The sequence below is a fragment of the Nannobrachium achirus genome (assembly GCF_963921795.1).
Source record: "Nannobrachium achirus genome assembly, chromosome: 16".
Lineage (NCBI taxonomy): Eukaryota > Metazoa > Chordata > Actinopteri > Myctophiformes > Myctophidae > Nannobrachium > Nannobrachium achirus.
Window position 1 is genome coordinate 25,649,901 of NC_137823.1, and position 72,089 is coordinate 25,721,989.

A 72,089-nucleotide genomic window follows, 5' to 3' on the forward strand; every position below is an offset into this window, starting at 1 on the left:
CACTGCTGCGCTGTCAAGACCGATGGCTTTTAGTTTCTCAATCAGAATAGCATGATCCACGGTGTCAAATGCCTTCTGGAGGTCCATCATGACCATGCCACTATATTTGCCCTGATCCGCCCTTGTTCCAGGGACAAGGGTAAAGGCTCATTAGTGTCCACATTGGACACTAAGTACCATCCACTCCCATCCACTTCAATTGAGAAAGATATTTTTTATCTTTATCTTGCCCGGTGGGAATGACCCTATAGGTATAGCTTCATGATGAATATCAAAACTAGCTCTAAAATAGTTCAACTAAGCCTGATTAGTTCAGTTAGTGGTCAGACTTGTCGTTCTTGTATCTGCAGACTAGTGGTGCTTTATTTTTATCACAACACTGGTGACTGTAATGTGTACGTTTATCACAGTACAGTACTATATACTGTATGTATATATGCTCCAGCATCACGTGTATGACTCAAACGTGCGTGTGTGTGTGTGTGTGGGGATTGCTCCTGCGGATTAATTACTGTATGAGTCATCATGCAGCCAGCGGAACAGTCTGCTTCTAGATACAGTATGACTCACACACGCTGTGCGCTACTGTATTTGTCAAGTTGCCAAATGCTTTTATTTGAGAGCCTTCCCCCCCAGTTGAAGCATTTAGCATAGCCCCTTATCTGATTATGAAAGCGTGTTATGAAACATTATCAGACCGGACCAGACGCTATCCCAGCGGCAGGCCAAATCCACACTGACAGCCAGCGGAACTGTCTGTGCCTTTGAGAAAGTAATGTATTTAAGTAAAAAGTAACAATACCACAATGTAAAAATACTCTGTTTTAAAAAAAAGGCCTGTATTCAACCTTTTACTACGGCACGGTAACGCTGCACTAATATTCTACCTATGAGAGTGGATTCTGCCAAATTGTGCCAGTTGATCATATTCACACGGCGGCCATCTTGCCATTAAGTTAATGAAATGCCACCCCAGTTGCCACCCGGTTTGAAATTTCAAATATGGCCGCCAGGTGAATATGGTCAATGCATTTCAATGGGGTACGTGGTTTGACAAATTCGTAGATTCTGCCTTTCCCCCTCTGTCCAATCAGGTGAGTCGAAGGCGGACCGTCCCAAGACTCAGGAAGCGACAACTTACCTCACGTGAGGTAAGTTGTCCGACTTTCCACCGCAGAGTGTCAACTGATTGTAGCACTGTGTTATAACCTTTGGGAGTGCACAGACTGGGGCGAGGCTATCCCGCCAAGTTAGATATCTCGTCACAGACGTGTGTTGTGTACTGTAGCTGCGGTGAGGGTCATGAAAGTGAGTGACAGGTGCGTCACTGGTTATTGGGACAGAATGCGCTGCTTTTTAGAATCCGCTGGCTGTCGAACAAAAAGTGTTTATCAACCGGCAACCATAGATTGGTGTAACCGTGCCCTAAAGGTACAAAAGTATTGGTATCAAAATACACAAAAGCACCAAAAAGTTATTATAGTAATTATTTTCCAAATGTGTCAAAATTATATTAAAAAAACTGATCTACAAGCTCACAACTCGCAATGCTACGGAATGTGAGCTTGTAGATCAGCTTTGAATAGCCAAAGTATAAAAGCAATAGGTATTAATTGATTAATGTAGCCCTATGTTTTGTAATAATAATCTGAATCTGCAAACTAACTAAACTACCTACTACTAAGGTTTTAATCAACAGCCCTAGAGTAAATGTACTTAGTTACTTTCCACCAATAGTGCCTTTTTGACTGGGGACAGTTCCCACAGTGCACACAGTATACACATTAACCCACAGGTATGTTACTGGTGTGACCTCGATTTAACAGTTATCCAGTGCAGGCTTGTTGTCGCCAGTGTTGCCAGATTGTGTTTTTGCGAGAGAAATAAGCAACCAGGTCTATGAAAACAAGCCCAAAATAAGCGACTAGGCCACATGAGCACTTCAAACCTATACACGTTGGCCATTTGAAAATAACCGATCTACCAGATCACAACTCCTCGCATCGCAGCGCGTTGTGAGCTTGTATGTAGATCTGCTATTAAAAATAAATAAAAAATAAGAAATCTTGAAAGAAATGTGGATTTCTTTCAAACATGTCCCTGACACAACATACAGTAAGCCTACTGTATTTTCAGATGGGGGTCTGTAGACTAATAGCCTACATATTCATTTGGGGTTCCTTCATGAAAAGGTTTGAGAACCACTGGTTTAAACAACATCTAGGAAGTGAGCCCAAATAATCAACTACAACTACAACTAAGCCCCCAAAAACACAACGCACAAACTACCAACATCTACAAGCAACTAACAAGTCCAAAATCGCTTATAATAAGCAGACCTGGCAACGCTGGTCGCCACTGTCGTGTATAGAAACCTCGTAAGAACAAAAACATTACTTCTCAGGAAATGGAGGGAGAAAAAAAGACCCCTATAGACCTTTATTGATCCCTCGAGGGAAATTCAGCTGCCTTTACAACAGCCATCATAGGAAAGAACACAAAAACAGCTAATAAAAACAACAACAGGTTAGGTAATAAAAAGATAATAAGAAAAATGAGGCCAGCAGGGCCAAGAACATAAAAACGGATGAAAAAACAAACAAACATAGAGTTTCAATGGATCCAAAGTATCCGAGCTCTTATTAATACTTTACATGTATTAAATATTTCTAAAACCCACAGACACTCGTATTCACTTTCAACCTGGTGTACCTGTTTAAGTGCTAGTAGATTGGCTATTTTCGCTACAGTTTTGTGCGACACTTGTCATACGACAAAGAATATAATAGGGCATTGATTTGTAAAAAGAAAGAAAAGAAAAAAGATGCAATGTTGGAGATACAAGGTTTCCGCCCGACAGCGACAATATGTTGTCCCTGGCAGGTGGCCTCACATATGGTGAGACGTATGTACAGGGGCGTCACAAGGGGGGGGGGGAAAGTGAGACTGAGTTACTAGGGCCCAAGGTGGAGGGGCCCTAGTAACTTTAGTTATTGAAAAATAGCAGATTTAAGCTCACTGCGAGCTTGTAGATCTGCTGGTCGTGAAAATGTGCGATAATCTTGGAATATACAGTATGTACTTTTTAAGCGAACATTTGTAACTCAAATTTTGCTTCTGGGGGTTCCCTGGAACGAAATATTTTGAGATGGGGGTCCGTGGCCAAATACATATCATCTTGGGGGTCCTTGACATGAAAAGGTTTGAGCACCACTGACATGGAAACATAGGTTTCTTGCACACATTTTCACGTTTTTTTCAAAAATAGCAGATATACAAGCTCGAGCTTGTATATCTGCTATTTTTCAATAGTTAATATTCATGGGGCCGCCCGCAGTGAATCCTTGTACCCAGGGCCCAGAATTTGGTGTGACGCCCCTGCGTATGTACAGTATGTGGGGCGGTAGTGTTTAATGTTTAGCCAGGTGCATGTTCATATGAGGACTGTGTCGCCCACGACTGTTCAGTCAGCCTTATAATTATTACCCAGAGGCCCCCATGTCAACACTAACATGCTGCATGTGCGTGTGGGTGTGTTTGCTCATGGAATCACATGTCATGTACATTGCCCGTGCCACTGAGGCGACAGTTAACCTGAGAGAAACCTCTACACACTCAGCGGCTCCACTGATGGATTTTGTGCAGTAAGTGTAGAATTCGGCCCGGCAAGGCCCTGTGTGATGGATAACCAGGCCCACGAGATGGTTTATAAATGACTCAAGAAGATGGCTGAGTCACCTTTTTTTTCCCACACGACTGTCACTTTTCTCCACATAATCTCATTTCACCATACCAGGGCCCTTCATGTTGTGGCCTATAACTGTCGTACAGACACATTTCTCCCCCTTGATTCTTTGGATCATGATGCAACTCCACATATAGGCCACGGCCATTTCCACCAGACAAGATTTCATAATATAACTCTTGATCTGTTTTTCTTTTTCCTTGGATTTCTTGGATCATGACGCAACTCCCCATATAGGCCAGGTTTATGTCAGACTACATTTTCACCATTTTGTGCTTTCTTCAATACAAATGTTTGCTACTACTCCTGCATATTTCATTACACATTATCTCTGGGGTCACGTGATAAAGATGTACAGGTAGGCAACCCAGACAACTTTTCTAAACTTCCTCTGTGTTCAAGCACATGCTGCATCCCATATCCTCACCCTGGCTCTCAACATTTAAAATCTCCTTACTTCAAAATTATATGTTGTGACCCCCCCCCCCCCCCCCCCCCCCCCCATCTCAAAATAGTTTGTGCCAGGGACCCCCAGAAGCAAATATTTGATGCACTATGAGCTTGTAAATCTGCTATTTTTGAATAGCCAAAGTATACAATAATACTTTATTGAAATTGCACCCACCCCTCATATTTCACATGGCCCTCTTCTAGCGCCACCATGAGGCTGATTCTTGCAAACACATTTTTTGACACTGCTCCCACAGATTTTGCCCTAAAATCATGCAAAGCGGTACACAGTATGTCTAGAGTCCTGTCATCAACATGGATCTGTCCCATTTAGCGCCACCTCCAGGCTGATTTTTTCAAACACATCTTTGGACACTGCTGACCTGACGGAGTGACCACTTATCTCCCGATTAGGGAGTCTTACTGGTAATAATGAGCAGATGTAGTATTAGAGTAGCAGAAAAAACAACAACCTGAAAATGAGTCAAATAGTTGACTTGATAAAGGCCCAGGCCTTGTGAAATCTGGTCATGTTCTCTGGCTGGCAGACAGAGTGTGAGCCGGGCATGAAGCATGTGTGAACAACATCCTCAATGGATGGAGTTCATGGTCTCACCAGCCTTCACATTCTCTAAGCTCAGCCATGTGCAGTGACATAGGACACGGACACACAAGCCTAACCATGACTCTCTGCAACATTAACCATGGCCTATCTATTTTGGGCATGTCATTTTGGGTAAACATTTCAAAAATGTTCAAAGAATAAAAGAAAACAAAAAAACAAAACTATGTCACAATGTGTGACACATTTTAAGTAGATCGCCTATGTTTGATAAGTGCTTTTATGCAGATATCAGGGTTTTTCCACACTGAATTGTCTTGTCCTCTGTATTCAATGTAATATTTAAAAGCATTTGTCATAAAATGATAGAAAGCAGCCCACCGCAATATGAATAGCTCTTCTTAGCAGTTCCAAAAACCATACTGCCTAGCAATGTTTGTAAAGTATTATTTTTCAAATGAGTTTCCAAATTTGATTTAGCTACAACAATTATTTTCTTAGCTGGCCAAGTGTTCAGACTACCCTAGCAACTTTTGTTTTACCACATGAAGTCAAAATGGTGCCCAACAAGGCCTGTGACCCAAATAAATGTGAAACCCTTGTACTAGAGTCATTAGACGAGAGAGAGAGAGAGAGAGAGAGAGAGAGAGAGAGAGAGAGAGAGAGAGAGAGAGAGAGAGAGAGAGAGAGAGAGAGAGAGAGAGAGAGAGAGAGAGAGAGAGAGAGAGAGAGAGAGAGAGAGGGGCGTGCGTGCGTGCGTGCGTGCGTGCAAGCGTGTGTCTGAACTTTCTGTCATTGCACAGGGGCTGTCAAGATCTCAGAGTGATCTGAGTGATCCTAACATCAAGGTTGTTTGGGCTTGCTAGAGGCTGATTTATACTTACTAGCGCAACAGTGTTGCTTCCAGGGAATAGTCGATCTACAAGCTCACACTGCATCGCTCTGCAAAACATTGTGAGCTTGCAGAGATGCTGCAAGAAGCACCTCAAGGCGACCTCTCTCTCTCTCTCTCTCTCTCTCTCTTCTCTCTCTCTCTCACTCACTCCGTTAAAAGTAAAAGTCTGGTAATCAAAAATGACTTGAGTAAAAGTACAAAAGTAATGGCATTAAAATATACCTCAAGTACCAAAAGTAAAAGTACTTATCATGATGCAGTATGTCTCATTTTACAAGTTTGTCATGTAAATAATTTATACATAGCAGATCTACAATCTCACAACGTTGTGAAGCGTAAAGAGGGTAATGTATGTTCAATTCAAATCCCTGCACTACAATACATAACCACAGATTAGTGCTGGACAGAAAGAAAAATACCAAATAACGGTATTTGTGTCTCAAAGGATCTTCTTTGACCATTCAAATGTGCTGTACAATGTACTTCACACTCACCCATTCACACACCCCAAGATGGAACACTATTCAACATGACAGGGTTCTGCGCTGTCCACAATCACACACCACACCGATGGGTCGGGATCTGGAAGCACATGGAACCGGATCCTGGTTGGTGGACTTATCGTCTGTTACAAAGTGGTTCTCAAACGTTTTAATGTCAAGGACCACCATAACTGGACGGAGAGTGTCCAGGCCTACAGCAGAGTCCATTTGGTTCCATTTGTACACACTCAGAGTTACAGACATGCAAGGGTCCATTTGGAACTTCTTGTATATAAATATGTGGGAATATCATCTGGAATATCATCAGAATGCCATGGCAAACTCGCATTCTCTGCCAGGCCAATCGATCAATAAGCCCATAAAGCATTGGGACACAATGCATTGTGAGCTTGTACCAGTAGATCTGCTATTTTCACCGAATCTGGGCCTAATTTCAGCAAATGTTCTCCGAATGTACAGCTATTTTCGCTGAATGTTCGCAGAGTTCTATTTTCGTTGTTTGATCGCCTTACTATTACATGCCAGAATAGGGACGCGAGGGTTAATGTGGTTTAGGCGCAGAAGTCCTGTTTTAACTTTAGTGTGTGTTTGTTTAATTACCTGTTGCACCATAAAAAATAAGCCTGAGAATCTAGTTTGATGTGTGCTCAGATACAACGTGTCTTCAATTTTGCTGATAAAATTGGATAAAGCACTCCATAAAATCCAAGACACTCAATTAGTTTGGTGTTACAAAAAGCCACACCATGTCTGCAAACACTTTGGAATGTCTTTGTGCGTTATTATCTGGCTCAAACACTGGCAAAAAAAAAAAAAGACGAACAAAAAAAAACGAAAAAGAATTCCGGGCACAGTGTATCCACATCGACTACCAGCGCCAGAGATTTGTTAGTCTTTGAGTTGGTGGCTGTTTGACTGCAACATCTCTTTTTTTTTAAACTGAACATCTGGTCGGTGTTAATGTGTCTCCTGTGCAAAGAAACAACAACGCCGGCAGTACAGAGAGAATCCACCCAAGACAGCATCAGGACTGAAGGTGAACATTGAGAAGACAGTTGTTTGTTGATGTGCACTGACTGTGACTGTGTTTTGTGTTGTTGTAGCAGACAGAGGTGCAACAGCGCCCTCTCCCTCTCTCCTACTTCACTACTCATCATTCTATCTCCTGCTGTGCTCTTCCTCTAATCCAGGGGTCTTCAACAAGGAGGTCCAGGACCCCTAGGGGTCCTCAGAGTTACTACAGGGGGTCCTTCAAATCTTTGTGTGATAGAAACCTTTTTTCTCCTTTTTTTATATTAACCACTTGAACCCTAACGTCCATATTCTGAGCACTTAAGGCTTAAGCCAAACATAGCAGATCTACAAGCTCAAAACGTGTTGCACTGTGACACGTTTTGAGCTTGTAGATCGGCTATTTTTGACAATGTGGCCCCCCAAGTGAATGTGAAAATAGTGGCCCTCTCCATCATCAAAGTTGCCCACCCCTGCTCTAATCACTGTTCATTTGTCTGTCTTTTTGTCGCTCATCTCGTTGACTCTCTCTCTGTCCATTTCTCTTAATCTGTCTGTCTGTCTGTCTTTCTGTCCATCTCTCTTTCTCTCTCCGTCCATCTGTTTGTTTGTTTGTTTGTTTGTCTGTCTCTCCCTCGTTTCCCATTAAGACCTGAGGCCTGATTAGCCACAGCAAAAACAATCTAAAATCACACAGAAGCTTTATTCCCGGTCAACTGGACCACAAAGCAAACTTTTTTCTTTTCCTTCCCACTCCATTTCTCCCACAATTCTCTCTTCCTCTCCTCTCCTCCTCACACACCTGTGGTTATTTTGGGTGTTTTTACTTCCTTCCATTCCTCTCTCCCTCCTCTCTGTCACCTCTCCATGCCATTTCCTGGTGTCTGGTGTCTTCAACAGGGGGTCCGGGACCCCTAGGGGGTCCTCAGAGTTACTAGAGGGGGTCCTCCAAATCTTCCAATCTTAAATTAACAACTTGAACCCTAGTGTCCATATTCGGAGAACTGTAGCCAAAAATAGCAGATCTACAAGGTCGCAACGCCTCACAGTGCGAGGCGTTGTGAGCTTGTAGATCGGCTATTTTCGGCAAAGAGGTTTGGTGTAGAGGGGAAAAAGAGCAGACTAAGTACTGATAGTAAAATATGTTATTGTTGTTTAACATGGTATAGATATCATTCTCAGTGTTAAAAGTCAATGCCATGATGTTTTGATCTGATAACTAATGCACGAGACGAGAATCTGCCCCACTCCAGGGACAGAAAGATTGACCAGCGAAATGTCAAAGTGTCCAGGACACGGGATAATGGAAAGCCAAAACATTCTACATCCTTGGCTTCTGAGTCCATGAGACTCAGTCACAACACCATCTCATGATCCATTGTTATGTTTAACTTTGTCCAATCAGAATGTGACTAATGTATTCTGTAAATCCATATATCTGTGAAATCATTATGCTTTATGCTCAGAGAGAAACTATGGGTGAAGTTGTTCTCTACTGTACTTGTACAGTACCTACAATTTGAACTCTGACTAAACTTCAACACAAAAACGCATATTCCCTGGTGTGGACATTCATCATTTCTTGTGTGTGGAGTATTTTATTATGATTGGGGAAAACTGTTTATCCATATGGAATATGATCCAAAATTCCATCAAATGGCCCATTCGATTGCCGGATTAGCTCCGAGGAGATATTGGTCTCTTCCGCTGCTAGAACCAGTTAACAACCAGCCGGGGATATTATCAGACGTTTCCCCTGACTCCCACGGAAAGGGACTATCTCCCACACGTTTTTTCCTCCTGCGCGAGGAGAAATTACCTTGGGACGCCCCGAGCACAGGGAGGCAGAAAACACCTGCCGAAATCTAAACAACCTTTTTACAAACGGAACAATTGCACCATTTTTGAGCTTGAAGCCTCTCTCCAAAGCTTGGAGAATGAACTGATAACAGCCGTAACGGCTAAGATAGACGATGAGGAAATGAAACAGTTGTTTCTAGGTGCCCCACAATTGCACCATTTTTGCCCATATGGAGAAAGGAATTCAGATATGATGACTCTCTCCCACATCAACATATCGTCTGAAGAAAGCCGAAATGGAGGCGGCCAGGTTTGGCTCTCTGGAACAGTTCCACACCAGGAGCCTTTCACGGACGGTCTCTCCCCCCTCATCTCTCCGCACAGAGATTTTGAGAGGGCAACATGCTTCATCCCCTGGTCCAAATTCAACAGAACCCAGGTCATACGTTTATACCTGCTGTCTTAAGAGGCTAGCTAGCTCTTAACACAGCTGCGTTTTTATTGTTTAATGTTTTGTAGTCTATTGTTTTTGTCGCTTTTTGTTACATGTTTTGAGGACATAGCAGCCGTTTGGCCACGGAGATTGCTTGTCTAAGGTTGGGTTTGTATCAGTACGAGACTTCAATATAGATTTCATTTTATGCTCTAGAACGGCTGTTTCAAGAAGTTCTGAGAAGAAATCTTTTTATTTGGGGCCAGAACATATTTTGTTCTGAAGGAATGTCTCTTCGGCCAGTACGATAACCCAATACGGCTGATTAGAGCCACTTAATCACATAAGAAATAGCGTGGTTATTTTAATTAGGAGATTTCACTTTATGCTCTAGAACCGAACGTTCTGACGGAAATCTTCATGCTTTAAGCTTACATGTCTTCGTTTTCGTCTTATCTTATTTTATTTTGAATTTCCGTCTCAGGCCACTCTGAGATGTTGAATACAGGAGCTTTTTATCTCAGCGCTCCCAAGAACATTTTTAAGAAACATGACCATTCAAGCTAAAAAAGCCCCCTGCTCCGAGAAGCAGTGTTTTTATCGTGTAAAACCTGGACCCACACGGATGAAAGGTTACAATCTAAACCCAGAACCTCTTTTTAACCCGGACCTCAAGTCATTCTGGAAGATCATCGGGGACTCCCAGTTATCAACACTGCCTAAAACTTTTCCTGGAACATGTCAATGGATATGTGCGGAGCTGTGGAGAAATCGGACATTATTTGCCACTGGATGTTCGAACCTCATCAGGAAGGAACAGAGGACGCAAGCAATGTTTTCAAGATGCTGAAGGGCTTGACAGAGCCCCCCCCCCCCCCCCCCCAGCCGAACCTGGCTGGCCTTTCACTCACAACGCGATGGGACGCGTTGTGAGCTTGTAGATCTGCTACGTGACTTTCATGGATTACAATGTCCCGAAAAGAACAAACACTCTTGACCCTTGGGACGCCCCGAGATAATGGTACTATATATTTTGTTTACTTTTGACTAAGTACGACTTCTGAAAAAAAAAATCAAGTTCTGACCGACAAACCCTTTTATTAGTGTTAAATGTTTTTGATATATTGTCTGTCTAATCCTCTCTAACCCCATTTTCCTCCCCTGGTTACATTTTTGGTCTGTCTATTATGAAAGAAGAGAAAAACAAATCAGGCCAAGGTGAAATGAGCAGTGCTACGGAATTCATGTGTTCTGTGCTTATCTCGCTTATGCTGCTGGCTTGCTGCTTGCCCGCGCTCGCTTGACCGATGCTTACATTTTGGTTTATTATTGTTTTATTTTGGAAAAAAAAACTATGAGGGGATTGCTGGAATTGTTTTTTATTTCATTTTTCTTATTTTACCTTGAGAGGCCACGAGCCGATTCAGTTTCTGTGGGACCTTGCTCTCTCTTTCTCTCTCAAAAATGGGTTTCATTCGCTCTGTATAATCTACTGTTTACATTCTAATACAGGGCTTGATAACAATGTGCTGGGGTTATATTTGAATCTGTCTTATTTGAATCTGTCTTGGGTTTTTCTCCCTCTGTTTGTGTTCTAACTCACTTGCCTGGTTTGCAAAACTAGGAATTATTTACACATATGACTGTCTCTCTCTCTCTCTCTAAAAAGGGATCTCATTCACTCTTGGTATGACTACACTCGTACTGATAACAACCAACGCTTGGGTTTATTTGAATGTTTATATATGATGCCCCTAACGTCTTAATAATTTTTTTTCTCCCTAATGTATTAATTCTTTTTCACCAATGTGGTAGGGATTATTTTTACTTTATTTATTTCATTTTAGGGGACAGGACGGACTCGACCTGGATATACAGGTATCGTGGAAGGAACTCCACTAACTCGCTAACCAACTTGACTGACACTCAACTTGACTGACTGACTGTTTTATTTCAATTTTATTTTAACCAGTTTTCTCCTGTCCTCCTGTTTTGTCGTGAAAAACACTATTTCCTGTGTAACAACTGAACCTTGTTCTTTCAAACCACATCTTAGGGACATGTACCAAAAACGTTACTTTCACCAATATTTGCCAAAATCCATTTTTGACACATAACTGCAGTATGTGTTAAAAGGGAAGAGAGGCTTATCAGTAATCATGTCCATAATCATTATTATCAATATTATTGTTATCTCTATTTTCAACCTTGCCCTGGTTTTACTCAACCTTTAATTTATCCTTCTTGGTTTATTCTGGGTAATCCCTTATCCTCTTTACTTGAGTAAAAGTACTTTGATTACTCCCTCAGCAGGCTGAAACCGTTCCAAAAACAATTTATATGGCTGGGCTCATTCAAACCTTTTCAGTCAAATTCCACAATTATTACAACCCTACTGGGCTTATACGGGATTACACATTATGGAAAAAAAAAATGACATTATGATTATGTTATGTATTTTTGTTATTATTATTTTACTTCTTTAAAGTCTCTCTCTCTGGGACACTTTCAGTAGAGAGCCTTTCAGCAGGCCTCGCTAACTATTGTTTTGGGAAAACCTTATCTTGTTATGATACACTTCCCCCCTCACAGGCCTGGAAGCTCACTCTAAGGGCCCGTTCACAATGAGCCGAACCCGGGGCCGAGGATCCCCGACAAGATTTCGGGAGGACCCCCCGGGAAAATCGTTTGGTCGGCCCCGGAATCGGTCTTGGGCTTGAACAGTACCCCGACACGATCGGATTATGTTAATTAGCTTTTTTATGACCTCGGGACTCGTCGGGAGCACTCACGATAATATCAAAAAAGCTTGATATTGTCGGGTCATCGGGTAGGAATCCTTTACAGTTATTGTCGTCTGAATGAGCTCACGGGATTGCTTCAGATTATATGAAGCCAGCTCCTCCCTTTTTAGGCTGCGCAGAGTGTAGGCTATTCGGTCACCTCACAATAGAACAGCCTACACTTTTATTATTATTATTAGCCTACTTACTTTTTACTTTAGCCTACTCTCTCCCTAAAATGTTGTAATCACTTGTTCAAAAACGTTATAGCCTGTTCTTTTTTCTTCTTCTGCGCAGTCATTTGGCGACAAGGCAGTGCATTCTATCGCCTCACGAAAGCCTTTCCCCATATAGGCTATATATAATATATTTTTTATATTTATAAAAGATAATATTAATCACCATTTGAAACGCCTGTTTCAAATAAGCGCACGGTTCAAGCGCCTGGGCCGTTATTTCTTATTTGCAATTAATATTATCCTTATTATGTTTTATATAAGAGCCCGGGCTATTATTTGTTTGGTTGTTTGGTATTATTTGCTATTTATTCAACTTAACTGGTCATTTATGTTGCATGGCAGTGGTGCGCTGAAAACAGCAAATCTACAAGCTCACAGCAGTGCTGTGACAGCACGTTGCAAGTGCAACGCACCGCACTCACTGTGCGTCGCTAGGGTCATATGTTGCATGCGCTGAAAACAGCAAATCTACAAGCTCACAGCCCTGTGGACAGACACTTCTAAAAATGTATATGCTGCCCAGCCCAGCCCAGTCAGACGTGCGTCGGGGAACAGATTGCCAAAGGACTCCAAAAAAAAGAGAGAGGAGTCTGCTGCTCTCTGCCACTGCTGGATCAGAATAACTCATTACCTGTTGCTGCCTCTTTTTATCCAGTCCGCATTTTGAAGAAGTAATCCATTATTTTGAGGTGCAAGGGGAATGTAGAAGGCTCAATACTATAATGGTTTAATGTCAGGAATGGATAGTGGAGTGGTCATGTCAGCGAGTCAGAACACCGCAGCTGCAGGACTTCTGCGCTAATTGGGTCGTTGGCTCGTTGACTACAGACCTAGATGTGTGTGTGTGTGTGTGTGTGTGTGTGTGTGTGTGTGTGTGTGTGTGTGTGTGTGTGTGTGTGTGTGTGTGTGTGTGTGTGTGTGTGTGGAAAGGGAGAGGACGCGTCGTTCATGTTCAAGTTCAAACTCTCACGCAACATGTCGCTTTGATGTCATGCAGAATGTAATGCGCAATTTCCTATTGATCAGATACACACCTGAAAGTATTCACGCTGATTAACAGTTAATTTGAGCAGTGATGGTAAAAGTAGGCCTAATCAGTGAGAATGCTTTCAGGTGAGCCTTTCTCCGTGCTCAAAGGCCAAGTAAAAAAAAAAAAGAGAGAGAGATTAATAAACTTGAACTCTGTCGGTCCACCGCCTCATCCAAGCCTTCAACCAACTGTCCAAAAAGGAAAATGGACATGTATGGTTCATTTAGTTCCATTACACTGTCAGGGTATTGCATATCACCTAAAACCGGATTAATTCTTCAAAATGTGGACTACATCACATCACAGATGCAGCACTCAAGGTAATTAAATGTCAGACCAAACCTCACCGTTGTGACTCCGACCAAGCCAAATATATTAGCCTATCTTATATAAATATAATAACGATATTATATATCCCCACGTGTGGGGAAAGGCTTTTTTGAGAGGTGATAGAATAGGGTGGTAGAATAGGGTGGTTGGGCCCATTAAATATAAAAAAAAAACTCTTTAAGAGGCTGCGCAAACAAAGAAAAGGAAAAAAAAGCAAAGGGGCAAATACACGTTATAGCCTACACAGTAGGCTGGTAACGTGTCCGTTGGCTTCACGCTGGTCGCAACGACTTCACTTTTAGCGTTTCTTGGTTATAGACCTATTCATTCTTTATTTTTTATTCTATTGGTCGGCAATGTGCGAGCCCATGGCACCATCCGCGACCCCACGTTGGGTCGGGACACATAGTTTGAGAACCGCTGCCACTTTCTCAATCCGTGGAGGCTGGAGCCTTGTTTCTTTATTCAATCAACTGCCAGAAAAAATAAAAGTGAGTGAAGAAAGAGAGAGAGAGAAAAACACTCTTGATTTTATCCCTCTTGAGGGGGCGGAATTTTCATCTAGTCGCGTCTCTCATGGCACCACCCCCCCCCGAGATCGTGGGTGGCTAGAATCGCGAGACGTCGGTCTCATTTGTAATGGTCTGAGATATTTCACTTGGCACAGCGGGATATACCGGGCCCGATCGCAAGACAGAGGATCGCTGTCGTTTGAAATGAACACCGATAAACCCCCGGGCACGACATCTGATCCTACCCAACATCGCGTTTAGTGTGTGAGGCTCTTAACTCTGACAGTGAGCAGAGTCATTGTCCTTTACTGTACCTCGGTACCCTACTGTACCTCGGTACCATCTGTTTCTCATTTAACCATATTTTAACAAATTATCCTCCAAACAAAACAATTTTTGTCACACCCAATATTTTTGGCTGTGGCAAACGGGAGGGAATGTGTTTGGAGAATTAATATTTAGAATTAATATGTTTTCATTTAATTTTATTTCTTTCATATTTTCATTTTCTGAATTCATATTTCATTTTCTGATTTCATATTTACATATTTCATTTTGTTTTCATTTCATCCCATTTAAATATATTTCATTTTGTGAAGTTGATTCCAATCCTCAACAGGGTTAATCTGTTTCCCCTAACAGAACAAACTGACACAACTTGTCCTCTTTTGGTGATGTATCTAAACATTTCAATTTAATTTCTATATATAAATACCTTATTGCCTTACAGTATGGATTGATTTGTCCCTGTCTTTTCCCTTGTCTTACAGATAAAGATATTTTGAGATGATAATTGAGAATGACTTGACAGACACATACTTCACTGCATGTCTGTCCAAAGTGGAAATGTCAAAAAGTATGATTGGAAAGTCCATATGTATTTCGTGAGTATGAAACTGCATCACACACGTTTTCCCGCTGTAAAGTGTTTTCTTTCAGACCTTGACTTGGACAAAAGCCAGTAAAAGAAAAATCAGTTGTAAGGAGGACAGTTGGCTTTAAGGGGGCTCCGGTTTGACACCTCCCTAATCCCTATAATGACCACTCATTACCTAAAGGTAACCTCGGAGGTGTATGAATTATGACTGCCAAACGGCTGATCTTCGGATGCTGTCTAAATACATTTTGAATGCTTTTGTCTTTAACCTAAATTATGGTAAAGAGTCAAGTTCGTCTTGTTTTGACTAAAATCGGCCCCAAATTGTAATAACCACCCGGGAGCGTGATGTTGATGTGTTTTTATCTTGCTTGACATGGAGTATTTCAAATCAATCTTGGACACATTGAACCTTTGTTGTATTCTGATTTAAATACCTTTAAAAATACTTAAATACCTTTGGAAATATACAGTTCTTTTAACTCTCCTCTTTAAAACTTAAAGCTATCGAAATGTTTATGTTGACTCGAAATGTTTATGTTGACTTAAAATTTTCAATGATTGTTTTCCGTTTCAAATACTTAAAAAAAAAGTTTAACCCATGTTTTCTTCCCTTGTTGTTTATGCTGCCTTGACATTTAACACTTCAAATGCTATCTCAGGAGGGAATTGATAGTAAAATATGTTATTGTTGTTTAACATGGTATAGATATCATTCTCAGTGTTAAAAGTCAATGCCATGATGTTTTGATCTGATAACTAATGCACGAGACGAGAATCTGCCCCACTCCAGGGACAGAAAGATTGACCAGCGAAATGTCAAAGTGTCCAGGACACGGGATAATGGAAAGCCAAAACATTCTACATCCTTGGCTTCTGAGTCCATGAGACTCAGTCACAACACCATCTCATGATCCATTGTTATGTTTAACTTTGTCCAATCAGAATGTGACTAATGTATTCTGTAAATCCATATATCTGTGAAATCATTATGCTTTATGCTCAGAGAGAAACTATGGGTGAAGTTGTTCTCTACTGTACTTGTACAGTACCTACAATTTGAACTCTGACTAAACTTCAACACAAAAACGCATATTCCCTGGTGTTTGGACATTCATCATTTCTTGTGTGTGGAGTATTTTATTATGATTGGGGAAAACTGTTTATCCATATGGAATATGATCCAAAATTCCATCAAGTACAGAGTAACTTTTGCGAGGCGTTGTGAGCATGTAGATCGGCTATTTTCAAAATTTCTGCCTCTAATATTTGACAATTTAGCCAATGTTTAATAAAAAATCCTTAAATCGTCACTTTAGAAATGTGCAGATACCCTCTATAGTCTATACACTTAAACTTTATGTTGGTTTGTTCACTGTTGTGTTGAGTGAGAACATGTTGCAATGTTGTAATGTTGCACATTAAGTTCATCATCTGGGGACCCCCCCCCAAAATAATTTGGGGACCCCCCCTGGGGGTCCCAACCCACAGGTTGAGAACCACGGCTCTATGGTGCCACGGTGCTATCTGAGGTAGCAGGAGGAGGCACGAGAGGAGCTGCACATTTCTTCCCCAGCAGCAGCACACGTCACTGCCAGCGTAGACAGACATCCCAAAATAGACCCGCACGACGAGGACCCAGTGAATGGAGTAGAGTAGAGGGCCCAAGTGGTCGTTACAGAGGACGGCTCCTGACAACAGCCTTTCAGGCTGGATGGGAGCGCATAACACCCATAACACCCGCACGCATGCACGCACGCACACACGCACGCACGCACACACACAGTTGAGGCTATACTTGTGAGGACATCGAAAGGAAGAATTATTATTATTACTTCGAATTTATGAATGTAATTTTTTTAATGTTTTAACACAAACTCTTAAGTCTGAGTTTAATTGTGTGCGCTGGTGTTGCGCAACTAAAAATAGACAATCTGCATTTGTCGTTTTTTTTTTTTTGGTTGTGCGACAGCAGCACGCAAACAAGTGTAAATCTGTAGCCTTAAATCTACGTTGCAAACTTTTTCTCGTGCAGCACCAAACACTCCTCAACAGTGTCATTTTCTCAAATTCTACTATACTTGTGGCATAGTTTGGCCCTCACAAGTATAGTAGGCTATATGCACACATGCTGACGCATGCATGCACGCACACACACACACACACGCACACAAACACGCACGCGCACGCACGCACACACACACACACACACACACACACACACACACACACACACACACACTCCCTTTACATCACTTATGGGGACATTACATAGACTTCCATTCATTTTTATGCAAGTCCTGTGGCCTTACCCTAACCTCTATCCATAAACCTAACCCCTAAACCTAAACCTAAACCTAAACCTAAACCTAACCCTAACTCTAACTCTAACTATAACCCGTAAACTAATCCCAAAAGTTGTGGGGTCCGGGCTGTGGACCCCACATGTCACCCACTGACCCCACATGTCACCACCACAACTCCTTTTGGGCCCCAAAAGTTATACTTTGGGAGAGCACACACACACAAAGAGCACACACACAAACACACACAGACCGGTGCTGGCGTTTTGAATCTGGTGTGTAGTGATCTAATGGGATGGTTACGAGTACGACGTGTTTAGACTAGCAGTTATTCTGGATATGTTGTACTCCTTCATGTGGTCGCTGTGCTGCTCCACTGTAGAACATTTATTATTGGACAGTTTGGGTGGAGAGCAGCGCTGCGTTGCCATGTCCGCTTGTTATAAGCTTGTTTCTCTGTGAAGTTGCTTGTAAATATAGCCTATTTATTCTAAAGTGTACCCACTGAGACACATAGGCGGCTATTAGAGGTCCGTCTGAAATCAGGCTACAACTGGTCTAAATTCTCAAAAAAAAATTGACGGCGAGCTTAGCTTAGATGTTGAAACGACATTTCAACGGTATGTAGACGGTCTATAGACGCTTAAAAAACAGCTAATCAACGTCTAAGGCCTGAACAGCCAAGACGTCCTATGCCTTTTTTAGGCCTAGCCGCTTGTTTAAAGGAGTATAGTTCAACCCCCAAAATGTATTTTTTTTTCTTATCGGGAGACTTGAATTCATGGATATTTTTTTCTTTTTTTTGTCTGAGCCAATAATTTGATGATAATCATAAAGACCGATCGATGGACAAAATAGGTATAGGCCTACATGCATACATTTATTTTTTTTGGGGGTCCTTTCCTTGACATGGAAATGTTTGAGAATCACTGGTATAAACGACATTAGGAAGCAAGCCCAAATAAGCAACTACACTTTAGAAGCAAGCCCAAAAGAACACAACCCACAACTACCGATATTTACAAGCGACTTTACAGAAAAACAATACCAAAGTCGCTTATAATAAGCAGACATGGCAACACTGGTTGGCAGGCTCCAGAAAAGATATGAGCACTGAACCATAAATAGAGTAAAAAAAGAATAATAATAAAAAAAAAACACATGCAGGCTTTCCACAGATGACACGAGGTTGGAGCCCATGACAAAACCGTTTCTTCTTTTTCTGTGTTAAGTTAATCTTTTCAGATGTTATGTGCATTCTTGTGATAAGCCTCAGCCACTATACCATGCCCTCTTTTGGCCAATAGGCGTGAAAACGTAATCCGTTAAGTTTTGGCCCAGGACCAAGTATCCCGTCCAACCTCAAGTTTTGTGCAAATCCCTTCATACTGTAGCAGCTCCAGATATCCTGCTAACAGACCGACGGAAGCCATTACCTGCTTGGTGGAGGTAATTGTTGACCGTGGATTTACATAATAGTCTGTCGGAATGTATAAATAAATACGCCACTCTATGATTTATGTAAATTATTGCCCTTAATCTCCGAAACTGGCCATTCACACATGGCTGATCCACATTCAAATAAGTGAGAAAAGGTGTCACGGCCAGTAACCGCGGAGGGACATCTTTAGATGTTTGCATAATTGGAAGGCGTTGTTGCGTAAGAGAGTTACACATGGGGAATACGGGTTCATTGATAGCAGCTGCCAAAGGCATCCATCTAGTAGCAGGACAGACTCCTGTGATTCCTAGCAGTTCACAAAGCATTCCTCTGTGGAACAGTTCTTGTTTTGTGTTGTTTGTTTTAATGAAGCTTGGCATGTGCTTTGGGGCCCAGACTGAAAAGAAAAAAAAAAGTGAAATCTTCACTGTTAAGTTTAGTTTACTTGAACCATGTTAGCCAGATGTTATAGTTAGTATATGGAATGAACACAAATCAAACCTAGCCGACATAAGAAATCAATCAATCAATCAATCAATCAATCAATCAATCAATCAGAGACTGAGGCGGCGTCCATACGAAAACAAATTTAGGTGATTTTGCACAAGTTCTCAATCGTTAAGACCTTTCTGCCATACGGAGACAGCCTTTTGGGTGCCCGAAGACGCACATCTTTGTAATCGGCTCCAAGAGTGAATCATGCTGAAGACTTCCTGAAACTATGATGTTGCAGCACAACCTCTCCCTAAACCGCATGCGCCGAGCCTCTGCATGCGTCTGTGTCGGTTGGATACCTAATATGTCCAAATCTGTTACTTTTCATTATTCAAATTCAAAAACAGCTAAAGTAGCAGATCTACAAGCTCAAAACGTGTTGAGCTTGCAGATCTGCTACTTTTTAGTGACGCTGTAGTATGATGAAGTGGGGCGTTAATTTACAAAAAAACACAGCAAGAATATGGAGATAATAGGTTTCTGCCAGACAGCGACGATATAAGCCTATACAGCATACGTTTCTGATGTGTAGTTCAGGTTAACTGACGTTAGAGTGGTGGGCTCTCCGAAAGAGAACTATAAGCGAATTGCCAAGTGGGGTCAACAATGGTAGCCTATTTCTTTCCAATTGGTTAGCATCCAATCAAAGTTCACCAATGTTGAATTCCACGCTTCAGGTGTGTTGAAAGCGCCTCGGCAAAAACGCCACACCCAGATGTTCCACCCTCTTGCTTCCATAGAATAGAAGCGGACGGGGTGTTGAGGCCTCTGAAAGGCCACAAAAAATCATCCATACATTTTTCCATAGAGATTAACAAAACGAATATTCAACTAGAATCAAGCCATCCAGGATTTTGGTGAATCACCATAAAACCTTTGATTCTGTGATAATAATAAAAAAAGAAGCTAATGATACTATAATAATAAATATATTTTTCATGATCCAGGATCCTAGATGGCTTGATTCTAGGCTCAAAAAAATAAATAAAAATTAATTGATAATTGGGAAAAAAAAAATATTTTTTTATTTTTTTTATTTTTTTGAGGCACCAGAAAACCACGCCCACTGCTATGCCCTATAGGCTATGTAGAATTGACAGGCTTATCCCAAGTCATTCATTGAGTAAATCTGTTGTTTGGAAGAGTTCATAGTTGCCAAAGCTCTGTTCTGTGAGTCTGTATAACAGGCAAGGAGGTGATTATCATGCACAGGAAATCTGAAAGCATTAACTTAATATGCATCCCGTACACACACTTAAGTTCCAATCACGGTTGGCGAGGACCCCCAAATAAAAAAATAAAAGGTCTTAATACCAGAAATGAGCAGTAAGAATAGACATGCCGTGTGTGTGTGTGTGTCTGTCTGTCTGTCTGTCTGTCTGTCTGTCTGTCTGTCTGTGTGCGTGCGTGCGTGCGTGCGTGTGTGTGTGTGTGTGTGTGTGTGTGTGTGTGTGTGTGTGCGTGCTTCATTCAATCATCTCTTTATGTTGTCTGGATTCCTGGATTTCATATTGGTTCTGTTATAATCCGATTTTTAGATTATTTCACAATAACCTTGTTTGTCTCCGCAGCACTAAGAGGTTGGGGAGGAACATACTGTTGCTCTTGGCTGTGACTAACAGATTTGGGGAAACTATTAGTTAGTAATCTACTATTATTATTATTATTGAGTGCTAAAGAGATTTGGAAGGGGTGTTAGTAATGCTGTGGATTGACAACAATTCAAAAAACAACAAACAGAGAGAAAGGGAAAGATTATAGCTCTGTGGTTGGTTTCTGGCATTTACATAAAATTGGTTTAAACCATTTAGACTGGGAACGCATTATTACACATTATTTTGTGCTTTAACTATTGAAAAATAGCAGATATACAAGCTCACAGCGCTGCACTCTGCGAGCTTGCAGATCTGCGAGCTTGCAGATCTGCTACAATGTCAGTGACGCTCAAACTTTTTCATGTGAAGGACCCCCAAAATGATATGTATTTGGCCACGGACCCCCATCTCAAAATATTTAATTCCAGGGAGTAGGGACCCCCCAGAAGCAAAATTACAAATGTTCGCTTAAAAAATACATATATTCAAAAGATTTGCACACATTTCCACGACTTTAAAAAAATAGTAGATCTACAAGCTTGCTTGTACCGGTATATCTGCTATTTTTCAAGTATAAAATAATTAAGGCCACCTTGGGCCTTATTTACTCCACCTTGGGCCCTAGTAACTCAGTCCCACTCCCCCCCCCCCCTGTGATTGGTCTACTGTCGCACTGTGATAGGTGCACAGTCTCATGGATCTATTGTTTATTTAAGATCCCCATTTGTCACGGCCTCAGCAGTGACTATTCTTCCTGGGGTCAAAAGTAGGCTATTATTACAAAATGACAGTGGAATAAAAAATGACAAGCAAAAATAAAATAGCAATTAAATAACTAAATACAAGTAGTTAGTGCCTGTCATGTGGTCATGTGCCCTCATCTATGGAGGCTGGACTGGGATTGCGACTGTCATGTCGCAGTTACTATGAAAACCTCCACCGGCTGTCTGTCAGTCAGTCCCTCCGTATGTCCGTCACGTCACGTCACACTTTTGTCCCTACTCTTATCTCCGGCACCGTTTCCCCTATCCATGCCAAACTTTGCACACACACTCTTTGGCTGGCAAACCACAACCTCCGCCCCTGATTTCTCACATGACCCCCTTCTAGCGCCACCATGAGGTTGCTTGTGTATACATGCGACCTGACGGTTGCTTATCTCCCGATTAGGGAGTCTTACTGGTTGGTATGGCCTAATGGCCTCAACCTGCATCTGGACTATGATTGTTCTATGGCAGTGGTTCTCAACCTGTAGGTCAGGGGTCCCCAGAGGGGTCCCCGCATGATTTTGGGGAGGTCCCCAGAAGACAGTGAAGTGGCAATTTAAGGACTTTTAAAATCTTTTTAATACCTAAAAAAAAGAGAGAGAAAGAAAATCAAACCCAGTTTGAATGAGTGGTGTAGACTCCTCAGCATGGTGTTACCATACTTATACAGACAGGGAAAATATGTAGGCCTTGGATTGAGATCTGCACTTGTCTATTTACTTGCAGATAGCGCTTTTATCCAAGTTGCTTTACATAGATTGTGCATTACATTCACCCATTCACACACACATTCATACACCGATGGCAGAGGAAACCATGCAAGGCACCAACCTGCTCACAGGGAGCAACTAGGGGTTCAGAGTCTTGCTCAAGGACTATTTGACATTAACTCAGGGGGAGCCCGGATTCGAACTGGGAACCCTTTGTGCTCTAATGACGGTTTCTCTACCCCTGAGCTATGCCGCCCCATCGGTGGATGTATGATTACGTCCACTGATAACACTTTTGTGCAGGTAATAAAGTTGAACTTGGATTACATGTTGACAGTAACATTCCAACCTCTCCTTGTATCCTTGTAGAGAGGACAATGTTCATCACCAGCTCCACCGTTCATTCATCGAACCAGAGGTGCCCCCTAGAGGCTCAACCATGTAACTACAATGTTCTTGGCCTGTGTGCTGTCTGTCAAGTATCCCTCTCTCCTTTACAGGTCACTCCCATAGTTATATTACAGGCCTACACACAATTATATAGGCGGCCTATAGACTTCTATACCATAGAGCTAGCTATATTCTTGTCTATTTTAATTTAAGAGTGTTGTATACATTATTTAGCGTCCACAATTACATGGTCCCTCCCAATGGAAAAGCAGAAAATGTTTAGTGAAGGATTCACCGCAGCAGCACCTGTTATTATGTTGTTATCCATTAAAGAAAACCTTGCTCTGAAATCACGTGGAGAGTCCCGCCTTGTGCGTACGAGTAGTAGGGGAGAGTGGGGTAAACTGAGACACTTTTTTCATTTTCTCCCCTCTAGGCGAACTAAAAGATATATCAGTAAAAATGTACACATTTCCCAGTAATTTGGGATGTTTCCTAACAATGGAAGTTATCAGAACATATTCAAGACAAAAGGCAGAGAAAATATGATTGTTTTAAAAAAAGTGGTCTTGTGTCTCAGTTTACCCCAGGACCGGGGTAAACTGAGACAGACCAGAGAAATCAATGGGGTAAAGTGATCCACTCACTTTTTTCACTTTAAAACTACCATAAAAACACAAAAACCTGGTTAACCGGGTTAAATATGCGCAATACAAAAATGTACCAGACATTCTTTTAATAGGCTTTGTCCTGTCATTTCCACCCATGTGTCAAATAATGTGACACATGGGCAGAAGGAAAAAACTAAAAACCCTATAAAAAAATGATAGAAGGGTTTACCAAACTTTCCTCAGTTGATCCTTATGTAATTTCTCATGTAGAATCTATTTCTGCAAAGTATATTGTTGTATTGTGCATAACTAATGAAATAATTCGCATATTTAGTCAAATATGCTAATTATCTCATTAATTATGCACAATACAAAGAAATATATATAAAAAATGGATTCTACAGGGGAAAATACATTAGAATCAACTGAGAAAAGTTTGGTACACCCTTTAATCAGGTTTTTACAGGTTTCTCCCTGTCTTTCATGTTGGGATAATGTGAGATAGCGTCTCACTTTACCCCGAAGCAATTGTCTCAGTTTACCCCACAGCCACATTTTGGGAAAAGGGATATTTTTATCAATTCAGGGTAATCTTCAGCTAGCATCGATCACATGGATGTATAAGTTGGTAGTTCATCAACATGTATGATATAAAATGTTCTCCCTGCATCAATTTGCTTTGACACAACAGCTGATTATGTTGACAGCAAGAAAATTTACTTTTACATGCAAAAAACACATTTTTGTGAAAAAAGCATGTTTTCTACAGCACTATCAGGTCTCTCTTTTCATGACAAGTGGGAAATTCAAGGGGCTTGAAAATATAATGGTCACATGACCACAAATGTGTTCCATTGCCAAGATAAATGGAGCGTCTCAGTTTACCCGGTGTCTCAGTTTACCCCGCTCTCCCCTACTATGAATTATATAAAGGCAAGGCAGTGTGTGTGTCCTTATGTCACTCCGCAGTAGGCATTTATGCCGTAACAGCACTTAGATCAGTGTCTGTCCTGGCTCCATGCGTCCACAAATCACAGTCATTCAGTTGTAAAGACGTCTTGGTTGCAATTGGCTACGGCAAACAGGCTGGGTGTGTATGATATTAAGTTGCATAACTCAGCACAGCAGTCACTCACAACCGGGAAGCCTGCGGATGCAGTGCTTGTGTGTCAGCATAACATGCATACAGTAAGGCGGGAGGGGTTACTCCCGCCAACTTTGCATAACAGCACATGTGGGGAACCCTGGGTACTAGTGATGCCCTTTTAACCCACTAGGTGTCGCTTGAGTACGACACTTAAGTTAGTTAATGACACTGTCCTCACTTGTTTATAGTATTTTGAATAGTATGTTAATTGTGCCACGATTGAATTTTCTAAAGGTTGTCATGGCTGTCATGGTTCATACTAAAGGCCTAATCCCATATCAATCTGCAGATCGTGCCGGAATGAGTCTAAGAGAATTAAAACAGCTGCTGCTGAGCCTGTGGAATGAGTGACAAGTATGACCTCTAAAGGAAAACTAATTCCACACACCAAAAGGGATTATGATCCTAATAAGAATTCCACTGATTAATTGTGATCCAGGCAGCCAAGCAACACTGACTGATTTGACGTCTGTATGAGTTTGTGTAAGGACTAACAAAGGAAACTGTAAAGGGCTTTCTGTCACACTACTGTAGTATAATTTATTCCATAAGGTATGTTACATCAAGTATGTAAATCATTGTTATTTAGTGGATTAACCTTTCTCCAAATTATGTTGAACATGCAGTGTTCTCTAAAGCCGAATTTATACTTTGTTGTACCACGTTGTATACATTTTGCATATAATACAATACAGTATTCATATTGCATGAGGCACCAGTTTTCTATAGAAAGGCACATAATGTCAAGATACATTCCTTAAGCACAGAACACACCCCATTAATAAAGAAAATAAATGTGTGTAATGTAGGTGAATATGTCATATTAAGATTAAGTTGGATGGTAAATGACATGTTTAACTATTTATAAAATATCCAGCATAAGTATGCTGAGCTTTCTCATTCTACTGCTCTGCCACCAAAATGTGAAATGCCCTGACGCCTGAAAATCTACCAGGGACCAACGGATACATGTCATTTTCTCCTTTTGCATTTTGTATTTGTTGATGACATATATGATTCTGTTTAAAGTTGGAATTTAATACGTAGGACCACAATGGAAACAAGTGCCCAGGTCTTTGTTGTTATCCTTTTAGCTTTAATGTCTTACTGCATCACATGCTGTTTACATTTCTGACAAGGTATTGAATCAATCACTCAAAACTCATTCATGCATTCCAAGACACTTATAAATAGACTGGCGTATTTCGTTTGCCTTCATTTTGATCCATAATCCCATTACCATACATTCATGTTAAAATGTACAATTTTACCTCAAACACATCAAATGAAATACGATTAATCAGAGAACTCAGAAAACAAAATACTGGTACGCATGCTGCTCAACAATCTAAACTGAGAATACATAATCTGAGATCTTGTATACAGCAGGGGCCTTCAACATTTTTCAGGCCAAGGACGCCTTAGCTGAGAATAGGTCAGGGTCCTCCACTACAGACATTTAATGACTTAAACCCTCAATACTTTTTAAACTTGAACTTTGACTCAGTACTTTTTTCCCTCTACACCAAACCACTTCCCAAATAAAAAATATATATTCTATTTTTGGCTAATATTCCAAAAGTTCAACAAGTAGTTAATGAAATGAAGTCCCTATCACACAAAGATTGGCGGCCCCCCTGCAATATTTACAGAGGACCCCCTGGGGGTCCTGGACCCCCTCTTGAAGACCCCTGGTATACAGCATTTCCATCACCTATAAGCAGCACTTTCCATTTGCCATTAAGATCGTGAGCCACTTCACATGCACATTTGTAATGCTTGTCAGCCCATTTTAAAATTGTGCGCATTGCAGCTTATTAAATACAGCACTGTAAAAACAAACACATATAAGTATTATCATTGCTGTGAATCCTGCTATGTGCTTAACTAATCAAGATTCAACATTCTTTTACTGTTACATCACTGTGGGGAGGTTGATGGATGATTTAAACAGCTGGCCTGAGTCACTGGCAGCCCAAATCCGATTTTTGGACTATGTTTGGAATCCGATTGTTTTAAGTCTGAGAAGTAAAAAAGCAACTTGGAAACACATGGAAGTTGATTTTTGCTGACTGGATTTGAACCACATTCCTAGGTGGTTAAATAGTCTCTGTCAGGTTGAAACCTCATATGTTCAAAACTTTCTCTGTTTCAGGATTTAAATTCTAAAACAGCAAAAGTCACAGATGGACAAGCTCAAAAAGTTAAAATATAAAGATGAGAGAATTCTGCCCGACAGCGATGAAAAGTAATTAAAATCGCCGGAAATAGCTGATCTACAAGCTATCGACTATTTTAACGCCATTTACGCCAAAACTCGTAAATTGGTCTTTTCGGTCTATTTACCGGAGTTATGCAGGTTTCCCATCTGCAGGAAAATACTTTATCTCAAGAATCTTATCTCCAGATCGCGTTCTTGTTTAAAATTAGAACTCAAAGCAAGGAAATGGAAACAAAATAGCAACATACCATAACAATAGAAATAGCAGTCAAAGTTGTACTAAAAAAATACAAAAGATGATTTTGTCCACCTTGTTAATGACACTCAACAATATCCAATAAGGAGATTTGTTACATTGCTGTTAGGTAAGGTCTTACCAGTGTATTCCACGGGAATATTACAGGTATATTTCAAGCTGCTTTCTTCCCCATCTGAATGAAGGGAGCTTTTTAAGGGCAGTTGGCAATCTCCTTATTGGATGTTGACATTCATTCATCCATCCTTATATTGATCAGAATATACAGCTCCTGTCCTAAACACAAATACACTTTTTCAAATTGCAGCCATGCCCTTAGTTTCTTTCTATGCAACTAAGTCTATAATCTAAGGCAGTGGTTTTCAAACACTTTGTGCCCAAGGCTGGGTGTCCAAGGCAAGTCAAAATCACAAGGCACACCTGTATTCATAGCAAAAACAGCATATCTAGAGGAAATAAATGTAAGGGAAAGAAATAGTGCTGCCGGGTTGAAAGTGGTTAGGGTATAGAATGTGCCTCTGTACTGAGAAATGAGTTTACACAAAAGCAGTAATTAATTTACTGATATAGTACATTTAACCACTTAACCCCAATATACTACAGTACATTGACGATGTGATGGCAATCACAGTGACTACTTGCCAATCACAGCAGGTCTTTGCTGATGTGGTGTTGGCAATCTAATGACGAGTCTATACTAGGCCCCTCCTTTATTCCCTCTACAGCAGGGGTCTTCAATGTTGTTCAGGCCAAGGATCCCTTAGCTGAGAGACAGATGAAGCAGGGACCCCCACTACGTTGTATACAATTATGTTGCAGATTAAACTTTTCATAGATAGCTTCATAGACACATTTGACCACCCTATCATCAGTGTATGGTGGATTCATGTTAATGGGGTTGTTACCCTGTGAGACGTTGTGAGCTTGTACATCGGCTATTTTTGGCTAAAGCTATACCTAAGAATAGGGATGCTAGGGTTAAAGTGGTTATTGTAACCATAATGTAACTATCGCAAAGATTTTGTGCCCCCCTGTAGTAACAATCGAGGACCCCGTAGGGGTCCCGGCCCCCCTGCTCTACATCAAATCGCTTTGCCCAAAATGGCAGAGGCATGCCTGGACTTGTCTCACAGCACACCGGTGTTCCTCTGCACACAGTTTGGGAACCACTGATCTATAAGGCTAGTATGAGAATGACTAACCTGATGAGAAACACATCCGTCAAAACAACTTCTGCCAACCGTTCTGGCATCAAAATATTAAACAATATGTATACTTGCATATAAATAAACAGAATACATTTACTTTGAGGTCAAAAGGTACCTGGTTTCATTTCCAGTACTAACAGTGTCCTTTAAGCAGGCAGTATACTTATTTTGAAACTGTGGTTTGGTGTGTTCGCACATCAAGCTGCTTGGGCAATATGTTATAATTAGTATCATTGGTGACACCTGTACAGGATGTAACATTACACAACTATGTATGTCAATATGGCTGCCATGAAAAAGGAGACTGTGTAATGGGGAGCCCTGAACAAGGCTGCCTGAAAAGTTAAACTAGTTCATCTGGCCAGCTTGTGCACAATATGAGGATGAAACCCTAATGGTGTTTCAGCCACAAATGTGCAATTCTTCCTGTGCGAACACGCCAAACTGTATTTCGTTTTAAGTATACTGAGGCCCTTTAGTGTCCCTGAGCATGGGAAACTAATCCCCAGAATAAATGTACCAGCCTAATCCATGGACTCCAGTGGGAAATGACTAACTAGAGAGAAACTTGATGACAAAATGTAACAGACAGCTTCCTGCAATGCGTGCGGTTGTACTTATCATAATGTATACATGTATTATACAAGCAAGAGTATAGTGGCCACTAGGGTTGGGATCCTTTAGGATTTTAATGATTCTGGTTCCTTATAGGGAAGATATGTAACTCTGAGAGTGTACAAATGGAACCAAATGGACCCACTCTCAGAGTTATGGTGGTTTGAGAACCACGAGTATTGTAATTGTATAGCAGACGTGAAGCCCACACACCAGGTCCGACAGTTGATACAAAACTGTTCCAGAAACAGTTCCTGTGATGGAACCGATTCCTGGTTCCTCAAAGTTGGATCCCATTCCTCCAGTTCCGGATCCCAACCCAAATTACACATGCATGTAAAAGAAAAATATACAGAGTAGTGGCCAGTGGCCACTACTCAAACCCGAGTCTGGGTTGGATACCACCCTCGGGTTTGGCTCGGAGGACGTCTAGGAGAACCTCGTATGTAACAAACACCACCATGTTGACAGGGAAAGCACGGAGCCAGTTTATGCCCAGGCTCCTGAAGAACACGGCCCCTCCCTCCGTCCTCACCGTCTCAGCGATGCAGTGGAAGAAGCCCTTGTATCGTTTGACCTCCCTCGCTCCGTCCATCTGCATGCGGGCCTTGATCACGTCCATGGGCGTCCCTATGGTCCAGCCTGCCATTCCTGCTAGTCCGCCAGCCAACATCACACCACTCCACTCTGGAAACCAACAGACACTATTGTTTGACCCATAAAACCTGAGGCCGATTCTACACAAAATGTCCTCTAAATCCTAAGAGTTTTCTGAAAAACTCATGTTTCTATGACTCAGTGGTTCTCAAACGTTTTCATGCCAAAATGATATGTATTTGGTCGCAGACCCCCCATCTCAGAATATTTTGTTCCAGGGACACCCCAGAAGCAAAGATTTGATCTTTGCCATCTGAAATAAAGTGGGGTGCCACACTGCCACAACCCCCTAGCTGTTCTAAAATCACAGTAAATTACAGCATTGCATGGCTTATTGCTTTTATAAAACAGTTACTAAAGATGGCAACATGAAAACAACAGCCATATACTGTATATACCAATTAAAACAACATTTTAATGACAATTTCAGAATATTTTTGATAACAGGGACACTATTCAAGTTGTTAAGCATTTCTTGAACGAGACAAAAAAGGGGAGACTCTGGCTCACCTGGTCCATTCTTGCCAGAGTGCCTCAGCCAATCAGAAATAATGCTGTACGTTAGAAAGTACGTGGCAAAGGACGGCCCGTCTCTCAGCATGAGGGGGAGAGCCCCTCTGTACAGTCCCAGGAACCCTTCATCTCTGATGATGCTCAGGAGGCAGTGGACCGGCCCGCGGTACTTGGGTTTGGGAGCGTTGACACCTCCTTTCAAGGACTCTGTCTGACACTGCAGACGCACTTTAACGATGTCACCCGGTGACATCACTGATACCTGCCACAAGCAAATGACAGCAGGGACTCAGTAAAACATGGTGATTAGAAGATGATAATCAGTATACTCTTCCTACTGTACGAGCAAAGTATCACTTGAACTTGGTCAGGTGCCGATTGTTATTTTGCAGCCCTAATCCAACAGCCCTTAAAAAGCTTCCTTCATTCAGATGGGAAAGAAAGGTGAGCACAATAATGTGCTCATCGATACGGTACCTGTAATATTCACATGAAATACACTGGTAAGACTTACCTAACAGCAATGTAACAAATCTCCTATTGGATTTTGAACAATGCTTGGTCCATAATACAGTACATACAGATATAGAGTTGTCATTGGCTGTACGATCTCAGTGGGAGTGAAATCGGCCTTTCTGCATGACAGTCAACTTGCAGGGGATGTTAAAGTTAATTTTCTTACGGTGTGGCTCTGACTGTAGGATGCTAGCTGTCTATAAAAGGGTTCGTAAGTTTGACCTCAGTTTTTGTGCACACTGCCAGTAAGCCGAAAGAGTAGCTCCATGCATTCTCTTCCACATTGGTTTGATTATTATTATTATATATATATATTTTTTTAAGATATTTTGGGGGGCCTTTATTTATGGTGGAAGGTGGAGATGGACAGGAAACGGGGAGAGAGATGGGGAGAGACATGCAGAAAAGATCGTCAGGAATGGGACTCGAACCTGTGATGCAATGTCAGGCTACTTTAGAGCCTAGGTGCCCGGACCGCTAAGCCACGGCCCAGGCCAGGTTTGATCTTTTCTGAAATATTATTATTTTTTATAATGGAAGTCAATGAGGCTCGGATCGGGCCCCAATATTGTCATTTTGCTTGCAACACAAGTTACATAATGCCTCGCTACAAGTTGAATCAAGTGCAGGAGAAAAGATGAATAAATAAAACAAGTGGCATGACATCAGAGGCTGTGCAGTCTTTCCCCAACAGTCAGACAGACGAGCCAGACATCATGACATGTACAGGAACGTCTCAGTCTGTGTTTCTGGGAATAATCTCACAAACAGTTCTGCACACTTCAATTTAATAATGGATGTCAACGGCTGTCTGAAAGCGAGTCATAAGTCATAGATACGTAATAGAGGACTGATGTCACAGACTGGCCCACATGCACAGCCACACCGTCCACATGACATTTTCACCATTTTTTTTCACCCAGTGTCAATTGCCTAATGCAATCCTGGGCGCTACACTCCCTCTGCCAACCTGGGGAGAGCAACGGACTGACTTCATGCATGAGGAGTCCAAGACGCTTGTTTTTCACCTGACAGGGGGGAGTTTCCCCATTTGGATGTAGCGTGTGGAAAGAACACACTATTCCAACCAGTTCCTTTCCCCTCCATCAGCCGCCCCAGCTAGTCAGGGGGAGGCAGTATAGAGACCAGGATTACGGCATGTCTTTTGTGAGGGTACCTACCCTAGGGGACACGGGGAGAACATGCAAATTCCACACAGAAAGGCCCCTTTCCCCAACCCCACCTAGGGTATGGGCACTGATGACGCGGAGGAGAGAACACACAATAAATGTACAATCCAGGCTCCATGACTGATTACCTGAGCCACGCCTCCTGCCAAACCGGAGAGGAAAACCTCCATTCTGGTATTTGAGCCTCCTGAAGCTCCTCTGAAGTGGCTGAGACACTGCAGGCAGTTTCTGTAAGTGCCGAACACCACAGAGGACGTCATGGAGATGGTGGTGACGGGCAAGGACATGCCCTTGAAGAAACCAGGAACCTGGTGGCACAGAGCAAGAGAAAGGTGTTCAGAGGCACGTGGTGAAATCTCTACATTGGGGATTCTTTCTCAAGCTTTTTAATTTAATGAACCCCAAGTTTGACATGCATTATGCCCATGGATCTCCAATATATACATTTAGTCATATAAAAGACCCAAAAATCCTCAGTTTTAATTTAACCCTGAGTGTACAAATGTGTACACTCTCTTAGCTATAAACCCGCAAGTGCTTGTTTGAGAGGGGACGCAATGGTCTATAAACACAATGCGAGATATCTTTCTTAACACCTGAACGTAGCCAGAGCGCTCTGTCTTCTGGTCTGTGAAATGTAAAATAAGAGCACTGTTTACCTCACATCTCACAGCCCTAGAAAGTTGTAAAAGAAATAAGTGTTAAATTGAACAGTAATTACATTTTTTACCTATCATTTTATAATGGACAATTTACTTTTTGGGTAAGTGGGCATGACCTTTGGGCAAGTAGAACATAACCTGTACTTGCCCGACAGGCAAGTGCCTCTGATCCCTATCATTCAAATGATACACACCTGTAGGAGAAATCTAAAACATTCCACAAATGCTTGTTGAAACAATAGTGTTTTATGTGGTTCTTAACAGGTGCTGAACAGCGCCCCTTGGCCAGCAGTATTGCAGCTCATGCTATTAACAGACATACATAGATAGTAACATAGTAACAGACAGACGCAGTCAAGTATAGGTGTTCCACGGAGGCTACTGCCCTCAAGCCCTTTGGGAGGGAATTCCAAAGCAGAGGAGCTACAGACTGAAAGACTCTGCTCTTTTAACTTTTCTGTTTTTACCTTGTTTATTTAGGTGTCTTCCTCAGTTAAAGTAATTATTTTGATACTATATTAACACAATTTGCTGGGGACCCCTTGGAACCCCCTCATGGACCCCACGTTGAGAACCGGTGCTCTTGAATTTGTGCGAAAGACCTTGTCATGTGTCACACTCACTCACCCCTTCTTTTGCAAATGTTGCTGTTGTACACTGCCATATTCCTGTGAACTGCTTCTGTGTTTGTATTCTGACCTGAGCAGGGGCAGCAGAGAACAAAATCAATATGTGCACCACAGTTTGTGAAATGTAATTTAATTTAGGCTGCATTCATTTCACAGAGTCCAACCTTTACAGTGTCCAGAGGGTAGCCTACTGCAACTCCACATGCACCTAATGACAAAATCATATAACATCTTTGAAACTTACTAACATATATCACAATCACTATCAAATGACAAAGTGACATAATCACACACACACGCACGCACGCACGCACGCGCACACACACACACACACACACACACACACACACACACACACACACACACGCACCCTAGGCTACACACACAGCCTAGGGTATACAGCGATGTACAGATATTTATCAATGCAATGTACAGTTATAGCCTACTGCATGTACACATATAATAATAAAAAACACAATTAATTAAATGAATGAAAACACTAAATACATTATGACAACCACATGGTGGCAGAAGTGGCCAATAATAGTGCCAATAACACATGGAAAAACAATAACAGCTACATGTGTCATTGATTATTACTAGACTGTAAAGTGACTATAGTTGCATACTCTGCATACAGCACTCTCAAGTCAAGTGGTGTGAGAGATTCGTTCTGCTCATCATGTTTAATCCATAAAACACTTAGTAGGCCTACTATATAAATCAGGCTCATATTAACTCACATGCTGGGGTGTGGGCAATGCATTTTGAATAGCCTAGATTTTGTATTTTTTTGACAGGGCCTAAATATGAGTTATTGAGACCTTGGGCTCGGCAGACATGTGGGTCCATCAGGTCATGGAACGTTTCTATCTTTAGATTTGTTTGGCAAATTCAGCCAGATGATGACGTAGCATTCATAGTAGTAGCCTACAGTCGGTCAAATACGTATGTTATTATTGTAATAATCATGGGACTATACAGTATAAGCAGATTATTACGTTGATAAAGCAGATGGTCAGGCTATAGGCTACTAAATCTATGATAATAAATTAGTATGCCTGTCTGTTCGTTGAAGCATCTAAGCTAAAGGCATATCTCTTTTTTGCACATTGTAAACACGCGCATACAGTATGCAGCACATATTAGTGATAATAACTGCCGAGTTACCTCCAATGGACCCAGCCACAAAGTCAGCGATATGCATGCTGCTGTCCTTAAAAACCTGCTGGTCACAGTTCTGTGACTCGATTCAGACAGTCCATGATTCCATTCCGTCATAACCTTGAACCGCTTGCCATGCTGCTTGTTTTCATTGCTAAACCGAAGACACGTGTCACCAGACCTTGTGTTGTCGCTTACAAAACGCTCGACTGACTCCGAGTTTAGCCGAAGATAGCCGATGCTGCAACACACGCACGCACGCACACACACACGTGCCAGGCCTATTACATAATAATGTAGACTACATAACATATGCTCATCAAACAATAATGAAGGGTCTGATGTTGTCTGATATTCCTTTCTAACATTCAACTATGTGTATCTCTTTGCTCCACATAATATAGTCTACAGTAAGGCAAGCTCTAACATGTAGACTACACACTACAGTAGTAGGCTACATTCAAGTTCTTACAGAGTATGTCTACTCTACACCATAGGTATATTGATCTACAGCACCCCCATGTGGCTCCCTTCAGACTGTGGCCAGTAGGCCACGTGCAACCATAGAGTTGCGTGCAACACTCATTTCTTATAAGTGTATTTGCTTCTAAATGTTGCAGCACTTCTCTTCAGAACACTCCTTAATTATTAGCCTATCCATCTTTTTTTTAATTTAATGTATTGACTGTTAGACCTACTTGTACTTGTTTTAACTGTTTCGTATATGTTTTCATTGTTTACTTATTCAGATCTGCATACTGTGAATGATTTATGTTTGTAATGTGTGTTGAGCCAAATTTCCCATGGCTGTATAATGAAATAACATAATTGTCTCCACCAGCCGAAGGCATGGGGGAGAGTATGTTTTCCCCTTCGTCCGTCCGTGCGTCCATCCGTCCGTCCGTCCGTGCGTGCGTGCGTGCGTCCTCGCAGTTTATGTGCACCAAATCTCAGTCGCCGTTTGCCCGGTCGCTGCCAAAGTGAGCACACACATTCCCTGGATGCCAATCTAGAACCTCTGCCTTAAATTTTTCAAATAGACCTTTTCTAGCGCCACCTAGTGACCGATGTTCGCAAAACACATTTCTGTGCACTACTCTTACAGATTTTGTCCAAAAATCCTACAAATCGGTAGGAAGTATCTCGACAGTCATGTGATCGACACGGATCTGTCCAATTTTGCATATTCCATCCTGATTGGCTAAGATTGGCTTCCAAAATTTGTAGGATTGAGCCGTTTTGAACAAAATGCCTCAAATCCCAAACGCAAAGTGCAATTATCATGAAATTGCGCACACACATTCCCACTAGGTCGAGGAAGAAATGCCACTTCAAATTTCTGAAATCAGCCTCATGGTGGCGCTATAACAGGCCGATTTGTGGTTTTACCTATAACTCCACCGATCAGTTTCAAACTTTGTAAGCACACTCCCTAGAGGCTAAAGCCGACATCATAGTCGCCTGGGCGGTGGAAGGCTTTACACCGCGGTGTAGTCTTTTCGAGTCTTTTTGAGTCATGAAACTACAACGTTACGTCATTCCTCGCGGTGGAGAGCTTTCCACCGCGAGTCCCGACACATCTCTCTGTTTTTACTATCAGACAGACAGGCTCTACACCCCGTTCACTGATTGGTCGATCTAGACCAGTCAGTCACGGTGTACAGGACTCCACCGTGAGTGACTATGATGTCCTGCACTTATTTTCTGACTTGAGGTGGACAGCTCTCCACCGGTGGATAGCTCTCCACCGTACACTCTGATACGGGCTTAAGGATAAACCTTTGCCCTGCATTTCTCACATCAGCCTTTTATAGCGCCACCTTTGGGCCGACTTATGTAAAACACATTTTTGAATATTACTCCTTGAGATTTTATCCAAAAATCACGCGAATCGGTACACAGTATCTCTATAGTGATGTTATCAAGTCCGATCCGTCTGATATTTCATATTCCATCCTGATTGGCTAATATTGGCTTCCAAAGTTTGCAGGATTGCTCCGTTTTTGAACAAAATGCCTCAAATCATCAACGCAGCTTGCGATTACCGTGACATTTGCCACACATATTCCCACTAGGTCAAGGAACAAATGCTACCTTTTTCACATTAGCCTGTTATAGCGCCACCAGCAGGTAGACTTTAGCAAAACACTTTTTTGGAACACAATGCTTCAAATCATGCATGCAGCGTCCGATTGCCATGAAAGATCTAAGGTGAAGAACATATGCCACCTTTTTTACATTGGCCTATTATACAGTAGCACCACCAGGATGCACGGCCTGGTGGAGACCTGTGCTCGGAAGAGCACTGCTTCTAGTTATTGCCTGTTTTTGGGGTCTTGATTCACCACAGCAATGCAATACAATACAATACAATTCAGCACTTCACTAATATTGGGCCTGAAAAAAGAAGACAACCAACCACTATAATCTAAAGTCAGTCATGTTTTATTTACCATTTGTACATATTATGATGAATAAATCCAGACAAACAGGTTAACCTTTTCAGCCTTTGAGGTATGTTACAAAAATATCAGTTAGTCTCAGTATTTGCATTCTAACCTCAGTTGTGTAACCGCTAACTGCAATGGGAGACTTTTAAAACCGCTTAAACGTAGACATTCAGGTGACCACACTGCTAACGTAGACCGAAAAATATTTTATATTATAAATATATGTACATTTCCCAACACTTTAAAACAATCTAGCGCATATCTTTTAATTACAATTCTGTACATATTGCATCTTCTCCTGTATAATTGCAAAAATGCCAATCACCAATCAAATATTACCTCTGTGAGATAGATACACTCGAATCTAAACATCCATAGGTTAAATCCAGTGATGGAACAATGACCTCATGTGGAACAGTCCCAGTTAAAGAGGTGGAATGCCAGGTAAAGGAGAATTCCGAACTACCAGTTTTCTTACCTTAATATGATGTTATAATATCCCAGAACGAGTGGTACAATTATTTTCTTCTTTAACAGGTTAAAGGTAAATCGCATATTTTTATCGCTTGTAGATATGCGTTGTTCATAATGACTAGATACTCTCCACAGTGTTTCAAAGGGGATTTTGCATGAAATCACAGGTGAAATCTCGTTTTGAAATACTTCGGCAAGTGCGGGAAAAAAATCGACTGACAGAAATAAGCGATTTACCGTTAAACCTCACCACTCACTCTCTGAGCTGTGGTGGACTCAGGATAAGGTGAAAAAAAAAGAAAACTGTACCACTCATTCTGGGATATTATAACACCAGATTAAGATACAAAAACGGGTAGTCCGGATGACTCCGGAATTCTCCTTTAATGTAACAGATAATACAGTATCACAACATCCATGTACAGTAGTTTATTCTTTCATTTTGTCATCAGCACCGCCACCCTCTTGCTGCTATAACAAGACAACTGCATTTACCTGTTGTCCCAGGTCGTACATTACTTGTCCCTGATTGGACAACTAGAAAGACAAGGACACCAGGTGAAATGTCAGTCATTACAATTGAGCAAGCTACTACTAGCATTGTGTTAATTTTAACCACTTAAACCTATATCATTTGTTGTAGGTCAAGAAGCTAACAATATGTCGCAACAGGATGCGTTGTGAGCTTATAGATGTGCTATTCTTTTTGCCAAATTTTCACCTATTGTGACATTACAGATGTTTTATAGCTGTTCTTTGTATTTTACTGTCCTCTATGTTTTGCAAAGTTGTGTAATATTCTCTGCCTTTTGGTCAGCTCACATTTGTTAAAGAGACCTTTGTCTCAATGTGATTCTTACTGGTTAAATAAAGGTTAAACATATGCCCAGAATAGGGACACTAGGGTTCAAGTGGTTAAGCATCAATGATTCTTCCAAACAAGTCAAGAGGCTGCAATCAACGAAGGTTTCCTGGAAGTGCTTGTGGTTCTCAGAGCTACAGAGTACAGCGGCGTTACATTCAACATGCTGCAGTATTTAGTGCATCTGGGACATCTGTCTTTTCCCCTCAGACATTTAGTCTTTGAACACATTGATGAGAACAAGTGGTCACTAGATCCTCAAAACTAGCTGCTTCACCACTTTGGACTCTTATTTAGTTACAAACCATTCCCATCTTCCTATTTAGGCAGATTGTACACAATCTCATTCACACTCTTTGAGACATACATACTGTATATACATGCATACATATACTGTATGTCACTGTGCAAAAAGGTTGCCACTTACAGCTGCTTGCAAAATCAGATCAAATGATTTCTCTGCTTTCATCCACACAAAATGGAGAGCAGAGTATCAAGTTTACTGGTGGGATTGAATTGCGAGGGTTGATTTCTTTTGAGGTGAGACTAGATTGCTTTGCAGGAGAAAAACATTTACATTCAGGCGAAAAAAAGACAGAAAACAGATACATATCTGATATTGACCTCACACACATGCACAGGGCACACAACCCCCACACTGACACACTCTAGCAATTAGGAACATTTAAATATGTTTAGATGATAACAAAAAACTTAAAATAAATAAATATCACATTAAAGCCCCAATGCAGATTTTTTTTTTGTATAAGTTAAAGGTTATGAATATTGTACATAAACATATTTCAAGTTTAGAACACACTGGCGCAAAAGTCCTGTCACAATAAGTCAAAACACAAATCATTTTTGTTCATAAGTCATAACCATTAGCAAAACAATATTAATGTCTAACTGATATTCTTTCGCATATAAATTCAGTCCAATCAAGACAGTGAAGATACTTTCCATTCCAATGAATGTAACATAATTCTAGACTAGGTATTTAACCACTTAAGACCCAGGGGTCTGTACTTGGTCCCATACACCAAATCTCTTGGCTGAAAATAGCCGATCTACAAGCTCACAAGTTATGATACATTGTTAGTGTGTCCCAGAATGTCTGCATGTACAGTAGTCCCACTCCCAAGTTTTCAAAAGGTGGCATATTATTTTCCTGTTCTGGTTCAGTTTGTCACAGCTTCTATAATTGGTTTGGCAGCAGAATTAGAACTGGAAGCAGATGTTTCCGGTTAAAATCTGCCAAGCCGATCAGAGGAGATTGGGAAACTGAACAGGAACAGTTAACGGGTACGCCACCATTTGGAAATACGGGACTAGTCATACAGGCATAGAAGCCTAAAGGCGAACATGGGAAGACAGCTGATTTTCACACCGACGATGCATAACTCGTGAGCTTGTAGATCGGCTAGGGACGCTAGGGTTCATGTGGTTCATATCCAGCTAAGGCCAGAATCACCCAACTTCAGTTAGTTATCAGTTATAGTAAAACAGGACACAGTTACACTTCTAACTACAAGCATCTCAAACATCCAGTACTAAAATAACCTTTGGTTCTCTCTGGTACACTAAGGTTGACTTGAAGATGTTATGTGCAATGTGAACTACTAAGTGCTGTAGTATGTGCTAATCATCAAATAATCCAGTGTGTGGTTTTAATGGTAAAGGGCTTTTCAAATGGGAAGAGACACAATGCCTGCATACTTTTATGGCTCTGCAGGGTCGCACGGCGCTCCTCATGTGAATAGACGATTTCTACGCGTCACATTATAGAAAAAGGTTAAACACAATTGAAGTCTGGCAGCGTGCTGGTGTGTGCATAAGACGCGCAGGAACTTGTCAGTTTCACAGGATTGAGCCCACTTGCCACTACACCTGTCGGATTGCCCCTGCCTCCTTACTGGCCCCAGGGACATGCTGGGCCCCTGATTCAGCCCGGGAAAAAGAGTTGTAGAGGTCCTCATTGCACGCTATTGAGAGAGAGAGATCTCGCTAACAGCGCTGCTGCTACTCAAAGATTTGCCGTTTCAGATCATTACAAGTGACAAGCCAGTGGGCCAATTACATGAGTTATATTTCGTCGTTGTCGAGTGGAAACCTTGTATGACCAAAACCGTTTGTTTTGTATTTATCATTTTACAAATGATTTAAACTAGTGAAAACAGCAGATCTACAAGAACAGAACGCCTCGCGGTGCGAGGCGTTGTGTGCTTGTAGATCTGCTGTTTTCACTACTTTTGTGCAACGGCCTTGTATGATGAAGCAGGGCTTTGCTTTGCGAAAAAAAATGTATAGGCCTACATTTGAAACTTGGAGATACCAGGTTTCTGCCTGACAGTGACGATTTACTTTGTTGGCCGCCCAGCCCCCAAAATGGAACAAAGGCCGACATTTTATTTGTATTTCTTTCCTAATGGCCGGCCTGGACCGGCCGGGAATGAACCGGCCGTTCGGGAGTTGTCCCGCTTTTCCCAGTGGCCAGCACGTCCCTGCTGCCTCCTTACAGGCCCCCTTGCCTTTCATTTTAAAACCAATTACTAGATGCGTAAGTCGCTCGCTTCCCTTGTGAAAAGGCCTTTATGGAGCGGAAATGTTTCTCACATATTCCTTGTTACTTGCTACATCCAACTTTTCTCTCTTGCTTTGCTTTTCCGAAAATACAGTAAAGTGTTAATGCTTCAACTTCTCATATAGAACACATAATTAATATAAGGCAGGGATAAAATGGTTCTTTCAAGATATAAAATAAAACAATATACAGTATACTGTATATGTATATACAGACAAAGTTAAAGATACACATGAGATAGACAGATCAACTTTCAGTTTCTACACTGGCTCAGTAACAAATCTTGAACAATGGCTCCCAAATCCATTAGAGACAAGATACAAGATTGTGTATGGTACTTCTAGGGTTTCTCTACCTTGAATCACTGTGACCATAACAGTAACCTTTAAAACTGCAGAACTGCCTTTACAGTTCAAATTAACCCTTCACTGGTCTGAAAATCAGTCTGCTTGAGTATTAGCCTACAATTTCGGAACGACTGGTCTTGTATGTAAACTGAGCCAGACTGCATTAACCATTTAAGCCCTATATACTTCCATAGTACAACAAATCAGGACTGGGCAGTGGGCATTGGGCAACATATCGATATTGTGATTTTGGATATCATACTTTAATAGCAGTAAATCACTTATTTTATACTTAAAGAAATTCTGATATTTCTGAAGATTAAAAACTCATTGACTGCCAAAACCTGAGATTCCCGAGGTATTCTCGATGTTCCAGGACACCACACCCGAGATTCCAGAGATATTTATTTTATTTCATTTAATTAAAAATAATCCAAAATCGGTCGCCGATCCGAGGTGCCTAAGTGCCCAAAACGTACTGCTTCTAGTCTGGACAGGAAACGGAAACCGATTCTCCATTATTTTGCAGGAAAAGTCAATTTCTCTGTTTCCTTTTCCTCCCTGCCGTTTCCTTCCATTGTAAACACTGCTAGCTACAGTGCTGCTAGCTCTGGAACAGTACGATGGATTCAAAATAGCGTGGCAGGGAACCCTCAAAGTCGTTTTTTTATGGTGGCAGTAAATGAGTAAGAAAAGAGATATCATCACCATATATTATCGTCACAATATTGATATCAAGGGACAGTATTTGGTCAAAAAATATTGTGATATTAGATTTTGTCCATATCACCCAGCCCTACTATGATAGCCGATCTACAAGTTCACAATGCATCGTAGCGGTGTGAGTTGTAGACAAGCCATTTTTGTTATTTTTGAAAAATTATAATTTAGAAATGTTCGCCTGTACAGTAATGACATTCCCCAAAAAAGGGACGCCAGGTTGAAAGTGGTTAACAGGCTTGTGTGTTTCTGTCTTTCTGTTCTGTGATAAAGTGCCTCAGTTGAAGTAGACCAACTCCGTAACCTCCATTATGCCTGATTTGTACTTGGTCGCACACTGTGTCGCGCACCAGAAATACTGTAGCCGATCTACAAGCTTTGTAGCTAGGCTCTGCATACTTTTAGATCTGCTATTTGTGGTGTGCGACACCGACGCGCTGCTAAACACGAATCAGCTGGTTTATACTTGGAGGCTGGAGGAGGGCTGCACCTGCTGCTGCTGTAGCTGTGCATGGTGGCTGGGAGGCGCCGGCTCGCAGTCCTTAGGCCCCAACTCCTCGCCCCGGGCGTACATCAGGACCAGCGTGACCGTGGCGAAGGTGGCGGCGTTGACGGGGAACGCCCGGAGCAGCGTGGAGGTGAGGCCTCGCGTGAACACCATGTAGCCCTCCTTCCTCACGCTCTGGCGCACGCAGTCGGCGATGCTGCTGTACTGGTTAACCCCGCCCACCCCGTCCGCCTGGAGGCGGGACTTGATCACGTCCACGGGGTACGTGGAGAGCCACGAGGCGATGCCCGACATGCCGCCGGCGAACAGCAGCTTGGGGATCATGTAGGGGTCGTCGGGCTCGCAGCCCAGGGAGCGCGTCATCACGTCGTAGGCCAGGAAGTACACCCCGAAGCCCGGCGTCTCGCGGATGAGCGTCGTCACCATGCCGCGGTTGACCCCCAAGACCCCCTCGCGCTTGTAGATGCGCATCAGACAGTCCAGGGAGTTCTTGTACAGCTTCCTCGCCGACTTCTTCTTCTCGCCGGTGCCCTGCATCTGCATGCGGGTCTTGGCCAGCTCCATGGGGCAGCAGATGACGCACTGGATGGCGCCGGCCGCCGCGCCGGCCGCAAACTGGTTCATGGGCGTGTCCTGGCCCAGCAGGCGCATGGTGTTGCCCTGGACGCCGAACACGATGGCGTTGATGAAGGTCAGGCCCATCATGGGGGATCCGATGCCTTTGTACAAACCCACAAACTGGATGGGAAAGAATCAACAGTTAGAGTCGAGGCAGAGAGAGCAACGGATTAGACACTACTGTAGATGCTCTGCCATCTTTTTTTACCGTAGTTCGGAAATCACTGCAATTGCCTCTGATGCTGAAAACACATACACAAGCACACAAGCACACACACACACGCACGCACGCACGCACGCGCGCACACACACACACACACACACACACACACACACACACACACACACACACACACACACACACATACACAGACACACACAAACCTTTTTTATAAATGTTCTCCTAGAATGAAAATAAACACGGTTAAAAATCAGGACACATCGGCTGCATAATAGCCGAAACCGATGTAATCACAAAAAAATTATAATAACTAGTCCTTACCCGTTCAAAGATATGAGCTCCGAAATGATGTGCAGTGTGTGGGTTATGGGGTGTGCACTGTGCACACAGTATATGAGGGATGGAAAGTAACTTTCTGGTGCTTGCATGATAATATGTAGGAGCATCAATGTAAGAAATACCCGTTTCGTTTAAAGGCTACAGAGATACTGTGTACCGATCTACATGACAACATCTGAAAGAGGGCCAGCCAACACCCCCCCCCCCCCCCCCCCGCCCGCCCACCCACCCACCCACACACACACACACACACACACACACACACACACACACACACACACACACACACACACACACACACACACACACACACACACACACACACACACATACACACACACGCACGCACACACACGCACACACACACACAGAGCTGGTTAAACATGTTGCCCCATGCTAGATGCAGAATAGATATGCCTCATGCTAGATGCAGAATAGATAGTAGTTACACCATAAAAATGCTAATATACAGCATATGATTTGTGAAAGTGACAAACGGGCTTCACAGTTATGTCAGGTGTGTTCATATGCTAATGGTGATGCGATTTCAGATCAATTGCTCCAGCCACTGAGGAGAAACGCTGTGACAGACAGACAGACACTCACTCAGACAGACATTCGCAAAATTATAGTATAGACTAGCCCTTACCCGTTCAAAGATATGAGCTCCGAAATGATGTGCAGTGTGTGGGTTATGGGATGTGCACTGTGCACACAGTATATGAGGGATGGAAAGTAACTTTAACTGGTGCTTAAATGATAATATGTAGGAGCATCAATGTAAGAAATACCCGTTTCGTTTAATGGCTACAGAGACACTGTGTTCCCGCCCGCCCGCCCGCCCGCCCGCACACACACACACACACACACACACACACACACACACACACACACACACACACACACACACACACACACACACACACACACACACACACACACACACACACACACACACACACAGAGAGAGAGCTGGTTAAACATGTTGCCTCATGCTAGATGCAGAATAGATATGCCTCATGCTAGATGCAGAATAGATAGTAGATACACCATAAAAATGCTAAAATACAGCATATGATTTGTGAAAGTGACAAACGGGCTTCACAGTTATGTCAGGTGTGTTCATATGCTAATTGTGATGCGATTTCAGATCAATTGCTCCAGCCACTGAGGAGAAATGCTGTTTCAGACAGACAGACACTCACTCACTCACTCACTCACTCACTCAGACATTCCGAAAATTATATGTTTGATGGCCGATATATGAACCAAACCGATATATGCGTTGGACTGAAAACATAAAAAAAGGAAACATAAATCATTACTGTAGTTATAGAGCACTGATAAGTTTGACCGTTAATCTAACCAGATGCTGAACAGATGTTTCCTTATTGTTTGACTACACTCTTAACAGTTTCCTTATTCTGCCATGACTCTTGTACATGGGAGACATAATCAAACCAACTTGAAAGAAGAATCTTAACACATTTTATTATTTCCAATATCAATAAAAGACTTAAAAGGACAACAGCAAACAACCATAATTAGAAACATAATTTGAAAAGCAGCTCTTGATGTCCGAGCAGCAGGAAAACAAAATAAATTCCTCTGTGCCTTTGCTTGTAAAAAACAAACCAAAACAAAGTCAGGCTTCATTCAAGACCTGCACACTGTAGACCTGCACTGAGCTGCATTCCAGCTAAACCACAAAACAAAAGCATCACATCCAGTCATAAGACCAGCTGTGTCTGACCTTTCAGTTTACACTGCCTCAATCACTTTAAAGAGAGACCAAAACAACTAGCCAGGGCCTTGCCTATGGCTGCAACTATTCATTATTTTCTTTTTATCAATTATTCTGTTGATTTCTTTTTTGGTTAATAAACTAATCGAGAGGCGTTTTTATAATTGACTAAATCTTTGAGTCTGATTAAAGGGGAAGACCACCCATTTTCAATATTGAACCATGTCATTAATATACCTTAGAGGAGTTGTGTGGAAATAGAAAAAAAGTTTCCCCCCTTCTGTGTTGCCTAGAACTGGATGATTGATTTTGGGGTTTGTATTGTAAAGTACAACTTGATGACATCACACCGTTGTACTTTACAATACAAACCCCAAAATCAATCCTCCAGTTCTAGGCAACACAGAAGGGGGTGAACTTTTTTTCTATTTCCACACAACTCCTCTAAGGTATATTAATGACATAGTTCAATATTGAAAATGGGTGGTCTTCCCCTTTAACGGATTAAGCCCTATTGTATACTTTGTTGTACAACGGTGTCGGTCAAAAATAGCAAAAATAGCCGGTCTGCAAGACATCAGATCCATATTTTCTGTAATCAAAATGTGTTATTTTTTTCATAATCAAAAATTGTAATACATTTGATAAACTGTTGCACCTCTACTTGGCAAGCTAATCATTGACTGCAACGGAATGTTGTTGTCTTTGCTAGTTGCTCATCACTAAAGGGAACTTCTCCCAGAAGCTACTTATTTCTTATTTCATATGAACCATTCAAGAAAGCAGTGTCATGGCTAAAACCCCTCAGATGGTTTACAAGCAAACATCCATGTCCCTTAAAATGTCATATTGTTGCTGTCGGGATAGAATCCTCTTGTCTCCATATTTAAAAAGAATGCTCTATATTTGATCATACTTACTACGGCGTTAAACTAAAAATGAATAACCAGTCAATCGCAATAGTGTTACAATGAAAACCATGTATGTAACCCAGGGGTTTTCAACTGATTGTGAACCAGGGACCAATGTTGTGTTGATTGGGGATATGGGGGCTAAGATGAGTTAAAGGTGGGTTGGCGTGGCCCTTGACTTGAAATATGCTAGTGGTCCAGAGCTCCAAAAAGGTTGAGAACCAACCACTGATCTCTTTTTCTTACTTTATCCAACCTTCCATATTGAATGTTAACTGATACTATACTGATGTGTAACATTTATGAGTGAACAAACACATGCCATTAAGCGGACACATTTCCTAATAATGATGACACCTTCTCCCTTCTTGAAATTCGTAACTCCCTTTTCTGTGGAATGTCTTGACCTCGGACTTCACAGTAACTGACTACGTTGACTCATCATCTTAGGTCACCGGGTCATTTAGTGCACGGCTTCTCAAGCAGTGGTCCATGATGGTTGGGCATGATAATTACAGTTGGTCCATGTCTGTCTTTTCTTGGCTATAGGGGTGGTCAGGGGCAGTTATTGTCTGGCTCCAACCTTGCCCTGTACAAAATACTGTTATATGATACTAATATCCTTCACGTATACCAGTTTGGCAATACCACTCTCAGGGAGAGTCGGTACAAAAGATATATTACATTTAGCTTTTACTGCCTGAAACTTCTTTTTATTACACAAATACCAAAATACTACGTTTCTCCCAAATAAAACAAAACAACATTATGAAAGGGGGAAAAAAAGAAGAATGATTTCTCGATAATGACCACCGACCCGTTTATTATCCACTTTCTCAAGGGACCGAACCCGACCCATTCATTGTCGTCAAACACACAGCAATTGTGTCTGTGCTGAAGCTTACCCAAACCTGCCCGACCCTCGGGTCAACCAGAGGGGCCTGCAAGTTGTGGGTGGGCCTGCGTATCACAACATGCAGCATACAGTAGGAATGGTTCTGATGGGGAGGCTCTGATATCTCTGGTGACTGTATTGGCATTTTCACATTTAGATACATACCGACTCCTGACGTACGATGGACTGGAAACAATGGAAGGTTCCACGGTACAGAGGCTTGTCTACATTCTGGACCTGCAGCCTCACCTGGGAAACAGACACAGAGTCACAGGTATGTCTGGGGAGATCGGAGATCTCAGATTTACAAGCTCACCGTGTCACTTTACAATGTTGCGTTGTCATGTACTATGTGCTGATAAGAGCACAACAACTGCAGACCTCTGCATCATATTCTTACCATAATCATAACCATTATGACTAAAATCATCATTTCAACCTGGCCAGATTGTATGATGTACATTATGTACATTGTGTGACACTCGGCATTTGGTCTGTGAGGCTACAGCCAAAGGCATACTCCACAGTACGACGACAGTGCCCTGTGTAAAAAACATAACTGATCTGACCCCTCCCAATGTATATATGTTCCCCATTTTCAACTGTTTTTATTTTATTTGTGACACTTGCTTTGGCAATGTAAACGTATGTTTTCTCATGCAATAAAGCTCCTTTGAATTGAATTGATCTACCAGCTCAAAACACCTGGTGTTGCGATACGTGAGTAATTAGCATAGTAATTTTCTGCGCACCCTCTCGTGATTACATCAATTTACCAGTTTTAATTGGTCCCGTGATACATGTGTCTCATGCCACGAACAGACACAAGGATGAGCATGCGCGACGCTTCCTCCACCACAGTCACAAACACTCTGATGCTAAGGTAAATGTGTTTGTTTCTTTGTTGAGCGGTGGTCACACCGTCTCCTATACGTGGCCGTGTGTGTGGGTATGTATGCGTCCGTCCGTCCGTGTATGTAGCCTGGCAGTACCTTTTCTGACCACACATGTTAAGGGAGGGGCGCTGTTGTTCACACACACACACACACACACACACACACACACACACACACACACACTCACACACACACACACACACACACACACACACACACACACACACACACACACACACACACGGGGGGGAGGGGGGGGGGGGGGGGGGTTGGTGGGTAAACCACCGCTCAGTTCACACGGGTGTGATTTTTTTTCTTCAGAGTGGTACTCCAAATAAGAAAGGAGCTAAATTTGTATTTCTTTTCTGTGGAACCGAGGGGATAATAGGAACATTTTTGCCTACCTTCACTGTGTCAAATGGGTGACCAACTAAAACTCCAGCGGCACCTAGACACAGAAAAGAGAGATGTGTGAATGACAGAACATTAATACACAATTCATATTTTGGGTTTATTTGTAGAGATGTCCGATATTGCCTTTTTTATCGATATATGCTGGCTTTTTCACACAAAAAAAAAGATAAAAAAGTACATTAAACTAAAATCATTTTATGACGTCATCAGCATGGATCTGTCTCATTTAGCGCCACCATCAGGCCGATTTTTTTCAAACACATTTTTGGACACTGCTCCTACAGATTTTGCCCTAAATCATGCAAAGCGGTACACAGAAAGCGGTACATAGTATGGCTACCATTGCCTTCTAAAGTTTGTGTATGTGAACTGACGGTCGCTTATCTCCCTATTTAGGGAGTCTTACTGGTTTCACACGATGTAAAAAATCATAATTCAGAATTGGGGGGAAAGAACGCGACCCAGGTAGGATGTGTAAATGACGTCAGACTTTGGTGCTCTATACTTTCGCAGAATGTTTACCCCAGTTATATGGACCCTGCTGGGTGTTCATATGGTTAAAGAATTTCCAGCAGCAAGTAGAGTACAGTACAGTGCAGTAGAGTATAATCATGCAGCATGAGACATGTGTTGTTGCCACAGGGAGTACGCTGCCTCATCTGTCCAGCTCATTTGGGAATAAAGGCCCAGGCAAGCATCCACCCTCAGCACTTCTCTGGACGTTACATAACCTCAGAGACTCATGCCAGAATACCCGTGTCCTGGTGCCAGGTTGGAGCTTGTCACTCGTGACTCTTTGCTGCCGTGTAACCCAACCCGACATGCCTCTCTGACCTCACCCAGGGCCTCATGAAAACTTCACTCAGCATGCCGGAGCTCCACTGACTGTCTAACCCACAACCTTAGGACACATCGTCTATTGTGAGCTTGTAGATCTGCTATTTTTTATAATGCATTTGAAAACTTGTGAAATGGGACATTGTGCATAATGAGTACTTTCTACTTTTGGTACGTTTTGATAGTGACACTTACTTTTGTGTACTTTCAAGTAAATTTGGAATTCTGGACTTTCATTTGTAACAGGGTAAATGTTTTTGTCTATTTCCCCCCAAATCGATAATTTGATTACTTAAAAAGAAGAAAAAAAAGAAAAAAAAAAAAAAAATATATATATATATATATATATATAGAGAGAGAGAGAGAGAGAGAGAGAGAGAAAGAGAGAGAGAGAGAGATTTTCGTATGTTTTGATTCAATTCAATTGATCAGTTTGATTAACTGTTGCACCCCTATACACAATCCTATTGATTTGGGGGGTAAAAACGCATCACCCTAGTAGTAAACTAGTGAACCATAGCTTGCCAGCTAATCCCGTCTAATCACCTGCATGGTCACGTGACTCAGGGTATTTGGGCCTATCAGGACACGGTCCTGGTGTAAGTAGGCTTGGCAGAGAACACAACACACGCCAGACATGCAGTGAGTTTGGGAGGAGGGAGGCGGGTCGTTGACCTCATTAAACTACTATTATTTACATCCTTGAACACAGGTCACAACAAGAAGATAACAGATGGGGAGCATTGATGATGTCATATTGGGGGTTTCCTGAATGTCACACCGCACATGTTTTAGAAGATTGGCCAATTTCCTGCATTTCCCCTCTGGGATGAATAAAGTACCTACCTACCTACCTACCTACCTACCTACCTACCTACGGTACCTACCTACCTACTATACCTAGTACCTACAGGTATATAGCTAAAGGTCTTGTTGTACGTTGTAGAGGCTATGCGTTGCGCTGAGACATTTACAGTACAGTGTACTGTAGCTGTACTGTAGGCTTAAATGAACGAAAGCTTTTCTAACATGATGCCATTAACGACATGTTTATTAGAGTCACCATTTTTGCCATTTCTTTTTAACGCTGTTAAGGTTTTCGCCTATGATGACATGGCCGAAATAGGGACGCCAGGTTGGAAGCAGTTATTTATATCCCATGGGACAGGAGGACATGGGTGTACATGCCATTGACTGGGACTATAACGCCCATTTCAGTCAGAGAACTCACACATTTGTCTCATTACAAGAGAACCATTTAAGAACAGGGAGATAAATAATATATACCCATTTAAAACCGGGAGAGCGTCTGTGTCATTTTATATTTTAGCTATATATATATAAAGCAAAATACATTTTTCAGAAAACTTAGGATTTAGAAAAGTGGTTGTCAAAAATAGCAGATATACCAGCTCACAGTGCATCACAGATGCTTGTACATCTGCTATTTTTGAACATTTTAAAAACATCTTGAAAGTGATTGAAACATTTTGTATAATTCTGAGTTTTCTGGGGATCCTTTGCACGACATATTTTCAGATGTGAGGTCCGCCGCCAAATATTGTTCAATTTGGGGGTCCTTGGCACAAAAGCGTTTGAGAACTACTGATTGCGACCGTAGGTCGCATTTACTACCAAAACCTCCCCGGGCTGTCTGTGCGTCAGTCAGTCAGTCCGTCAGTCCGTCAGTCACACTGTTGCCCTGCTCATATCTCCACAACCGTTGCCCCCATCCATGCCAAATTTTGCACACACACTCCTTCACTGCCAAACTACAACCTCCAAGGACCCCCGGAGCCCCAGGGACCCCCAGGTCCCTGGGGGACCCCCAGATGTAAAAAATGACCAAATGTGCTCACACGTCACACTTTTTCCCTGCTTATATCTCTGCACCCGTTGACCCGATCCATGCCAGATTTTACACACACACACTCCTTGCCTGCCAAACTACAACCTCCAAGGACCCCCGGAGCCCCAGGGACCCCCAGGTCCCTGGGGACCCCCAGATGTAAAAAATGACCAAATGTGCAAAAATGACCAAATGACCACCCCAACGGGGCTGCTCGCGGGGAATTCCCGGGGACCACCGACTCCTGGTGCTCCAGAACGGATGCAAAAGTGGTGGCGCCCCCAGTGGAGGACCCCCTGCCACTGCAGCGCACATAAAATGCCGTAACTCGGGCTAGGAGCGTCCGGGAGAGCCGGGGCCGGTACCTATTCGTCCGCCAAGGCAACGCGGAGACCCCACCCCTCATTTCTCACATGGCCCTATTCTAGCGCCACCTTCAGGCCGATTTTTAAAACACATTTTTGGACACTGCTCCTACAGTTTTTGCCCTAAAATCACGAATATCACTACACAGCATGTCTACACTCATGTCATCAACATGGATCAGGAAGATTTGGGAAAAACTAATTTTTGCCCTATTTGTGGAGATAAGCCACCTACGGTCGCTTATCTCCCGATTAGGGAGTCTTACTGGTTTAGAAGGCATTTGTAGAATCGGCCTCAGGCCTTAATGGGTTAAACAGACTGTCAGATTGGTCAGCTGCTTGACACGTCACATATGTATACTGTACACCCACATAGTGATGTGCATGAGTGTAAACCTCTCAAGTGTATCTGCCTGAACCAACTCGCTTGCAGGCTATGCATCACTGACTGTAAAGTTTTTGATTGGTCTGTGAATGGGTGTGTGTACTCTTCTTTAGAATGCACTGCATGCATGCGTGAGTGGGCGGGGTTTAGTGTGGCATGTGTGCACTTGGGTACCAGCTCCAAACACCCATGTCTATCTTCGGTCGCCATGCCTCAATATCTAACATATAATTTTCGGAATGTCTGAGTGAGTGTCTGTCTGTCTGAGTGTCTGTCTGTCACAGCGTTTCTCCTCAATGGCTGGAGCAATTGATCTGAAATCGCATCACCATAAGCATATGAACACACCTGACATAACTGTGAAGCCCGTTTGTCACTTTCACAAATCATATGCTGTATATTAGCATTTTTATGGTGTATCTATATCTATTCTGCATCTAGCTTGAGGCGTTTCTCCTCAGTGGCTGGAGCAATTGATCTGAAATCGCATCACCATTAGCATATGAACACACCTAACATAACTGTGAAGCCCGTTTGTCACTTTCACAAATCATATGCTGTATATTAGCATTTTATGGTGTATCTATATCTATTCTGCATCTAGCTTGAGGCATATCTATTCTGCATCTAGCATGAGGGGGGGGGGGGCGGTTGTCTGGCCCTGTTACAGATTTTGTCCAAAATCATGCAGATCGGTACACAGTATCTCTGTAGCCATTAAACGAAACGAGTATTTCTTACATTGATACTCCTACATATTATCATGCAAGCACCAGTTAAAGTTACTTTCCATCCCTCATATACTGTGTGCACAGTGCACATCCCATAACCCACACACTGCACATCATTTTGGAGCTCATATCTTTGAACGGGTAAGGGCTAGTTTAATGATACAGGGCAGAGCGTGTCCGGCACAACACATGCTTTAAATTCTTCCCAAGACGTTAGAGGACGTCCAGGAGAAATACTACTACTTGGAAACAATAACGCTGTGAATAACCCAGCATTCTTTGTGAGCACATTAGCTCAGCTATGCTAAAAGCCCTTCTGTACTGTACAATAATGTTATCTTTTCCACGAAAGCAAAGTATGTACTGTATAGTATGCACGACCAGCCCATCATGTATAGCTACATATGGGCGTGCAGGTCATCATAGCATAGGAAGAAGGGAAGTCCGCACACTGTTCTGTAGCTCCAGCGACAATTTTATTCTGTCGCTGGAGCTACAGAACAGTGTGCGGACTTCCCTTCTTCCTATGGTGTGTATTTTTGGTTCAGCACCTGAAACATTTTTTGGAGATGTGCGTGCTTCCCTCTCTGCTCTGAGAGTCTGAGGTCATCATAACAACCAGATGTTGTAGCTGTCAGTGTCAGGTGGAAACCATGTAGGCTATATATGTTCAAAACAATATTATTACGGGATGTACTGTATCAAGCATAAGTGGCTGCTCTTCAGTCACTTATAGGCTCGAGTCGATACGCCACGTTATGATGGTGGAAGCTAATACATTTTTAAACTTTTTGAGCACAATCCAGTATGCAAACTTTATTTTTCTTGCATTTTAGCTTGTGCCCTGCAACTGGCACTTTAGGGTGGGTGGATCATTTTGAGCATGTCATATTTAAAAAATAGCAAGTATCTATTGTACAAGCTCACAACACATTGCATCATGATGGACAACACTCACAGTTCTCTCGTACGCATGCATGCATGCACTTGCACTCAGAGGACCACAATGGAAATAAGTTCTCAAGCTTAATCGTGTTTTTTGACAGAAGCATTAATATGGACCATGTCACTTGTCAGTGTAATTGCATTGCGAGGGAACAGCTTGCGTCAAAGTTTATTTGCTCTTAGCTAGTGACACAAACACTGCAACAGGACCAGAAAGTAAACTTGGACCCATACAGTATAATAGCTTACGTTGAAAATGTCTCTTATTCACGGCTTTTCACCATCGCTACAAAACAAAATTACCTGCAAGTAATGGCTGGAAAATATATTCATATTATATCGATAACATGTTATGAGTCTGGGAATTCGGGATATTATAACATCATGAAGTGTTGTCTTTTCCAGGTTTTAAAGGCTTCAGTTAAAGCAATGCAATGTCCTTTTCTAAACGTATACCCTACTGTTCTGGCTTCTGTTCCATGTCATTATGGAAATATTGTTGTGAAAGCAACAATAGCCATCCCCACAATATCGTCGCAATATCGATATCGAGGAATTTGGTCCAAACTATTGTGATATTAGATTCTGTGACTGTCCATATCGCCCAGCAGCCCTAATGCAAGTCAAACACAGACAAACAGCGATTAAGGAATGTAGGTAATGTGCTCCTGCGGCGGAATTTAGAAAATGCTCTTGTAATCATGCAATGGAGTTGCATCACATTGTTGTGGGTGGTGCTGACTGGCTCTAGGCGAACACATTCAAACTAAACGGTGAGACACATCACATTGTTGTAGGTGGTGCTGTCCGACTCTTCTACAAATGCCTTCTAAATCGCCAGTTCTCACACTTTCAAGATTTTTCAAAATTATAAAAAAGAAATAGCAAATGTACAAGCTCGCAGCTGTGAGCTTGCATATCTGCTATTTAAGCCAAATAGCCAATGCAAAGAAATCTAGAACGAAACAGATGCATTCCCGGTTTTAATGCACAAGTGTGATCCATCTCTTTGTTGTAGGTGGGGCTGTCTGACTCTACAGTACATACAAACAAAATTTAAACTTAAAATCCATTTTTAACTCACAAGTGTACACTACACTCTCAGAGACAGAGTTAAATGAACAGTGAGAATTGTACTGCATATCTGTCCTGCATCAAGGAAGGGATACCAATATGTCAAAACCACATTTAAAATCTTTTTTGGGGGGGGGCTTTTATGCCTTTATTGGATAGGACACCGTCAGGTATCAATGCCTATGTGGTATGTGCCTGGACCAGTAGGCCAGCGGGCGCCCAAAAATCCTCCAAGTGTTTTAACTCGTCTAGAGTGAAGGTATCTGGTCCATTCTTTGACTCCCAGAGTAAAACACTGTCATTTAAAGTGTTCCTTAACCAACTCAATAAGGGGTAAACAGTTCATTGAATTTGGTAATTGAATAATGAGTATCTATTATAATAAAATATTAATACAAAATATATTCAGGTATTATAGTTATTATATAGGCTGTATAACACTGTTGTACGACCAACCATAAAAAACATAACATGTATTAATTATATTTAATCAGACTAATGGATTTATGATTATAAAAATCAATTTGATTTGATTGATTTGTTGTTATTATTATTATTAGTAGTAGTGGTAGAAGTAGTAGTAGTAGTAGTAGTAGTAGTAGTAGTACCTAGTAGTATACAAACCATCTAATCAATACTAGAATAATATAATGTGGACAGTTGCAGTCCCAATACTATTTCATTGTGCCAAATCACACACCAAATCAACCAAAAGACAGCTGTCACTCACCTCCAATGCAGCCAGCAAGGAAGTCCATCACCCCTCTTCAACCAACCAGCAAGCAAGCAGCGACTAATCAACTCAACTTACACTTTATGAATGGATGCTATGTATTTACACAGGCGTAACGTTATTATTACCCTTAGCTAATAGCTTGCTAGCAAGCTGAACCAAAACCGTTATAAGCGGCGTTTGACGGGCCCGCCTCGTGCTACACCCGGCGACTAATATGTGACAGATAATAAAAAGGTAAATTAGTGTGTTCTGCAATGAGTTAGGTGTGTGTTGTTGTGTCTGCAGCAGTGAGTGGGACAGAGCGCCTCCTCGACCTCCATGAACTGTAATGAATGACACTACTGTCAACGTGCAACTAACCTCACTTCACCAGGCTTTCCGCAGCACCCGTGGGATGCCATGGTCTCTATTGCGAATCAACCAGTGTGATCCGGTCTAAAGCCCGCCTACTGTATCCGGTTATTTGCACGCACACATACATCCAAAAAAACGTTTCCCTATCCGGTATAGACTCAGACCGGATCAGCAACTTGCAAAGCAACTTGATCCCAGTCTAACGTGCAGTTAAAGCCTAACGTTGTTGTCAGTCTGTCTCCACCAGGGGGGGCTGGCGATGCCTGCATCCTATGGTCCAATCAGGTTTGGAAAAAAGTAATTCTCCGTTACAAGTAAAAGTCAGGAATACTAAATTTACTTGAGCAAAAGTACAAAAGTATTGTGTATCAAAATGTACTTAAAGTACCAAAAGTATAAAGTATTCTTATGCAGAATGGCCCATTTCAAGTTTTCAAATGTGTCACATTGCGATGCTTTAAGAGCTTGTAGATCTGCTATTTTCAAATGGCCAAAATGGGGCTTAAGTAATGTATATAAGTAGGCCTAGTATATTTTGTGATAATGATCCAAATCTATAAAGTAACAAGCAACTAAAATGTAGTCGAGTACAAGTACAATATTCGCCTCTGAGATGTAGTGGAGTAGAAGTAAAAGTAGCCTACTGAATACTCAAGTAAAGTACAAATACCTCAAAATTTTACCTAAGTACAGTACTTAAGTAAATGTACTTAGTTACTTTCACCGGCTGGCACTGCGTCCAATCACATCACGGAATCCCCACCGACACCCCCGCTTGATGAACCCTCCCCCGCCCTTCCATTGGCTGCAACTAGAACAACCCAACGAAACGCCCCGCCCACTTAGGTTCTGGAGGGATGGTCTGTGATTGGTTGTCAGAGTAATAATAAACAACGGAAAATATGCCAGAAGTTACAGTCAGGCAGAACCAGAACTGATGAGATGAAGATTGAAGTTAACCATTGCATTTTTGACAATGTTTAAAAAAATTAATAAATGTACCATATTCCAGATTGTGTCTATTTTACCCATGCACTTGATTGTGATCTTGATCTTTGGTCAACATTTTATCATCTCTAGACTGAGTCTGTCTGGCACATCCAATTGTCATTTTATTTGGTATTAACAAAAAGTTAATGAGATGAATCAGAAAATGTATATTGTAAAGAAAGAAAAAAAGAAAGAAAGAATGAATGGTTACCTTAATATAATTAGAACATGATGAATTGACTTCAAAGTGGATAATTTTAAATCCTTCTTTTCCTAGTCTAGTCTACTTTTGCTTGTTGTAGGCTTCTGTGCGTGAGACATGCATGTTACATTCTGTGATGATCATGATTTCACATTGTTAGACTCAAGAGCCTTGATGTAAAATAATTGAGATATTAGATGTGAGTGCATGGGGATATTGTGACCCCTTGTGGTGAATATGGAAAATGCGTTGGTCAGTCGTTTGAGTCGTTATTACAGGCCTAATTTCTCTTAGCCTGAGATTAGAGCCGCTTGTACCCGAGACCTTATACTTTCGGTCATGACTCACACTGGCTGGTATCTCCCTTAGAGATAGGGTGAGAAGTTCAATCACCCGAGAGAGACTTGGAGTAGAACCGCTGCTCCTTCACTTGGAAAGGAGTCAGCTTAGGTGGTTCGGGCATCTAGTACGGATGCCCCCCGAGCGCCTTCCTAGGAAGGTCCTCGATGCACGTCCCACTGGGAGGAGACCCCGTGGCAGACCTAAGACCAGATGGAAGGATTATATATCCAAACTGGCCTGGGAACGCCTCGGTATAGGCCTACTCCCAGAGGGAGTGGAGGAAGTTGCTCAGGATAAGGAAATCTGGAAGTCTCAGTTGGAACTGTTACCCCGCAACCCGATTCCGGATAGGCGGTTGAAGATGGATGGATGGATGGATGAGATTAGAGCTTCATGCATGTGCTTTTTGTAATTAGATTATTTTTAAACTATATATATTTGTATCGAGAGGCCTTACGTGGGACATACAATACCATTGTTTAAAGTTTTCATAACTTGATAAAAAAATGTAAACCCTCTTTCCTTGTGACAATACTTCTCATCTACCGACAGTGGCCACCAAGGAGTAGGCCTACATCATATTGTAATACCTCCTTGGTGATCAGAATATCTATTTTACTCTACCTGCCAACTTGCATCTGATTTTTTCTAAAAATGGAGAATGCATCGTCCATAAGGGTCGATTCATACTCCACTTTTAGAGCAGAATTTATTGCGGCTTGGCTCTATCTAAACTACTATGACGTCATTCAGAGGTTCAGGGAGGCGGCTACCGTCATTAATTTGGCTGTTCGGTGCCACCGAGATTTTGTTACTCCCCGAACCAAACCGAAATAAATTCGGCTGTAAAAGTGGTGTATGCATCGGCCCTACTCCATCTCAAGGTTCTCCACTTCTCCACTCTTCCCTCGACAGACACAGAGAAACATTTAAGAGTGGATACAAGTGTCCACTGCCTGTCAGATGGTTTGACCATGCTGCTCCGCATGTCTACAATGGAACAAAGTGGTGTAGATGAATCCTACACCACCTCAGAACTTTACGTGAGATCTGATCCTACCGTTCTGCAAGTCACGATGCAATGATAAATGCCGACAATTGCGGCGTACGCCAAAAATTTGTAGCCTAGTAAACTGGACTCCTCCTGTCAGAAGGCAGGAGGAGCCTGGTTTACGAGGCTAAAAATGTTGATCTGCACCTCGTTAATAAATGAGGGCCATTGTGATGAAGTCCATTAGTCCAATGAAGCCATGATTAAAGATGTTGTGAAACGGCTCTGGTATGGAAGCCATTCCTTCATCACTGCAAATGGATTTGTCTCTACTCTCTACAAATGGATTAATATTATGTTTATATTATAACTGGAAACTATTATTGTTTTCAAACTGGAAGCACTCCTATGTTTTGAAAGCGCATGTGCAGAGACTGCACTGCCACTGATTAATCTTTCTTTTCTGTCTTTCCTTTTTTCTTTCCTTCTTTTACTCTCTCTATACGAGGTACAATATTTTTCTATCATTTTCCCAACCAAGTTTTTTCACTGTCTTGACTCAACATGACATTTGTTCTTGCTTACCTCTTGGCGCTCAGGCACTGACTGGCGTCAGTTCAGCAAAAGCTAGGGTATGGCAAAGATGGGAGTCCTCATGCGCAAGCGCGCACGCAAAAAAATCGGGTTTTGTCTGTTTTTTCCCCGGGTTTCTACGGTTTCTTGGGCTGGATATGGCAGAATGGAACAGCTGTTCAAGTGCATGCAGCTAAACTTGGCATGTTAGTAAATGTGCCACAATTAACAATAATGCATTGCACCTGTGCAGCTGACCTGCGGAACCTGGGAATATACCATTTAGTCAAAATGGGGAGAATACAAGTGTGGAGAATATAATTATAATACCTTGTTAAAGTGACCATTTTGTTAAACTTTGCATTTGTAGTTATTTTACTGTATAACAACATAATAACCAGCACAGATAGACAAAGATACATTCATGAATTTATATTTAAAAGTAACTTTTATTTTCCCTCCTGGATCCACGGTATGGCAGATGCACGAACAAAATAAAAAGAAAATAAACAAAAATAGAAATAAAACTATTCACAGGAGGCAGGCAGTGATCACCCCTGCCATACTGCGCTCATGGGTCAACCTCCATCTCACTGAAAGACAATGAAACATGTATGAATACATAGGCAGAATACGTAGTGTCAGTTTTGTTAGGTTGTTTTAATCTCAATGTGCTCTAATTTGGGTCAGAGGAACTGAATTATGTTAACTCAGGAGGAAGGTGACATGCATTATGCAAATTAGTCACATTTGTTTCTATGCTGTGAAAATGAAGCTTTTTTGGAACCATAAAGTATTCATGACAAAGTGTATTAAGTTAAGGAAATCAGAAATGAATGGAATCATATGGAGAACATGTTACTTTGGTACCAGAACAGCGCAACTAGTGGCCAATCATAGGAACTTTTTAGTTCTGTGCTTGCTTCATTTTAAATCTGGACAATTGGCCCCCTGGGTGACACTCACTCTGTGTCTTCACAGCGATTCCCAGTGTCTGGAGGATCCACCTCCATTGCAGTCTCTACATCTTGTCCATGAGGGAACTGGAATGGTCTGACTGAGCTACAATACATAAACACACAAAACCATTTACAGGACTATAAATGAACACAGAATGTAGGAAAACTAGTGCAGGTGTCATCAATATGTCTGTTCAAGGACAAATGTGTCTGTGGCAAAGACTTGTCAAATGCTAGATTTTGTTTTTACATAACATAATGTTCTTATTTTGATCATAAGACCCAATTACTGAATGTCAGTCTGACACTGACGTTAGAAGTCTACTAAGACTTTTTAGGCTTTTCAAGGACCCCCATAACTCTGAGAGTGTACCAATGTATCCAAAAGGACCCTACGGATCCATTTGGTTCCATTGGTTCACTCTCAGAGTTACAGACCACCTTCAAGGAACCCTGAAGATCCCTTGACCACTGAACTATACAGTATATAAAGCCCAAACCACACCAATGATTTGCCTTACAACATACAATACTTGCAACAATAAGGCATTTGCAAGGAGTTGCATGGTGAATCATTGGTATGGTTTGGGCTTTAGGACTAGATCTTTACAGTATGTGTTTCTGGTAATATATATATGTAACGGAGGTGATCCGAACCTCCCCACCCGGCTTTGAACCTGGGTCTCCCACGCGAAAGTCCAATATCTTAACCATCACCCCAAAGGGACATCCCTAAGGAACGAGAGCAGATACTAGACTTTTGAGGCTTCAGGCTGGGGCTGCGACTCTCTCCGCCACACTCACCCCCCTTTTAGACCTCCTCCTACGGGAAAGCCCGGATCCAGGTCATGGCACCAATGTAACAGAGGTGATCCGAACCTCCCCACCCGGCTTTGAACCCGGGTCTCCCATGCGAAAGTCCAATATCTTAACCATCACTCCAAAGGGACATCCCTATGGAACGAGAGCAGATACTAGACTTTTGAGGCTTCAGGCTGGGGCTGCGACTCACTCCGCCACACATACACACACACACACACACACACACACACACACACACACACACACACACACACACACACACACACACACACACACACACACACACACACACACACACACACACACACACACATATATATATATATATAATATTCTAACAAAAATGACCACCATAAGCCAGTATGGTGATGATGACCCCTGTCCTACTGTAGTGCAATATAAAGGGGGTAAATCTACCAACCTTAGATGGCCTTGTCCATCGCCAAAGGTTCCCTGTGATGCATTGACCTCCTAGTCAGCAGTAAACACACAACATACACATCAAATAATACACGCACACTTGAACGCACGCACGCACGCACGCAAAGGGACATCCCTAAGGAACGAGAGCAGATACTAGACTTTTGAGGCTTCAGGCTGGGGCTGCGACTCTCTCCGCCACACTCACCCCCCTTTTAGACCTCCTCCTACGGGAAAGCCCGGATCCAGGTCATGGCACCAATGTAACAGAGGTGATCCGAACCTCCCCACCCGGCTTTGAACCCGGGTCTCCCATGCGAAAGTCCAATATCTTAACCATCACTCCAAAGGGACATCCCTATGGAACGAGAGCAGATACTAGACTTTTGAGGCTTCAGGCTGGGGCTGCGACTCACTCCGCCACACACACACACACACACACACACACACACACACACACACACACACACACACACACACACACACACACACACACACACACACACACACACACACACACACACACACACATATATATATATATATAATATTCTAACAAAAATGACCACCATAAGCCAGTATGGTGATGATGACCCCTGTCCTACTGTAGTGCAATATAAAGGGGGTAAATCTACCAACCTTAGATGGCCTTGTCCATCGCCAAAGGTTCCCTGTGATGCATTGACCTCCTAGTCAGCAGTAAACACACAACATACACATCAAATAATACACGCACACTTGAACGCACGCACGCACGCACGCACGCACGCACGCACGCACGCACGCACGCACGCACGCACGCACGCACGCTGATTCAGTATTTTTAACAATTTGACTTAAGGTAACTCACCACCGAGAAGGAAAATGTCTTATCCTCATTCACCACAACTCCAGGAACTCCATATTGATTGTCGACACATTGGACAGAAAGCTGCAGAAACATAAAAAGTATGTTGTTTTATATTCATCCTTGTGGTCATTTCATGTTATCTACTTTAGGCTACTGTTCAATGTAAAAAGAATGCCCATTCCATCCATCAGTTTATAAATATCATTATACATATCACCTGATGTTTCATTACATATTTTTTTAATCAACATTAGTTTTGCTAATTGTGACAAGTTCTATTTGGAACATTGCTCTAAGCTCATACAGTACAACTTGTTTTGAGTAAAAATAGCAATTGATGGACTATTTGTGCTATATCACAAATTGCTTTGTGTGACATTGAAAGCAAGAACATTTATTTTGAAATCCGTTCATATGTTTTCAAAGTGGCACAAAATATCTGGTTGTCATAGGGATAATTGTGATATTAGCAAATTAAGGACATAGCAGGGGTTGACACTAAGGTCTCAGAGGCACTTGCCCATCGGGCAAGTACAGGTCATGTTCTACTTGCCCGAAGGTAATGCCCACTTGCCCGAAAAGTAAATCGTCCACTATAAAATGCTAGGTACGATTTTAATTACCGCTCAATTTAACACTTATTTCTTTACTTTCTGGTGCTGTGCGATAAAATGTCATACCTCAATACCTCCAAATCCAAATACCAAATAATTTAGCTATGATTGAATATGTCTATGGTTTCACACTTGTTATTTTATATTTTTAAATGTAGCAACAGTATAAACAGCACATTATAGGTAAATAGTGCTCTTATTTTACATTCCACAGACCAGAAGACACAGCGCACTGGCCATGTTCAGGTGTTTAGACAGATATCTCGTACTGTGTTTATAGACATTTGTGTCCCCTCTCAAATGAGCACTTGCCCTGTCGGGCAACCTGAAAGCCAACTTCACCTGCCCTGACGTTTTAATTACCTGCCGAGGGCAGGTGGGCAAGCCTTAGTGTCAATGCCTGGACATAGGCCCAAATTACTATATAATTTAGAAAAAACACAATCATCATTCTATACAAAGTATAAGTATACAATTCAAAAAACGACAAGACAACTGTATACATAAGTCTATCATGTAGTTTAACAGCGACAATTAGAGTATGGTCCTGGGCTGTGGCATGATAGGCCTGGTCCAGATCATCAGTTAAAGAATGTTAATTCACAAATGCCTTCTAGTTCTCACACTTTCAAGATTTTTTAACGTTTTTTAAAAGAGTAAATAGTAGACACACACACGCGCACACACACACACACACACACACACACACACACACACACACACACACACACACACACACACACACACACACACACACACACACACACACTGAGCCTCTGAGCGGCCTTTACACAGCCATATTATATAATACATATTAGTAAGCCGTAATCAATGATGTAATGTCACTCCATTGATGCAGAATCATCTACATCTGCATCGTCATGCATTTTAAATAATTTCGACATCTCACAGCAGAAACAAAGCTACCGCCGTATGCCGACATGTGAAAGCAGCAAATGGCTTGAAAACGATAAAATCGCTTGACTCTGCTAACCACTAAAGACAGAACGATTCTACAATAGGTTATACAAAAAAGGTTCTACAGTTAGTACCAAGTAGGCTACTTGACCCTATAAAAGACAACATTTTGCTATACATACTTTCAATTTGTTGTGTGTATACTGTGCGGCCATCATGTCGTCTCCTTATGTCGAATAACTTCCGCACCGTTCATCAAGCACACAACGCCTCACATCGTGAGAAGTTGTGTGCTTGTAGATCGGCTGTTTTCACTAGTTTTTGCGACAGTCTTGTATGATGAAGCAGGGCTTTGCTTTGCCCGACAGTGACAATATTTTAGTGATTATGTTGCGAGGAAAACATTGAGCCATTTTGGTTAGAACTGACTGACAATAACTTTGTACTTCAAGTTTAAAATGATAGTAAATATTTTTTCAAGTGTCCAAATAAATTCCAAAATATTATCAAATTATCTCACGGCACCCCTGGACTGCCGTCACGGCACCCCAGGGTGCCCTGTCACCCACTTTGAAAACCCCTGGTCTAAATGATACCTCTGCAAGATTCATCTCCACACTAAGTAGTTTAAGTTTAATTAACGGGACATCACGTCAAAACGTAATGTAATACAGTATAACAGATATAGCTTCTGATGACATTTTAGTTGAGAAATAGGCAAGGAAGTTGCTCAATGTTGATACATTCCACAATTACAATGGTGTTATGTTAGTGCTTCATACGGACACATTTTAACAATGAACATCCAGCTTTATCCTCAACACTGCTTCTTAACAACATGAACATGAAACTCAACTAACTATAGCAACCGGATGATGTCGCTAGTCCACCATGTCTAGGAACTGTGGCGATGGCCTGATGAAATGAGAAGAAATTAAAACCAACAAAAGATTTTGCTAATTTCAGCAATGTCCCAAAACTCTTAAAAACCCTTAAAATGTAAACCCAATATGTGTAGGAATGCTGATTTATTTATACGCCAGATTAAAGTCACTTTATTTACACATTATTTATGACCAGATTAATGAATCTGGCCCAGTGTCAATACTTGTTATTTTTATTCTCTAAAATGCTTCCACCTCACTTTGTTACTCGTAATATTTTACATTTTAAGCATTTTAAACTGGAACTCGCCAAACTGTTTCAATTACATTTCGATTTTAGTCTAATTAAAAACATAGACACGTAACTATTTACTTACCTAACTTTTATCAATACAGATTTTGCTGATTTTGTCCGTCAGAGATGTATGAGATCTATATGGTCCTTCATGTTTTGTATGGGGACCTTGGACATGATGTTATGTATGGGGATGTTGAACATGATGTTGACTTTTATAATAGACCAACTGACGCGGAGTGATCACGAGTTAGTCACTGAGTTGCACTTCCTCCTCTTTTTGGGAATAAGGAATGACTCACATCCAGCCAGCGGGCACTCCCACAACAGCAGTATTGTAGCAGTATCAAATGCACAAACCCATCTGAAATGGGTTTGTGCCAGGGACCCCAGAAGATAAAATGTGTGTATCCACATGATATTCAAAGCACTTCTCCATTCAAACATGCTTTCTGTGGACACTAGAGGTTTCACAACATCAGTATTGAAGCACTTAAGCATTCGATACACATAAATGTAATGGTTGTTTGACAGTCACAAAGCTATATACACTTCCTCGCTCTCTGTCTCTCCTCTCTGTCTCTCACACCACTGGACATTCTACCTCGCCTTTAGATTAATAATAATAATGAATTTAATTTGTAACGCACTTTACATTTGACAGCAAACCTCAAAGTGCTACAGTACAGATAAAATAAAAACAGCATAAGATAAAACGTTGGCAAAAGGCAATCAAAGCAAGTTAAAACAAGTTAAAAAGGCAGGGTTTAAAAGACATAAAAGCTTAGCCAAAAGCTTTGTTAAAAAGGAAAGTCTTTAGTCCTCTTTTAAAAACATCAACAGACTGTGGAGCTCTTAGGTGGTCTGGGAGTGAGTTCCATAGCAGGGGGGCGGCTGCGTAGAATGCTCTGTCTCCCATGGTGCGGAGCTTGGTGTGCCGTTCCTTAAGGCGGTTGGTGTTTCCGGAGCGGAGGCTGCGGGTTGAGGGCTGTGGCTCAAGCAGTTCCTTGAGGTAGGGGGGGGCATTGCCATAGATGCATTGGTGGGTTAAGAGGGTGATTTTAAATTCGGTCCGGGAGGCGATGGGAAGCCAGTGCAGGGAGTGGAGGATGGGAGTGATATGATCATATTTTCGCACTCTCATCAGGACCCTAGCAGCGCTGTTCTGAATATATTGGAGCTTTTGAAGGCTCTTGCTAGGGGTCCTGATGAGAAGTGCATTACAGTAATCCAACCTGGAGGAGATAAAGGCATGGATTAGTTTTTCGGCATCAGGCTGAGTGAGGGTGGGGCGGAGTTTGGCGATGTTTCTGAGATGGAAGAAGGATGTTTTGCAGAGGTGTTTAATGTGGGTCTCGTAGTTAAGTTGGGGGTCCATTTTAATACCAAGGTTGGTGACGACGATTAATGACTCATGCTCACACACCCATGACTCTAGTGCTACGTGTGTACATGTTTTTGTACTTTTGGGTTTTCTACAGACATTACTTTGTATGTCTGCGAAGGCAAATTTCATGTTTCTCACACATACACTGTTTAGTTTTAGGCCCGGTTGCACCAAGACGGATTAAGCCTTAACCATGCAGGTGCCAGGTGTCTACCTACATTGTCTTGGGCTAAAAATGGACTCCACAAAAAAACATAGTTTTGTTTCCTGTAGCCTATAGTAAGTGAATGAGACCCAAACCTGAACCCCCTGAATTTATCTTGCTCCACTAAATATATAATTCACAACTTTTAATATGTTATTTGGATGACCCAAAGGATCATAAAAAAACCCTGAATGATTACTATTGCAATTTCTTTTGGGTCAAACCACAGATTGACTATACTATTTTTGCACTTGCAGGTTCTCAGTTCCTTGTTCTTTTTTGCCAGTGGAAGGCCCTTACTGTTCCACTTTCCACTTCCTCTGTCTCTCCTCTCTATCTCTTATTGTTATGTCCCAGTCTAGGGCCATGAGATAACATGAATAATCCCTGCCTTCCCCAACTCCCCCAAAGTAGCCACACGAACAAAGGTTTGAAATGCAAAACAGTGATAAGGATAACTGAAGTAACAAATCAAAAGAAAACTCACTCAAAAGAAAATATCATATACCTACCAAAAGAACCAAACAATATCTTACCTCCTTAACTTAATACTCAAAACTCAAATCAACTCTTAAGCAAAGCAACTCAACTTAACTTTAACAAAGGTTACCAAAGAAATTAACTCATAATCATAAGGAACAGAAGAGATGGTGGATGGTGGCCAGTAAGCCCTATTCACGGCCCGCCCAAATTTCTCAGCAACTTCCTGGTGCTGACATCAGTTTAGAAGGTTAAAATAACACAGACATCGCTGGACTTTCTATCTTGTGTTCTTGATCATGCTAGCCGTATTTTATACTGTACTATTCGGAAATTGCATTAAATTTGCGATTTCTCTATGGGCTTTTAGCAGGGTTTTACCCTTCAAAACGTGACTTCAGCACCAGGAAGTTGCTGAGTGGGCGGGCCGTGAATAGGGCTAGTTGGGACTATAGCCGCTTTCCAATCCAGAGTGTGCGCCCTTCGTAGTGTAGCCCTAGCTAGGGTAGGGCTAGTGTAGTGTAGTGCTTGTCCTGTGAAGTGCACATTTTTGCCAGTGGAATGGGACAGCACTGCCAAGTGCATAGCCGAGAACTTCCGGTTGAAAAAAACATTCGTCCGCCATTCCTCCGTGGTGCTTTTAAACCATTTTAAACCGTCTTAAACGCCCCCAAACTTATTTTTTTGCGACGGGGAATTAACTTTTTAGATAGTTTAGGATAGTATTTCTTCATAATTCACCATGACACAGCCTATTTTAAAATATCGTTGCGACGTTCGAGGAGAATTGAGAACCAGCATGAGTCGAACCGAGGCGGGCAGTAGTAGCTCTTTTTAGAGGTGGGACGTTCGCGAACGAATCGAGTCTTTTGAGCGGCTCTTTGAAATTAACGATAGGATTCGGTTCACAGTATAGGGAGCCGTTCCTTTCTAATGAACAGTGGTGGGAAAAGTGCACAATTTCTTTACTTGTGTAAAAATATCAATACTGCAATCAAGTATAAGTTTGGAATGTTAATGTACTTGAGTAAAAGTAAAAAAGTATTGGTATCAAAATGTACCAATATTAGAACATACTCATTATGCAGAATGTCCTGTTTCACAGGTTTTCAAATGAGTAAAATGTTGAAAAATAATTTGAAAATAGCAGATCTACAAGCTCACGATGCGTCGCAACGCAACGCATTGTGAGCTTGTAGATACGCTATTTTCAAATGGCAGGTTTGTACCTATATAATATATGTCCGAAATAAATGTATATAGGGTTGAAGTTATTTATAATTATAATCAAATCTACAAAGTAACTAGTAGAATGAGTCAGTCTTTTGAACGGCTCTTTGAAAGGAACGGATCCCAGAGATCCGGCTCACTTCAAAGAGCCATAAATCCCATCTCTAGCTCTTTTAATGCGATGCTCAAACTCGGTTGTTTTCGTTTTGATTCGGGTTGAATCGTGGAGGCGCCGCGTTGCATTGTGGGACACCGCTATCCAACGAAGTGCTTGAAGTGACCATCGGCTGTACGCTTCAAAACGAGGAGAAAGTAGTGCACATTCCAAGGGTAGGTTAACGCAGCCTACTAAATGGGACAGCACTTGGCGCGGCCCAGTGACGTCATAGCCCTTGAAATGCGCACTTCTAAGTGCGAATCCCTCGGATTGGAAAGCGGCTAAGGTCTGCCCCCTGAGTGCAGCACAAGTTTGTACCTGCTCCTGCTGTTATTACCCGGCCTGGTTGAATGCTTGATTCTGATTGGTCAAGCTCTGAAATCAGCAGTGAATTAGCCTCGCGTAGCCAGGCCCAGGATTACTCATCTGCGAAGAGAAAAGCCTGGTGACAATATACGGCAGAAACCGTTCTAGGAGGTGGGGCTGAATTTTCCCTGGAAGCTGTATTTTTTTCACAGTGCGGTGTTCCTGGAAACGTATTCCCTGCACGAAAAAATCAGGTCTACGTCTCCTGCTCCGTCGGTTGCGCTCGCAATAAACAATATACAAACAAAAACATTGATTCAAGCAATGTTACACCTATTAAGAGCGAGTTAAGAGCTACAATCTATATTAGTTTTTTCGCTGGGGAATGTAAACAGACGTAACGTCCGTTAAACGCAGCACTTCCGCTAGAAATCTTGGAACAAACCGGGAGGCATATTGTCTACAGCAGGGGTCTTCAACGTTTTCAGGCCAAGGACCCCTTAGTTGAGAGAGAGATGAAGCAGGGACCCCCACAACCTGTACATAGATACCATATAGTTTCATTGTTTGACAGCGCAATCATCAGTGTATTTTGGATTCATGTCACTTTGTGTTTTCAGATATTTAACCACTTGAACCATAAATATTCATGAACTTGACGTTTCACTCTGTACTTAGTCTGCTCTTTTCCCCCTCTACACCAAAGCTCTTTGACAAAAATAGCTGATCTACAAGCTTAGATCTGCTATTTTCGGCTAAAGTTCTCAGAATATGGACACTACTAGGGTTCAAGTGGTTAATATAAAAAAGAAGAAAAAAAAATTCTCTCACTCAAAGATTTGGAGGACCCCCTGTAGAGACTTTGAGGACCCCCTAGGGGTCCCGGACCCCCTGTTGAAGACCCCTGGTCTACAGGGTGGCAGTGAATTATGGGTGAATAATGACCAATCCGCTCTATAATGCACCGCTGCCTAATCAACGGCTCAGAGCACCTGCTGCATTCAGGCTTCACTGCGTGAATTTAGTGCCGTATCCAACATGTCAGCCATGCAAACAAACACACAGCGTCATTTACAACTAAACGTTTCTCTCAAGAATGTTTTTAAAAATATTTTAAGCAAGAAATAGACGACGCAGTATCAGCATCGTCACTGTCACTAAGATTGCTTGCTCAAGGTTGTTGGGTCTCTGTCTGTCTGTCTGTCTGTCTGTCTGTCTGTCTGTCTGTCTGACTGTCTATCAGTCTATCTGTCTGTCTGTGTCTGTACAACCCTGAGCTTATGTAACACTGAAGTTCATAGGAATGAACTCAAATGTGTCATTTACCGACTGTGGAAACACCCTGTGGTTTCATTCTGTCTACAATTGCATTGTGCTTCGGATGGCCTTGAATTAATTCAGTATAGTGCTACACCCATTATCATAGTACTTGGAGGCCAGTTAATGATGTTCACACAATGATGTCCTATTGACCATGAATCGCTATACATGGGCATATAAAACCACACTATATGGACATCATATAGACCAGTGGTTCACAAACATAGCTCGGAACCCAAAAGAGACATTTGACGTTTACCCAAACTAGTGAAAACTTCGGATCCTACAAACTTACAAAGTGTCGCTTTGTGCTAAAAAATTATGTTTTTATGAAAGTTATTAGATTTTCAGATTTTATTTATGAAATACATTTGAAACAATTTGCACAATTTGAGCAAAAGTTGAGCTGGTTTCAACTTCAGCTACAAAGATACAAAGCTACAGATATGCTGTGCAGCTGTGTATCTTTTGTATCTGACAGTGTGAACTTCAGCGAACAGAAATGTGCATGACATGTTTGCTGGCAGTCCAAGTGGAAGTGAAGAGAGGAGACTGCTGGCGATGAGAAGAGCTGGCCTTTTATCCCACAGATATAAAAAGCTAGATACCTCATCCGCTGCTGCAGTTCATTGGCGCGACTGGTAAAACAGGACTGGCGGAAGTGCAGAACTGTGGAACTGTGGAAGGCACTCTGCCCCCTGCAGTGGGAAAGAGGGAGCAGGGCTGTATTAACCATTGGGCCAGTGGGGCCATTGCCAGGGGCCCTTGGCTCTCAGGGGCCCTTGGGGGAACTGGCACGCGTGGTCATTGACAATTTACAAAAATTAAATGTATATTTTAATCAAAAATCAAAATTGTGGGCCCCTCCTCTGTTGTCTACAGGAAGTTTCTTGGTCTACAGATGATCATCATGGCTTAAAATCCAAGCTGGATAGTGCGCGTTGGGAGGGAGGAGGGGTTATGGTGGGGGGTGGGGGGGCCCTAAAAAATTATCGGCCAGGGGCCCTCGTGGGGGTTAATCCGTCCATGAGAGGGAGTCCCGCTTCTGATTGGCCTATTGAGGATCCCATTCTGACTGTGACGCACAAGGAAGCGTCCTTCATAATTCCGGAAGCTTAATTGCCAGTCCCCTTTTACCAAGCCATCGTCTTTATCTTGTCTTTTGTGTTATGTCACAGCTGTTCTGGACAAGGGTCCGAGAAGTTGAGAACTAGATGGTTTGCGCCACAGAGGCCACAACCAGCCCATTTGATCTCTGCTACCACCATAGCAACCATGATGACGTGAAAATACTGTGCCCAATCAGTGCACAGAAGTAACGCACCAACCTGGGAGTTTATGGGTATTAAAAAGACGGGTCAGCGCTGCAATGAACTATTAGTACGTTTTGACCTGTATTCACAGCTTAGCTGCACAATTTTAATAACTGATACGAGAGAATAGGGTAATGTTGGAAGAGCTGTTGACTACCGAGCAGAAGATCAGAGAGCTCAGGGACGGCATAAAGATGACGGAGGACAGCGTGGACCAAATGAAACGGACACTCGCAGACATCGAGGGGGAGAGGAGTGAGGAAGTCAGACAACAGGAAATGTCCGAGCAGCTGCTCGTTGCAGCCGAACGGTCCAACGAGGAACTGAAGAGCCAGATGAAAGCCAGTGAACACAGCATGGAGAACATGAAGGCGGAGCTTCAAGACATCAAAGAAGAGAGGCAGGAGGACAGTAAACTGTGGGGGGGCCTCATCCAACAGACCTCCACGGAGCACAACGATTACATCAACAAGATGAAGACGGCAGAGACCAAGGTGCAACGCATAGAGCAGGAGATGAGCACCATGGCCAGTGTGAAGGAACTGATGAGAGAAAAGGAGGCTCTGAAAGAACAGCTGTGCTGTGCCGTGCAGCACCACCAAGATATGAAACTCAAGATCAATACGACAGAAAGCAACGTGGTGAGACTGGAAGAAATGATCAAACACCTCAAAGAAGAGAGGAGGGAAGAGCGCAGACAGTGGGAAGAGAAACTCCAAGAGATCACAGAGGAGCAGATCAACTATGTCAACAAGATGAGGAACACTAAGTCCAAGGTCATGAGGATAGAAGAGGAAATGACATCAATGGTTAACGCCAAAAGAATGCATAGAATAAAGAAGGCTTTTGATTGATTGATTGATTGAAGACTTTAGAGGTTTGCATAGGAAAATTTACATGACAGTACAGTTCAGTAGTTGACTGTGTACCAGTGCACAGTCAACTAAAAGGATTAACACCTTTGGAGAGCCTTTGGCTTGTTTCAATTGGGGTCCCTTTTTTTGAAACGGTGAAAGCCGCCTCCACGGAGTGGCTTTGTCTGTCCCGTACATGTTTTTTTGAGGATTCCCATAGATTCTCAAGGAGTGAGAATGTCTGTCCCGTACATGTCCCGTACATGTTTTTTGAGGATTCCCATATATTCTCAAGGAGTGAGAATGACTGTCCCGTGCATGCAGAATTAAGGATTGGTCAAGCTTCACATGACAATTTGGCCCTCCAGACAAAATCATTCATTCATTCAGAATTCATTCAGAATTCACATAGAAAGTATAGATCTAGAACACAGATTTCATAGCTCTAGAACACATAGAATAAAAATTCACCACTTCACTTCGAACACACGCACGCAC

General features: G+C 42.0%; 2 protein-coding genes across 2 annotated transcripts; both read right to left on the reverse strand.

Moving 5' to 3' along the window:
* Window positions 1-29,030: 29,030 nt before the first annotated feature.
* On the reverse strand, window positions 29,031-34,384 carry slc25a47a (solute carrier family 25 member 47a). Its single transcript, XM_080744278.1, has 6 exons — window positions 34,267-34,384; window positions 33,261-33,304; window positions 33,095-33,166; window positions 31,934-32,113; window positions 30,097-30,361; window positions 29,031-29,616 (listed from the first exon to the last, which is right to left on the reverse strand). Exons 1-6 carry the CDS (start codon window positions 34,301-34,303, stop codon window positions 29,303-29,305), a joined length of 912 nt encoding a protein of 303 aa, XP_080600404.1. The 5' UTR covers window positions 34,304-34,384; the 3' UTR covers window positions 29,031-29,302.
* A 7,497-nt stretch (window positions 34,385-41,881) lies between these two features.
* LOC308300514 (mitochondrial basic amino acids transporter-like) lies at window positions 41,882-55,393 on the reverse strand. Its single transcript, XM_080744362.1, has 4 exons — window positions 55,120-55,393; window positions 48,194-48,237; window positions 47,059-47,142; window positions 41,882-42,943 (listed from the first exon to the last, which is right to left on the reverse strand). The coding sequence occupies exons 1-4, from the start codon at window positions 55,145-55,147 to the stop codon at window positions 42,158-42,160; spliced, it is 942 nt and encodes a 313-aa protein (XP_080600488.1). The 5' UTR covers window positions 55,148-55,393; the 3' UTR covers window positions 41,882-42,157.
* Between the last annotated feature and the right edge of the window lie 16,696 nt (window positions 55,394-72,089).

Bases quoted from the DNA above. Each gene is read 5' to 3' on its own strand.
- slc25a47a (XM_080744278.1), bottom strand. From the start codon at position 34,303: ATGCATATCGCTGACTTTGTGGCTGGGTCCATTGGAG. The intron at 33,167-33,260 runs GTTGGACTCTGT...GCCCCTGCTCAG, and splicing joins ACCCTCTGGACACTGTAAAG to GTCAGAATACAAACACAGAA. The intron at 30,362-31,933 runs GTAATCAGTCAT...TGCTTGTGGCAG, and splicing joins TGGCAGGAGGCGTGGCTCAG to GTATCAGTGATGTCACCGGG.
- LOC308300514 (XM_080744362.1), bottom strand. From the start codon at position 55,147: ATGGACTTCCTTGCTGGCTGCATTGGAG. The intron at 48,238-55,119 runs GTGAGTGACAGC...TTCTGTGTCTAG, and splicing joins CCTTGCTGGCTGCATTGGAG to GTGCCGCTGGAGTTTTAGTT. The intron at 42,944-47,058 runs GTATGTATCTAA...TTTCCCATCCAG, and splicing joins CCATCGTACGTCAGGAGTCG to TTTGTGGGTTTGTACAAAGG.